The sequence below is a fragment of the Copadichromis virginalis genome, linkage group LG6, assembly GCF_057382275.1.
Source record: "Copadichromis virginalis isolate Kocher_CV1m ecotype Utaka linkage group LG6, C_Virginalis_male_GT1.1, whole genome shotgun sequence".
In the NCBI taxonomy this organism is placed as follows: domain Eukaryota; kingdom Metazoa; phylum Chordata; class Actinopteri; order Cichliformes; family Cichlidae; genus Copadichromis; species Copadichromis virginalis.
Genome location: NC_140623.1, coordinates 21,950,253 through 22,022,341, shown reverse-complemented (window position 1 = coordinate 22,022,341; position 72,089 = coordinate 21,950,253). Strand labels below are relative to the sequence as shown.

At 41.0% G+C, this 72,089-nt stretch overlaps 1 protein-coding gene and 1 pseudogene across 2 annotated transcripts; one reads left to right on the top strand and one right to left on the bottom strand.

Moving 5' to 3' along the window:
* LOC146707768 (uncharacterized) overlaps window positions 1–349 on the top strand; it is an 826-nt pseudogene extending 477 nt beyond the window's left edge.
* A 45,246-nt stretch (window positions 350–45,595) lies between these two features.
* On the bottom strand, window positions 45,596–70,189 carry suclg1 (succinate-CoA ligase GDP/ADP-forming subunit alph). Of its 2 annotated transcripts, none has more exons than XM_085459275.1 (9): window positions 69,970–70,189; window positions 68,006–68,106; window positions 64,725–64,841; window positions 64,273–64,485; window positions 63,807–63,864; window positions 61,434–61,517; window positions 58,925–59,076; window positions 54,514–54,702; window positions 45,596–46,615 (listed from the first exon to the last, which is right to left on the bottom strand). In XM_085459275.1, the coding sequence occupies exons 1-9, from the start codon at window positions 70,001–70,003 to the stop codon at window positions 46,589–46,591; spliced, it is 975 nt and encodes a 324-aa protein (XP_085315401.1). In that variant the 5' UTR covers window positions 70,004–70,189; the 3' UTR covers window positions 45,596–46,588. The 2 variants fall into 2 exon arrangements, with proteins under 2 accessions (XP_085315401.1, XP_085315399.1); XM_085459273.1 differs by lacking the exon at window positions 69,970–70,189 and adding an exon at window positions 69,217–69,429.
* Between the last annotated feature and the right edge of the window lie 1,900 nt (window positions 70,190–72,089).

Sequence of the window (72,089 nt, the reverse complement as noted above, 5' to 3'; positions counted from 1 at the left end):
GTCCAGGCCACCAAGTGGGGCTGAAGTTGCACCCCCGGTGGACAGCAATTTGTACGAGGTCTGCAAACGGGCTGCTACCAAGCTAGGCATGCCATGGCCAGCCGCTCAGGATGCCAAAGGGGCAGAACGGGACCTGTATGACAGCAAGAGGCTCCCACCAGCCTTGCCACCATTGAAGCAGCTTCTGCCAGCAGTCCCGGCCTTCGTGAAAGAAATTAGTCACTATTGGTCAAGCCCTTTTAAAAGCAAGATTCTGACCAAGGGCTGCTCTAAGCTTGAGATCCAGGGGATGGGTGAACTGGGGATGACCGAACCCCCAGCTGTCAGTGGCGTATCACCTTCACCCTAACTGCAGGGCAATCTCAGCTTCTTCTAGCATTTCTTTGCCCAGCAAGATGGATCGCCTCACGGCATCTATTTATCAAAGGATGTACAAATATGCTGCACTGCTCTGGAAGACATGGGCTGTCAGCTTGACTCAGGTTCCCCAAACCCAGCCCTCTGGGATTAAATCTGTGTGGTTAATGATCTCATTCTTCGATCCTCCAGGGGAGCAGTCCAAGGGTGTGGCCATGTTATGTCCCTTGCAGTCTCGGGTGAGAGAGCCTTGTGGCTAAACCTGTCAAGCTTAGGTGATGCTCAGAAGGCTGAGGTCATGGATGCAGCCTGTGACCCTACCAAGGGTCTCTTTGGCCCAGCACTGGATAGAATGAGAGAGACAAGCACCCGCAGAAAGCAGGAGGGAGAAGCATTCAACCTCTGCTTACCCAGAAAACCTAACCCTCAGCCCCAGCAGGTGCCAAGAGCTGGCTTTGTGGCAATCCGATTGTTCAGTCTGACGTCACTAGCCGTGTCTGGGTCTAAACTCCGCTGCAGGTCCATATATCAAACGATCACTATGGCATTACTGAGAGTTGAAAAACTGTCTAAAGTATTTCATCTTTAATAAAATGATCAGCGTTCTGCTCTACCAGGTGTAACAATTGAGTTTAACATCCAGGCATCCATGAAAACGGAATTTATGACATTTAACGGAGTTAGAAGTTAGCAGGGAGTTAGCTCTCTAGCTTCTATCTAAATACAATATAGCATGTCCTGACTGCGGGGTTTTGGAAACAAATTAAAACGTACAGCTCTGCTATCACTTCCAGCATAAATGAAGACAGAAAACTAAACAGCAGTGATGTTTGTAGGGTTACTGAAGTTGGGCTAGCTGGTATATAATGATGTGCTACGTGACCGCTAGCGACACAGCTATGTTAGCATAATATAAACAAGATAACTTTTTTCCCACTCGATAAAAGTTAACGTGAGTGTTCTCGGTGGTCAGGAACAAATGTAATCGCATGGCAGGATGCTGTAAAAGGACCAAACTTCAGCCAGGAGAACAACTGAGATAATCCATCCACAATACGAGGTTAGTCATTCATATACTGCTGCATGGGCTGGGCTGTAGTTACTTCCTAAGGTTTTAAAAACTGAGCTTAAATAAATGATTAGTGGTAATAAAAGCAGAGGGAGGTCAACAGGGATCACTGACTGTTTTAGGAGCTTTTTGAGATCAAATAGAAGAAAATACATAACATTAAACATGTTAACAACACAAAAGCCATATTAAACGCAGACTACTTTAGACCCGGAAGTAGGATTCGTCGCGTCATCACTGAACAACCGGATAGCAGCAGCTGTGAGAGGGAGACAGAGCGGGGCCAGAATGCAGAGAGGAGCAGGAGGCCTGCAGTCTGCCCGCCAGGCCAAGGTAGAGAACCAAAGACCTTGGGGAAAGAATCCTTCGCAGCAGCTGCTGCTAAGAACAAGCCGTCACATCCCGGAGAGGGAAAAAAAGAAGTGGTCAGTCAAATTCAAATTCTAATTTTATTTGTCACGTACACAGTCATACACAGTACGATATGCAGTGAAATGCTTAGACAACTGCTCGTGACTTAAAGAAAAAAAGAAAAGGCTATGAATAAGATAGGAAATAAATGTGAAAATTAAAAAGGGTAAATCTAGTCTAGCAAACCTGCGTCATTCTGTGTCACCCCTCTCTTCTCCTCTTCTCCCCCAAAGAGAAGGAAGGTGTTAGAAGGGGTAACAAAATCACTCCAAGGTTCAGGGTCTCCGGAAGTTTCCAGTTCACCAGGAGCACCCTCTCAGTCTCCTCCTCCAGTTCAGGGAGGACGGACTTGTTGACAAATGGCACCGTGTCACCTCCGAGTTCTGAGTACAATCGAAAGCACCACGACTGCAGTTTTTGTGTTGGATGTAAAAGGCGCACATGACGCTGTGACGTAGGCTAGAATCATGGCAGCAGTCAATGACGGTCCAGGCGTGGGATTTCTCTCGTGGAAATATGCACATTATCTTTTCCTTTCTATTGGTAGGTGGCACAGTGCACTTGTGGCAAGTAAGCAAGCTAGAAGACTGGCAAAGTTATGGAAGAAACACATTAACAAGAGAATTCTGAGTAAAACCTAAGTTACTTTCCCTAGTAACTAGTTACTTTGAAAGTAACGAGTAACTTGAAGTAACTGAGTTACTTTTGAGAGAAGTAACTAGTAATGTAACTAAGTTACTATTTTAAAGTAACTTACCCAACACTGGAAATAAAACATGCATTTCAGCAGCCAGGCAGTTTGTCAAGGGCAGAATATACCCCCGGTTTGAAAATAAAAACAAAAGAAAATCACTGCCATTTGTCTTTGTCCCCAGCGTGGGGAGCTCACGCTCTTCCCGAGGGGGACAGCCCAAACTCCTTCCGGAAGACAGGCGTCTGTTTGGCTGGCCTGGGCGACCCCCTGAGCGACCGTGGTTCAGGGGGTTGGGAAGCGCATCTGTAACCGGAAGGTTGCCGGTTCGATCCCTGGGCTCTCTGTCCTGGTCGTTGTGTCCTTGGGCAAGACACTTCACCTATCGCCTACCGGTGATGGCCAGAGTGGCCGATGGCGTGATATGGCAGCCTTGCTTCTGTCAGTCTGCACCAGGTCAGCTGTGGCTACAACTGTAGCTGCCTCCACCAGTGTGTGAATGTGAGAGTGAATGAATAGTGGAATTGTAAAGCGCTTTGGGTGCCTTGAAAAGCGCTATATAAATGCAATCCATTATTAATATAGTAGTCGTGGTAATCACACGACCACTTTAAGATGACAAAGTAACAAGGTGATATATAACAGTTTTTAAATTGTGTCGACAGGCGACATAAAACCATTCATGATAAACACTATTTACGCTGTTTTTTCCTCAATAGTTTCGTCACGTTTACTGTCTAAGGACAGCGCTAGCAAGCACTCTCTGCTTATGAGCAAAGAATAAAAAAACAAAAAACAGCCCATTCGTGTAGGTGGAAAAATATACCATGTCAACCAATCAAAAATGATATGGCAACATGACATTTGGTTGTTTAGGAAGAGGGGGGAGTTTTAGGAGTGACGGCGAGAGAGAGAAAGAAAGACAGCAGAAAAAGAGAGAGAGCGAGTTTTGAGATGTGAGAGATTTGTGACGTTTAGCGTGTTTGGAGTGTGTAGTTAATGTGTTGTCTTGTGTAGTTAGTGTGTAGTATTGTGGACAGTTTTGTGTTGTGTGTCAGAACAAAGAGGCGACTGCTGTCTCCAGGTAGAAAACAGGAGTGATACACCTGCTGCTGTCAGACCTGCAGGTCTGTGATGTTCTCCTTTATAGTGGACAGAAATTATTTTTTTGGAGTGGCATAAATAATTTGTGTGGCACCTCATTGAATGCAGAACACCTGACCCCACTCTGGACCCCAGAGGGTTAAACATTTTTTTAAAGTAATGCAATAGTTACTTTTCAAGTAATTAATTACTTTTAGAATCTTGTAACTCAGTTACTAACTCAGTTACTTTTTTGAGGAAGTAACTAGTAACTATAATTAATTACTTTTTCAAAGTAACTTGCCCAACACCGGACATCACACTATCGCATCTTCAGGGGCCCTCTCGCAGCACGACTGAAGCGGTGGCGCACATGGGCAGTTCATCCTTGGGTCTTGTCAACCATTTTCCCATGGTTACAGACTACAGTTTGCGGTAAAACCACCAAGATTCAGCGGCGTGTTAACTTCAGTGACCAGTGGCAATTCAGCAAATGTGCTGGAGGACGAAATATCCTCCCTGTAACACAAACAGGCGATCAGAGCAGTGCCGAGCGAAGAAGCTCAGCAGGGCTTTTACTCCCGCTATTTCCTCATCCCGAAAAAGGACGGAACGTCGCTCCGTCCTATTCTGGATCTGCATGTGTTAAACAAGCATTTGAGAAAGTACACATTCAGAATCCTCACACACAAAACACTTTGTCGCTCATTGCACGCAGGCGATTGGTTTATTACAATCGACCTCTCAGACGCATATTTTCACATCGCCATTTATTCTCCACACAGGAAATATCTCAGGTTCACTTATCAGAGTGTAGCGTACGAGTTTCAAACTATCCCATTCGGGCTATCCTTAGCCCCGAGGGTGTTCAGCAAATGTGTGGAGGCAGCGCTGTCTCCGTTAAGGAACAGCCGCATCAGAGTATTCTCTTACATAGACGATTATCTAATAAGCTCACGATCGTGCAAGCAGGCGATCAAAGATTCCAGGGTGGTAGTGAATCACCTCACGGTGCTCTGTTTCACAATCAACCTGGAAAACAGCAGGGGTACCTCTTGGGGCAGTATCACCCAGGGTGACACTGACCACAGATGCATCTCTGTCACGTTGGGGTGCAATTATGATGGGCAGAGCAGGATATGGCATTTGGTAACAGAGACAGGCTCTGAATCACATAAATGTGCTATAGCCCCGCGCGGTGCTCCTAGCCGCATTTTCTGCCATATCTCCAGGGGCAACATGTTTTAGTGAAAACAGACAACTCCATGGTAGTTGCTTATATCAACTCCCAGGGCGGTACCTGTTCCCGGCAGCTACACAGGTTAGCCAGGGAAATAATTGTGTGGAGAAGCACACGGCTCATCTCCCTTCAAGCAACTCACATGCCAGGAATTCTGAACAGGGGGGTGGACCTCCACTGTTCGGAGAATGGAGGCTTCACCCACAGGTGGTGGAGCAGATTTGGCAGAGATACGGCCGGGTTGCCGTAGATCTCTTTGCCTCGCAAGAAAGCACACATTGCCCACAGTTTTTCTCCCTGTCAGACGCAGATGCGCCACTGGGCGTGGATGCGAGGGCCCATCCATGGCCAAACACATTACTGTATCCTTTCCCTCCCCTCAGCCTGATTTTAATAGCTCCACTGTGGCCATCCAAACACTGGATAGCAGAAATAATCCAGCTTCTGGTGGACGAGCCATGGCCACTCCCCATCCCCAGGGACCTTCTGTCTCAGGCGCATGGGGAAATATACCATCCTTATCCAGACCAGGTTGCTGTCTTGGACTGGCCCGTGAAAGGTGGAATTTGAAGGCTACAGGCATGCCTTCGAAGTTTATTGAAACCATTCAGAATGCTAAAGCCTCGTCCACTCATTCCATTTACAGCAGTAAATGAAAAGCGGATAATCCCTTTCCAGTGTTCATTGGTGGAGCTGTTGTGTTTTCTTCAGGACTTGCCAGACAAAGGGAGAGCTTTTTCCACCATAAAGGTCTATTTAGCAGCTATTTCAGCCTGTCACGTGGGGTTTGGTGATAAACCTGCCGGTCAGCACCCTCTGTTATGTCACTTCATGAGGGGGGCGCGTCAAACGCTCCCAGTCTGTAGACCACTGGTCCCTTTATGTGATCTGTCAGTCGTTTTAGATGCCCTCTCCCACCACCCCTTTGAGCCTATCGGGGCAGTGGGGTTGAAGTTTCTCTCTCTTAAAACTGCTCTGCTGTTGGCTCTAACCACAGCCAAGCGAGTTAGTGAATTACAGGTTCTGTCTATTCACCCTTCTTGTCTACAGCTGGCCCTGGGACTCACTAAAGCACGTCTGAGGCCTAACCCAGCTTTTGTCTCTAAGGATATATGTGCGGCAGCAAGCTGGGCTATACCACACACGTTTGTCCGGTTTTATCGGCTGGATGTTGCACAGTCATATGTTGATGTTGCACCTGGCTCAGGCAGTGCTGGATTCTGTTGTCTCAGGTTCGACCTGAGACCCTGGAGTAGTACAGGAGCGTAGCTTCGGGAGCTAGCGCAATCCAGGAGTGGGCCATATCTCCCATAGTGAAACAACGAGCGAAGTTAGAAAAAGAATGTTGGGTTACTTAACGTAATCCCTGGTTCTTTGATAACAGAGTGAGGTGTTTCACCAACAGTTCCCTCCTTGCTTAGGCACAGAAAGAAATCTGCTTGGAAATAGTTAGGAGGGCTGGTCGGCCATGGTAGAATGAGGGGGCGGAGCCCTGAGCACGGCTCGACAGGTCTGTCATAGACAGACGTGGTGTGATTGGAGCTTCTGTAGTTGGTCATGCCAAGGCGATTCCCATAGTGAAACACGTTATTTTGTCTTCCATTGTGTTTTCCAATTCTTCCATTATGTTTTGTGAGATTTTATTTTTATTTTATTGCTTCTGTTGTGGTTTGTTTGACTTCCATTGTGTTTTTTGTGCTTTTGCAGTGTTTTTCTGTTCGCTGGTGTTTTCTTAAGTTGCAGTGTATTTGACCGGTCAGGGCCACCCTAGGTAAGGACCTGTCACACTATATTTGCATGTGTCCCTCTACATTTGCAGCAAAATTTAAAAAAAAAATAGAATCTAAAATGTGGGTGGGGGGGGGGGGGGGGGGTCTTTTGTTTTGTTGTTGTTTTTAGGTGAGAATCACAGAAAGTTCAGCACCACATTTTGACCTTGTATGCGTACTCAACACTGTAGAGTGGTAGGGTTCCAAAACACCTTAGAGTGGACACACAACAGACTGTTTTTCTGTTTCAAAATATTTACCTATTGTTGTTCATTTTCACCTTTAGACCTGTGCTCCCTGTCGCCGGCCAAGAGAAACAAAACAACAGAGGGGAAGAGAAGAGGAAACGATGGTCAAAAAAAACTTTAAAAAAATGAAAGAGGATGCACTGGATCCAAATCATAAATTAATCACTAGTTTAGTCTGCTGCATGTCAAGTCAAATGAAATTAAGCTGAAGTACCGCTCTTTAGTGTCCACAGAGGTCTTCACAGTGCCATTATTTTAAATTAATACCAAAGGCCAACAAACAATAGCCATCTAAAAGCGCAAGAAAACGTTTTATAAGGAAATAACTATGGAAGAAACTGCTTAACGGGTCTGACAGAGAGGGAACTATTCCAGGAGAGTCACGCATAGAATGGGCACAGACAGGGGGTTAATGAAGATTAAATGCTCGTAAAAACTTGGAATATATTAGCAGGGGAAAAAAAAGTAGAACACCACAGTGTGTTGATGTTTTTGCTGCATCAGTATGCCATTGCTATTTTTATGTACAAATGACAAACAAAAAAGAAATTTGTGTGCTGAGTTTCAGTTCATTCCTCAATCATTTTTATTGTTGTTTGGGATCGATGGGGCATGGTGTGAGTAATAACAAAGCAAAGTAGTAGTGGTAATGTAGACAGTCGGTGCATTTAATTTAGGAGGTTTTATACAGTGAGTGTCTATCTGGTTGAAATCTATGTCACAGCTTCGGTTCTTAAGAATAGCTCACGACTGACTGTATGTAATTATGAGGGCAATTCCAGTATTTGCTACAAATTTAACTGGCACTAAAAGGTGTGACTGCAGAGGAATACCAATTCAGAGAATGTAATAGATAAAAATATTATCAGCCACATTTGTTTGATGTCTCCTCCTCAAGGACCAATATTAGATAATGCTCTGATGAGGAGGATGCAATGAGGCTGTACAGGAAAGCTCAAAGGCTTAGCAGTGACAGGTCACACAGGTAGGTGCATCTCCCATCGTCTGAGTAACCCGAAGAATATTATTATTATTCACTGCTTTCGGCTTCATCTGCTTCTCAAAGGCTTTATTCGATAATGAATTTATAAGAAAACATAAAGTATGCATGCCGCTTTATTGCCAGGATCTCACTTGAAGGACACATTTGTAGAAATTTCTATGAAGAAAGCAAGCCAGCTTTGATTGGTTGTTATTCACAAAATCCAAGTACTGATATCTGAAACACTGACTTATAGTCACTTATAGAGAGTTAAATAACTTGTAAACACCACACAGAACTGTGTCAATTCTTCTTTTAATGTTACTGTGGTAAATTTGTTAGTGAACTTCCTATCTACCAGACACTGATAATGGCGCTTTAAAGAGTTGTTCCTGGTACTGAGTGAATGTAGTACAGTAGTTTCCAATTAGCTGCAAACATCTGTGTCCTGCAGATGGAAATGAGGCTGATGAGAGCCCAGAGACTAAACCAAAAAAATCGAGGTGCTGGCAGGAAAACAAAAACAATGGGATGAAAAACATTAGCTGCAGAACTGGGGGAGAAACCTCTTTCACATATTAGCGGATATTGATATATATATTCATAGATATTGATTAGCAGAGTGTTAAATGCTTCATTTTTTTTTCTCCATTTGCCCACATTATCAGACTTTAAATTGAGAGCAATAGAATTGGACAGTAAGGCACAAGCTATCAGTGAATGACCAGACTTCAGGCACGACTTCCACTCCACACAGCCTCCTTTGGCAGTAACGTAATTATAGCTACAGTACCTTAGAAATCAGTCGCCTTCGCCAGGCTACCTGTCTCACAGAATGGAAAAAATACCTCGAAGCCCCAAAGAAGGGAGTGTTACTTCACCCTTCAACTTCAATCAAGGGTTGCTCCGCCAACTTGGCGTGAGAAGAACTTTTGAAGTTGTTTTTTTTTTTGAGAGTGTAGCAGCAAAGAATTGACCACAGAACACCTGTCAGGGTCAATCATGAGGCATGTAGATCACATATTCTACAGAGTGAAGTTTACCTTTCCCCAAAGACAGTACAGTCTTGTACTGTTAGTGTATCACAAGATGACGCGCTGCAGTCAATGAAATGTTGAGGGCTCTGAATATGAAATTCCTCCCTAGTGTAATAAAGTTGGAACAATAGTGTTAATCTACTTTAAAAGCTCACTAACTGCAATGATGGGAGTAAGCACAGGGGGCTCTGAAAACTTTCCCCACTTAGTTTTTTTTTTTTTTTTTTACATTTGACGTCTATCATGAGCATACTGAATTGTATGTATCCTTTCTGGTCTCCCCCAGTGCACTAGGAGCCTGCAGCACAGACTACAACATAAGTGCTGAACACATCACGTATGCTTTAGGCTTTCATGCTTTCTGTAATCCTCCTGAATTTACTTTAAGACTGAACTTCTGGTCCAAAAAGCACACAATGATCTGACTCCACAGTGCGTTTCTCACTTGCTTACGATTTATCAGCACCAGACTTCTGTGATCATGGGTGTGGGAATTTATGTTGATCCATGAATGCAATCAAAATCTGGTGAAACTGCTTTTAGTCACTCTGCCCTGAAAATGCAGAGCGGCGTGCCAGATGACCTGTGCCCCAAATCTTATCTTTTTAAAGAGCAGGCTCAAAACATAGCTCCTCTGCCAGGCTTTTTATTATTATTTATGTGTTTTATCCAAAGCCCTTGAGTAAGTGTGTGCTTGTCTGTGCACTCTGTTGTTGTTGTTTTTTTTTTGTTGTTGTTGTTGTGTGCCTTAATCTTGTGTCACACATTTTGAGTTCAGTATTTTTAATAGGCAGTGTTGGCTTTTTGTGTATGAATCACTCTGAATATACCTCTGTGTGACTCCATGGGGGGTGTACAAAATAACAGAGACAGCTGACAAGTAGCCTTGAAATCAACACCACATTTCAAGCGGTTGTAATCAATATTGTTAAATCAACAGTGGATGACATGAGTACTTGTGTATGAAAGAGAATAATCAAGCAACTCCCCTCATCTCTACAAAGCTGTATAGTGTCTTTCATCTTGTTGTTTTGATTTTTCCAGACGGCTTTGGGTTCAGTCTCCCTACTTTCATCGGAATAATTTTTGAAGCCAGCGGGCACATGTTTTCATAAACCTTTTGCTGCTTCCCAAGAAGCAGATTGAGAACGCTACCTAACGGAGTCAAGACTATATCAATGAAATTGTTCATTGTTTCTGTAATGGTTTGTGGAGCTTGTGGGGATGAACAAAAAGTATTTTACCAGCATAATATAATCTGCAGTATGATCATTGCTTTAACAATGTAATAGATAGCTTTAAGATGGCCTTAAGATGTTTATGATGATGCTAACTTTGTATTTCAGGTGCAGTTATAACCATTTTATACATATTGCATATCTGTGCTTATTTGAGTTGATGTTCAGGTTCTTTAAAGGTCGTAAGCCTCACTGACGTGACTGTTCAGGTGATACATGCTGAGGGAAAACTAGAACATAGAAGGAATTGCAATACATGCTTACAAAACACTTATATCAGTTTATTTTATTATCTTTTATATGTTCATATTCTTGTATTAAGGTTTTAGTAGAGGTTCTTGGTTAAAACATTTATTTAGTAGAAGACATACACATAGTCTCAGTGAGCTTCTGGTCTGGTAAAAGGTCAGAAGTGCAACAGGTGAATTGAGAAAGAGCATTTGAGGACGAGACACAGACAGTAGGTGAAGAGGTGACACAAAGAGCATGTGAGGTCAACACACACACACACACACACACACACACTTTAAATTAGATTTATTTAGAGGAGAGGTTAGTTATGTTTGGCTGTAACTGCAAAATTGTCTTGGTAAAAGAGGAACCGTTTCTTGGTGTCTCGGCAAGAAAGAGGAACAAGACAAGAACTGAAAGGTAGACAGGAAGGGCTAGCCATGAAAATAGAAGATGATTTTCTAGGTGAAAAGTCATGATGATGTTGATCTGATCTATGTATAAAATGTACCGGTGACGCATGAAGGGGCGTCAGTAAACAAACCCTGATGTTATAAAATAATTGTTTGTGCTTTAGTAAGTCGAAGATCAATTGCTGTGTTCAGTGATCTTCCCACATGTGAATTAAAATCTTCGTTTGACTTCACCCGGCCGGACCAGTGTGGTTATTTTTCGATCACCTCTTGTACCCTTTCTCAATTCTTGAATCTTAACATTTGGGGGCTTCGTCCGGTGGTTGAGTAAGGGAAAAAGTGGAGGTGTGAGCGGTGGTCCGAGGTGGTCAGACGGGCAGACATGAATTCCAGTGGTTGAAGTGAGTGGGCATAAGCCGGCTTATCCAAAAGGTAAGGCACTACCTGTTGAATTATTTCCAAAGTGTGCCAAATTGGACATGATAAAATTTAAGTCTACTCACTGAAGTTACTGGTGCATGTCTGTTTTGATTTTGATAAGAATCTGAGGATTTAAAGCAGTTGGACTGCTGGTAATGATTGAATGCGGTTGGACCGTTTAGTAGGTTAGGGAATTTGGTTATTTTTTGGTTATAAGGTTGGACCTGCTTCAGTCTTACACTTGGTTGGGTGTTTTACTGTTGTTCCAAAGTATTATAAATTACTCAAGAACGCCAGTTGGACTGGTAGGAAGCGCAGAGCCCGGAGGTTACGCTCCCTCCTTGTCGTGGACGCGCGACATTGACCTCTCGGCGAAGAGGGTTAGTTCAGTGTGGTTTAGCTGTGGGGTACAGGGCATCCCGGAATTAAGCTAGGAGATAGAGTCTCCTTACCGTTTGGAACGGTATCTGCGCTTTTTTGGGCAGCAAAGGTTGGACCTTGGGTGTTGGACACTTTTAAATTGAGTTAGGGAGTTTAGAGATGAGGCCAGAAACTGTTGGACAGATACTGGTTAATTGATCGTAAAAAACTCAGGGAGTTTATCGGTTAAACTGTTATGTTAAATTTGTCGAAATTCGATAGGTGTTAAAAGGTTTAAAATCTGTGCAGTTGTAAATATAAGACGTCTCTGTAATAAAAAAGATTTCTGTGGGTCGAGTCAGCAATGCACTGACTGCCTGCTGCTATTCTTAGATGAAGAGTGTGTGTGCATGCAAATGAGGCAGCAGATGCAGAGCGCATGAGAGGACTATGCTTTCGGTTTTGTGTGTCATTCAGCTCTATAACTATTGTTTGCAAATGTGGATAAATGTCTGCAATTAAAATGCTGGCTTAGTAAATAATAACATTGTAAATATATGAATGGTGATAGCGTTTCAAAATAGAATATAAGAATTGTTTGTGTTTAAAACCAACGTTTAGGTAAAGAAGATTTAAGGTGGATTTGAAGGCATAAACAAAAAATAAAAGGGTTACAGTCTGCAAGGGTTGTTAATTCATGAGCTGACTGGATGCAGAGTAAGTGGAGTGGTCATCCTGAGAGGATTGAATGATGCTCTAACTCTGTGGTCAAGTCAGACATAGGCTTTAAGCAACCATGAGCCACTAATAAGCGTGACAAATTAATGAGTATGTGTAAATTGAACTTGTTAAATAGCTTTGATAGGAGTAGCTCAATGAGCACGCAATAAAGTGGACCTGTTAGAACCTGTTTGACATTTGTCGCTTTAACAATAAATGATTATATTGTGTCCCATGCACTAAACAGTCCCATTTAATACTGTAAAATCGTTGTTTAAATAGAATAAGCAAACATGCCTGTGCTTTATTTTGCAATCTGTAACATACAAATTGCAGAGGAAGAGGGTCGACTAGAGGTGACCTGCAAATGTCACATAGTGACTGAGGAAGGTGTTTCACCTTATGAGATGACAGTGTGGTCCGAGATTGAGCTGCATGAGCTAAATGCCTATATACAACGTTGTCTATTTCTATTTCAAGGCTTAAAGGAGATGACTGAGCATGAAAATGATCCAAATTGGGAGCCCACAGAGGCTGCCCACTTTGCCCAGGTTATGGTAGAGTCGGTACTAGACGGTTTTGATTCTGATATGCTTGCTTGGGAAATAATGTAATTATCTGTGGAGATGTCTCCAAGCGATTAGTAGATTTAAAGGAGACAAATGTGTGCTTGAGAGTGCGTGGTTGAAATTGTATGTGTGCGTGTGCGTTTGATATGTGGGAGCCTTCTCGGGCAGCGATTTTTTGTTAAACCTGTGGCAGGCTGTGCAACATGGAGAAAGCTTTGACATAATGTCATAAAGGTGATTTCTTGGTTTTAGACTTATTAGTACGGGACAAGTTGAGGGACCCTTGAGGGTGTGTTGCTGTAAAGTATATAAGGGACGCGCAGCGCCGTTAATGGGTTTAAAATAAATGAAAAAACACTAATCCGAGGAACTATTGGAGAGGTAAGTATACGGAGGTGAGCGCGTTGCGCATAAGGGTTGCTGGTGTCATATATTAACACTTTGAGGGCGAATAATTTTGATTGAGTGTCAACGCTCGAGTACGCGAGGACAGCGTCTAAAGTGCTGGGTTAAACTTTGTGTGTCACCGAGCAGGGGAAGAGGAGTCAGTGGTTGCGAGAACAGCGAGACGAAGACTGAAACCGAAAGTTAAGCGTGTCTGGGTGACCTAGACCAAGAAGGTGGAGTCGACCAACGCCATTTGAAGAGGTAAGTCTGTGTTTCAGAGAATGGCTGACAGCTTGGGTGCGACACCTAGTGGGAAAAGGGGATGCAAACCTCTGAAGGATCAGCTTGAACAGCTTAAGAAAGCTATTCGTTTGGCTTCACCTGGAGCATTAAAAGCAGCAGAGAAAGAGTGCCAAGCGATGGAGGTTGAGGTAAGTAAACTTATTACATCCCAACAGAAAGGGCTGGGTGATAAAATACCTCTGAGCTTGGTGTTAAAAACTGAAGGAGAAGTGTACGGACAAATGCATGAGGCCCTACGTGCGTCCATAGAGGCATTAACGGCATTGGAGGTTATAAAGCAGAGAGTAATGCAGGGAGGGCCAGAAGAGGAGAATGAAGACCGTGCGACGTCATCAGAAGAAGAGGACGATGAGGAGGACGAAGATGGAGGACCTGAGCCCCAACCAAGTACAAGCCTAATTTTGAGGAAAAGAAGTGTGAAGAGAGACCAAGCACAGAGACAGCCCATATTTAGGAGCTCAAAGGGAAAAGGAAAGTCGAGGAAGAGTAGAAAAGTGAGTTTTGAACAAGGAGCTCCTGACCCTGGTTTAAATCTGCCTCTAATAGCAGGTCCAAAGAACGAACCAGTTTATCGCGCCTATAAGGTGAGAGATTTGGAAGCATTGGTTAAACAACTTCCACCAATAACCAAGGGAGAACATTGGGAAGGAGAAGAATTAGCGCTGGGCGACTTTCGCGCTTTGGCCGGACGTTGTATGCTGGGTGGTGGGTTAGCAGATGTAGAGCAGATAGCTCAAACAACCAGATATGCAAATGACCTGAAATATTATGAGGTGCAGAATGACTTAGCAGATGCAGTCCGGGAGAAGGACCCAACTCCTAACTCTGGAGCCATTCCAAAAATTATTTGGGATCCCAAAAACACACCCAGAGAGTGTTTAGCTAAAGCAAAGGAACAATGGTTGTTAGGAACAGGAATACATCCGGGGAAGGAGGGTGAAAGTAGAGCGTGCTTTCGTTCGGCAGTGCTGGCAGGGCTGCCCAACCAGGTTGCAGTTGACTTGGAAAAGAACCCAGATTTTGCCGTTGCAGACTCGGTGCAGTGGGACAGACATGTGACCCACAGACTTCAGCAGGAACAGGATTTGGCAAACAAACAAAAGAAAGAGTTGGAGGAAGCCCAGGCGTGGCTGGTCAAGTTGCAGCTGGCAGAAGCAAAAAATAAAGCAGGAGACAGAAAGAAAGAGGATAAAGAGAGCGCAAGGAAAATAATGGTGGCAAGGCCTCAGCCCGATCCTGTGCCTGACTGGCCAGATCAGGATCCGGGTCTCTACCCTGATGACCGTTGGCCCGTCAATGCACCAAGGCAGCGTCAACCAGTAGGGAATTGGGGGACCGGTGGACCGCAGAGAGGGCGTGGTGGATCCGTGAGGGGAGGACAAAGGGCTCGGAATCCGGGGAATCCTGGCAGGGTGTCTTGGACTGCGTGTCTGAGATGTGGAGCAGAAGGACACTGGGCCCGAGATTGCCCTGAACCGCCGCAGAACTATCAGGGGCGAGGCTATCAATCCCAGGCACGAGGAGGCCCAAGACAAAGAGCTGCTTACAGGGGAGCACATCAAGCTCCAAACCCGAATGCAGCACCAGCCGCCCAGTACCCAGTAGCTGACTGGGGCTGGGAGAGGGAGCAATACTGACGGAGCCCGGAGAAACCGAACAGCGTGGGAACGGCAGAACCCATGCTGTCGATGACCGTGGAAGGTACTGAATTGCCCTTCCTGGTGGATACTGGAGCAACATACTCAACATTGAAAGACACACCAGACAGTGCAACACTCTCCTGTCACACAGTTAATGTGGTAGGCTTTTCCGGGATTCCAATGACACTGCCATTGACAGATCCAGCATTGACACAGCTGGGAAAACAGACTTTGAAGCACCAATATGTGGAGTCCTCACAGGTGCCTGAAAAATCTCATGGGCAGGGACCTGCTTGTGAAACTGGGATCACCTTCAAAGACTCAATATCTAGTCCAGAACTCTGAACAACCCACTGCCGAAATCTACTGGGGGAGGCTAGTGGAAGAAGGCATTCTGAGACATTATCAGCTGTGGAAACCCTGGATAATGAGCCTGGCCGTCTATTCCCCCTCGCGAGATCCTTTCCACGTTACACTCTTTTATGATAGGGAAGATAACGATATCTATCGGGAACAGTTCCAGTCTGATCTTGAGGGACAGACGTGGAATGTGCAAACACATAACATTTATGTTGGACCAGAAGGTGTGGCCGCGGCTGTGAAATTTACTGATGAACAACTGCCTTGGTACAATGTGGGAGAGGATTCAGCCCCTCACATTACATTGGCGGTCCACGAGGGTCATGGGCCAAGAGATCTGGGACCAATGGTCAAGCGGGCGCTGGACAACGCATGCTGGCAAAGCACCCAAATTCCAAATGTCTGGTATGCACCAAAATGTAAAATATATCGCATAACTTGTTTGTCCAACGATGCAGTGATCTTAGAACATAAAGAAATCTCCAGAATACATGGCAGGGAAAGAATGGATCATCCTGATGCAGTAGCTGAGCTCTCAAAATTGCCTGGTACTTTGTGGTCCGCAGGGCCCACAGATGTAGGTCTAGCTAACTGTTCGCCTGTCCTGTTCCAGCTGAAGTCTGACATACCATTTAACAGACCATAATAGAAGCACAAAACTGAAGACCAAGAGTGGTTCACATGTATTGACCTAGCGAATGCATTCTTTTGTCTCCCACTGCACGAGTCACTCAGAGACATTTTCTCATTCACATACAGAGGCCGCAAATTTAGGTACACACGCCTACCACAAGGCTTTGCACTCTCACCAGGAATTTTTAATCAGGTGTTGAAAGAGGCATTGTCCCCATGTCAACTGCCAGGGGGCTGTACATTAATACAGTATGTTGATGATCTTCTTATTGCAGCCCCGTCAGCAGCGGCCTGTACGGCAGCATCGCTCGTGGTGTTGAACAGATTGGCGGAGTGTGGCTTCAAAGTGAGCAAAGAAAAACTGCAGTTGGTCCGGCCAGAGGTAACATTCCTGGGCCGGGTGATCGCACACAGATCAGTGGGGCTAATGAACACACACAGAGACCAAATTCTGACACATCCAAAACCAAGAACTGTGAAGGAGTTGCTTTCCTTTCTTGGCTTGACAGGTTACAGCAGGCAGTTCATTCCGAACTATGCGGGTAAAACGGCCCCTTTAAGGGACATGATCAAGAAAGTTGGTGTTCGAAATCTGAAGGCTGAATTGCCTTGGACGCCGGACACAGAGACAGCGTTCATTTCGCTAAAACAGGATTTGTCAAGAGCCACAGATCTGGCCACACCTAACTATGATGAGGCATTTTATCTTGATGTTTCAGAAACAAAGGGAGTTGTGAATGGTGTGTTGTTTCAGAAAAAAGGGGGAGGTAGGGATGTACTTATGTATGTCAGCATAAGATTAAATTCAACAGAAGCAAGGCATCCCACATGCACACAACACGCAGCAGGAGTAGCAAAGATAATTCAGAAAATAGCACATATAGTGAGGGAACACCCACTGAAAGTGCTCACCACACACAGTGTAGTGGCCTATGTGAACTCACAGGCATTCACAATGACTCCACTGACGCAACAAAGGTTGAGCAAAATTTTAGAGGCGCCAAATTTGATATTCACACATGAAGGAATAAATATGGCAGACCTAATGGGGTCAGGAGAACCACATGACTGTATTAAGAAAGCCCAGGTTGAAGGAAAAATCAGGGAAGACCTGAAGGCAGAGCCTATATACGGAGCTGAGGATTGGTTCACAGATGGATGCTGCCACAGAGATGAAGAAGGATTGAAAGCGGGCTATGCAGTAGTCTGTAGAGGAGGAACTGAGTTTCAGGTGAAAGAAGCAGGAAAAATTGAGGGACAACAGTCGGCCCAGAGAGCTGAAGTGATAGCCCTAACTCGAGCCCTGAGGCTGGCTAAAAACATGAGAGTGAACATCTACACTGACTCAGCATATGCGTTTGGAGCAGCTCATGTGGAACTGGTTCAGTGGAAGAGAGCTGGGTTCAGGACGGCCACTAATGCACCCATCTGTCACAAAAAGGAAATGGAGGAACTGGAAAAGGCCCTGGAGGACCCAGACGAGGTAAGTATTATAAAATGCAAAGGCCACTCACAAGCAGACAGTATGGTGGCAAGAGGAAATCAGAAAGCTGACGAAGCCGCAAAGGAAGCAGCGGGCTACAAAGGACAGAGACAACTGGTGCAGGTAACCCCAGAAGAGGAGGTTAGCACTAACAGCATGGAAGAAGTTAGAAAGGCTCAGGAGGAGACATCCCCAGAGGAAAAGGGGGTGTGGGAAAACAAAGGAGCCTGGCAAGATGGCGGTTTGTGGAGGGGGCCAGATGGGCGTCCCGCTGTAACGGCCAAAATGGCGGAACAAAAGGTGAATGAGGCTCACGGGCTTGGTCACGTGGGAGTGAAACAGATGGAGAGAAATTTGTGCCGATGGTGGCATCCTGATTTGAGAAGGATGATACTGGAAAAGGCCAGAACGTGCCTAATTTGTGGGGCACACAACCCAAAGCCAGCAGTAAAACCTGAAGCTGGTAAGTTTCTCATGCCAGAAAGGCCAGGAGAAGAGGTCGTGATTGATTATACCGACATGATTGATACAGGCCCAGGTGGGGTGAGGTATTTGTTGGTGTGTGTGGATGTTCTGACTGGATGGCCCGAAGCATGGGCGACCAAATGTGAAGATGCGAAAAGTGTGATTAAGTGCTTAATCAATCATTACATTCCAAGGCATGGGTTTCCCAAGAGAATTAGATCAGACAATGGTACTCACTTCAAGAATAAAGATTTGCAAGAGGTAGAGAGGATGTTGGGAGTGCAACATAAGTTCGGGACGGTCTATCATCCTCAATCTCAAGGAAAGGTAGAGAGGATGAACCTAAATTTGAAAAACAAGTTGGCTAAAATTTGTGCGCAGACAGGGCTAAATTGGGTCGCAGCCCTGCCCATTGCTTTGATGACCATAAGATGTTCTGTTAACCAATCCACAGGTTTCACCCCTTATGAGCTGCTGACTGGGAGACAGTTTCCAGCACCCTGGACAGTGGTCCCGGTGGAGCAGCCCAGGACAAGCAACAGGTCTCATGCAGAATATTTTAATGAGTTGAAAGCTCTTGTGTCCAGCTTTACAAAACAGGTCACTTGTGAGGGACCCACGGGGAACGGAGAGGTCCCGGACACAAAGGCAGTGTGGCTGAAGGTCATTAAGCGAAAGTGGAAGGAGCCCCGCTGGACTGGTCCGTATGAGGTGACCGCCCGGACGGCTACAGCAGTCCAGCTGAAAGGGAAAGGCGACACCTGGTACCACTGGTCGCAGTGTGCACCCGCACACGAGAGCTTGGTGGAGGAAAATTCGTCTTCAAGGAACGCAGGTGTCAAGGAACAGAGGCAGAATAAACCTCTTCACCTGTGTAACGGGCCGACCAGTAGTCTACCTGGAAGGCCGAAGAAAGAAGAGCAGCCTAGGAGGAGATCGCCGCGCCTACAGAAAGGAGTGGTAACAAATTGAGAGTTTGAAAAGGGGTGGTTTAAATAAAAAGAGTAAAAAAGGGAAAGTGGAAGGGGCTTGTTCTGTCAATTATGTTGTCTCTATCTGTATTGGTGGGTATTTTGGTGACCTGTGGTTGTTGTCTCATTCCTTGTGCCCGAAGGTTGGTAGAGAAAGTGATTGTAAAGGCAGTGGACCCTGGGGCGGTGGCCCCTATGTCCATGATGCCGATGATGGATCTGGAGGTAGCCGAGTGGACTGAGGAGTGAACAACAACCTGTGTATCGACCTCTGGTGTGCCAGAGGTCGTAAGGGGGAATTGTGGGGATGAACAAAAAGTATTTTACCAGCATAATATAATCTGCAGTATGATCATTGCTTTAACAATGTAATAGATAGCTTTAAGATGGCCTTAAGATGTTTATGATGATGCTAACTTTGTATTTCAGGTGCAGTTATAACCATTTTATACATATTGCATATCTGTGCTTATTTGAGTTGATGTTCAGGTTCTTTAAAGGTCGTAAGCCTCACTGACGTGACTGTTCAGGTGATACATGCTGAGGGAAAACTAGAACATAGAAGGAATTGCAATACATGCTTACAAAACACTTATATCAGTTTATTTTATTATCTTTTATATGTTCATATTCTTGTATTAAGGTTTTAGTAGAGGTTCTTGGTTAAAACATTTATTTAGTAGAAGACATACACATAGTCTCAGTGAGCTTCTGGTCTGGTAAAAGGTCAGAAGTGCAACAGGTGAATTGAGAAAGAGCATTTGAGGACGAGACACAGACAGTAGGTGAAGAGGTGACACAAAGAGCATGTGAGGTCAACACACACACACACACACACACACTTTAAATTAGATTTATTTAGAGGAGAGGTTAGTTATGTTTGGCTGTAACTGCAAAATTGTCTTGGTAAAAGAGGAACCGTTTCTTGGTGTCTCGGCAAGAAAGAGGAACAAGACAAGAACTGAAAGGTAGACAGGAAGGGCTAGCCATGAAAATAGAAGATGATTTTCTAGGTGAAAAGTCATGATGATGTTGATCTGATCTATGTATAAAATGTACCGGTGACGCATGAAGGGGCGTCAGTAAACAAACCCTGATGTTATAAAATAATTGTTTGTGCTTTAGTAAGTCGAAGATCAATTGCTGTGTTCAGTGATCTTCCCACATGTGAATTAAAATCTTCGTTTGACTTCACCCGGCCGGACCAGTGTGGTTATTTTTCGATCACCTCTTGTACCCTTTCTCAATTCTTGAATCTTAACAAGCTCTAAACTGAGGCAAAAGGGAGTTAATATTGGTGTTGCATTGGTAAGTTGGCAACAAGGAACTCAGATGAACCCTAATATTACTCCGGTTATTCATGCCTTGATAGTGTGGTCCAGATCAGTTTTGACAGGCTAATACAGTAAGTGTTTATATCAAATTCTGAACTACTAATCCGTTTTTAAAAAAAAACAACTATTATCACTAAATTTTTGGCCTCAAAACTTATTAACATTAAATGTGAAAACCTCAGTCAAAGCAGTGGTACGAAACATTGCATGTGTGGAATTTGCACATGTGTTTCCCACACTCACTGAAATGTCAGGACAAGTGCCTTGATAATCTTTTGATCTGTGTTTTACTCTTAGTTTGTTTAATGTCAGTCAGCTCAGAATAAATTGATTTAAATTTGGTTATTTTTGTGCTTTCGAGTGCAGATCTCGTGTCGGTGTCAAGGCACCCTCTGACCTCTGTGTGACCTTCATTTCTCATGTGCACCACATATGATCACTAATTATTACTGTTACTGTTTTATTATTTCAAAGACGAGCAGGTGACAGTCTTTGTGGGAGCTTTGGCAAATGCGGTGGGAGCAGAGATAGTATGGCAGGACTGTGTCAAGGTCCTCGTTGAACTCCGTCGCCAAAAAAGTAAACACAGATATTGCAAGTTCCGTTTGAAAAGATTCCCTAACACCCAAATCTCCCTTGATTAGAACCACAACAGTGGATCTAAAATCGGAATAGTTACAAGTTACATTTGACCAACCTCCATGTACAAAAAAAAGTGCCGTACCTGTACATGGATGTAACAAATGTATTCTTTTCTTTTTGCATAACTTTAGAAAAAGTAATCAAAATCCAAGCTAATTGACATCCATTTATATTATTTTTACTGCTGTCAAATATCACAAAGGGTCAAATTTGATCCAAACAGTAAAGCAAGGTTAAACTGTGTCATACTGTGGTGCTGTCACTTTTTCAGATGAAGAACTGACAGTACCACACAGCTGGAACTGGCCACACTAAAACGCCTGCTCGTTTAGAGAATCAATGACTCACACAAGTGGCAAATTTTGGACAGACTCTGGTCAAAGGCATTCACAGTGTTGTACTTGATTGCATTTGATTGCCCTCACATACTCCGCACTGGCTGCCCAAGCTTTGCGACCACTATTTTTGCTGTTGCTGTTCTGGATTGCATTATTTGCTGAGCTGTTTTGTTATTTTGTCCTTGTAGATAGGACGTTGCTGTCAGTTTCCAACAGCAGAGGAATTATAAAGTTGTTGTATAAAGTCGGAAACGTTGTCAGTGCTTTTTCATAAATTCATATGCATGGTTGGCCACACACACACACACACACACACATACACACACACACCAAATGGCCATGACAGTCGAGATTCACACTGAGAAAATCTGTCACTGAAAAAACACATTTCAAATGCACTTTGGATACAAAGGAGCTTGCTCACAGTGATTTCTTTTTGAGAAACGCTGATTAGAGAGCCAGTTGAAAGGAACACGAAAAAGAAAAGTTGTCTATTTCTTCTTATACCACATTTCACAGTCATTCCTGATTATTCTTGTTTTTAGCTGATATTGGGAAGCTGATTGATGATAAGACTGACAGCACCAAAAAGATTTTTTTTGGGTGGTGGGGAAACATCTGCTGGGAGGTGATTGATTCCCAGGATCACCATAATCATAATGAGCTACTTTCCTTGTCCTGTCTGACTGATTTAAATACACTATCAAATGGTTCCTTCCTGGCCAGTACTAATTTAAAGCAGATGGCACCCCCTTTTTTTTTTGGCAGGCACCTTGGAAAAAGCAGGGCAATTAAACAAGTGTATGGATACATTATAAAGGTCTGCTGGGATTGTTTTTGTCCTCACAAGGGCCTATTGATTACTTGTCTAGTGACGGCAAAGGATGTACAGTCGATGTCTAGAGGTCGTCTGAACAGTGAGAGTTGAGCTCTCATGAAACATGGCTCCTTTTTTAAATGCAATACCATGAAAAAAAGAAAAATTTACAATCAAGTTTCCTACAACTCCATTCATTTTCATTAAGTTTTCAGCCAAAGCAAACCTAAAAGAATAACAGAGGAGTCAGGACAAATTTGGAAACATTCATTTCTGTGCTGTAATTGTCACTAATTAAGTCATGAGGGGAAAAAAATCACTTTGAAAATGATCGCTTTTTTTTTACATTAAAGTTGGTGCAAACGCAAAGCCATTAGGAAATGCACAGATAAAGGCACTTGAGCAGTCAGCAAGACGCCTTACAGGGTCTGCCAGTATCTCCCTCTGGGTGCAAGCTATCTTGCAGTGTGATTGAGCAGAGCAGCTCAATGAATGCAGATATATTTACTCAGAGTGTTGGTTTGGGAAACATCAATCCAATAGACATTGGGTTTTTTTTTTTTTCAAACATGGGAGAACATTGATCCACAAAACGTGCTAAATGATTTAAAAGCAAGTATTTCTCTAGCAGCACTTACATAACGGTTAAAGGGCAAAGCTTGTAAAGAAAAACAGACAAGACAAAAGCGGAGTTTAAGTCTATTTGTGACGGGAAAAAAAGAGGACACGCTCTACCAGCTACAGAGCAGGAACAGAATGAAAATTTATTCGTTAGATCATCACAATTTTATTTAAAGCTTCGTGGCAAACTTGAATAACCCAGCTGGAAGCATATGCAATCATGTGGCTCATAAATTGTGTGCCAAGTTCATTATATAACTGCTTCGGATAATCTTGTGTGACCTCTGGTCAATATTGTTAATATTAGCTCAGCATATAAATATATTTTTATGAATCTCTGAAAAAGGAGCTGAAGAGAAGGAGGAAGAGGAGGCTAAACTACTGAATAATTGGTAGCTTTTGTGTATAATAATAAGCAGGGAATGGAAAGTCAATATAAAGTGCATGCTGAAGGCGACACAGAGTTCTTAATATTTTATTTTGTAATTCTTTTAAAGGTATTTACACTGATTAGATGCAGTCAAAACACATGTAAAAGTAAAGACAGGATCGTCCTACTTTACTTTTCAGTGACTGTGGCACAAGTTACCTTTGCAGATATTGTCCTTAGTTGATTAAGTTTAGAAAGCTTAAAAAAAAAAAAAGCAAAGCAAAAAAAAAAAGAAAAGAAAAAGAAATGTGGGTATTTTAGCCTCCAGATCAAATCATTTCACAAGATAATTTATTCTTCTTCATCATACCATAAGCTGTTGCACTGTAAGGAGTCTTTCTGTCCCTCACCACATGATGAGCTTTAAGGGCTAAGTTGAAAAATTGGGAAGAAGTTTGCAACCAGTGGGTCGTCCTTTTGAGAAATACACAGGTACAATTAGTGGTACTCACAACTGAAGTGAAGGACTTATAGTTAGAGAGCAAGCGAGCAGTCATTTCTTGAAATCTATTTACTGGAAGGAGGCAAAATGAATAAGCTTAACAATATCAGAGATTTTCTAACAAATTTTGATAACTAGATGACTGAACCAGAGCAAGAAAAGATCATCTTGAGTATTCCTGGAATGCCGACATCGGCACATAATTCCACACTTACTAAAAAAAACTAATTTACCATAATCAGTCCACCAGACAACTGGTGATTCATCACTAGGGTCATGGTCACCCAAGATTAGCTGTTGCATGAGGGGAGCTCAGGCCAGATAGTACTTCATACTCTATATGATAGAAGTGTCAGAATACACAGTGCACTACAACTTGCTGCACATAGAGCTAGAGATTGGTCACATTGGCCATGCACATGTCCAGCTGAGTCACCAAAGTACTCCTGTGAGAACACTGCGTTCTTACTAGGGATGGGTATCGTTTAGGTTTTATCCGATACCAGTACCAAACCGGTACTTTTGAAATGGTGCCGGTGCTTAAACGGTGCTTGAACCGGTGCTTAAAGTATGAAGAACATAAACTTTGTCCAAAAACCTCTCATGTTTAGCTGTTTTTTGTAAAAAGATAACAATGTTAGCCTTTTCTGCAGCTATAGGGCATATATGGTATCACTCTTGGCTGGAAGCAGTGCTTAATCAATGGAAAAAAACACAAACTTTGTCCAAAAACCTCTCATGTTTAACTGTTTCCCACTTTTTCTTTGGTCATTTTAGCTTTTTTGGCCAGGGTGAAGGGAGTATCTGCCATCAAACAAGAAGACAGCCGCATGTAACTACGACGGTGTTTGCTAGTTCACCTTACATGCATTAATGTAATAACGTGGTTAGCGTACTCAACGTAAATTACACACAAATAACATTAAGCTACTCACACAGAGAAGAACGGCTGCTGCTGCCATCATCATCCGTCATCATTTCTGCTACACTGGCAGGGCTAGGAGCCAGGACTCTCCTCTTCGGGTTTTTGGGGGATGTTGCTAACTCCGGGTCCGATAACAGGCACCACACCCGCAGTAGATGTGCACGATGTGAGGTCTCGCAGCAAGCTATCAAATACAGTGCATTTCTCGGCTTTTAACAAAATGCTATACGTCGCTAGGTGTTTCATCAGATTCGAGATGTTACCTCCTTTGACATTATCACAGTATCAGCTTAAAGCACTTGTTGCAGGCTACTGAGTTTGTATCTTTTGCTGTGAAGTACAGCCAGACTTTTGACCGCTTGGCCTTGGGCATTTTTAATCTGTAGCTCTGCTCTAAGAGAACTTGCATACCTGGGCCCGCCTACTATGCTTGCAAAGGTAAAATGATTGGCTAGAATCCAAAGTGTATGACATCTCAGGGAAAAAAAGCACTGAAATAAAGCACTGAAATGTGCGCTGCTTTTTGGTCTGGTTACTACTGTTTATGTCAGAACCGGTGCCATAATAGCACCGGATACCGGTACCCATCCCTAGTTCTTACATTTAATTAAAGCACAGTGTCAAGTCTCTTCTGATTCTGATCTCAGCCAATATGGTCAATGTTTTACAACACTGACAACATTGAACATTTTGTCCTGTCATATAGGAGGAACTCAGCAGAACTGGGTCAGGTAAAATGGGCCATTTAGGATTTGAGTGTTTTAGCCCTTTAAACAGCCAATAATATAAACAATTTAAACCTTTGTTGCATCAGTACCTGATTGTTACCATTTGATTCTACTGGTCTGACGTTGATAACAGATGTGGGCCACCGATATCCACGAGGTTGTTGAGCCTCTGAAGCTTCGCTATGGCAATGACAGCAAGTTTACTCAATATGCTGGATGATCTTTTGCATATCTGCTCATCATTTTGAAACCACCAGAAGTAGTATAATGATTGACCTGTCACATGACAAGACTGACCTGATAAGACTTGATAAATAAATGTACATGTGCAAGTAATGATTTAAAATCAGTGCCATGATGCCCTCTGTTGTGTTGCACTATACAAAAAAAGTAACTATTTGTAGACGTTTAAAAAATATTACGAATAATTTTTTTTTCTTGGCAAGTCATCGAAAGTGCCGTAAACAGGAAAAAAATACAGCCGATTAATATTTGATTTGAAGAGCGTCAGTACCTTTAAAAATTCTTACTTGCACACATTTTTCATGGTACATGAGATATTTGAAGCTTCTTGGAGAATTTGAGGAGGCCTCAGCTGCTTCTGTGTCTTCATGTAATCCCAGACTGATTTGATGATGTTTGGTCCCTACAGAGCCACGATCTAATCTGTTGAAGGACTTCTTGTTCTTCCCATGGCTGCAGATGGTTCTTTATGAGTGTGCTTGTGTAGTTGGTGCCATTGTTGTGCTGCATAATAAATCTGGGACCAATCAGATGTCTCCTTGATGGTATTCCTTGGTGGATTGTAATCCAAACATCTAAAGTCTAAAAAGCTTTGAACAGCACTGTATGCGGGACTTTGTATACTATCAAATGCATCAGATCAAAGAAGAGCCAGCATAGCTTTTGAGAACACTGGTTTATTCCCAGTGCAGTTAAGGAGTGTAAACCCAGTTATTAGGCAGATTAAGAAAGAAGCTTCCTCTATATTTCATGAAATTTACATGATGTCATAGATTCATAGACTGTACTGCTAAAAACTGACATATTCCAGTGTATGCATTTATCTAATATGACATTATAATACCAGTTCATTTCTAAGTGTTATTTTCCAAGAATGCATAATAAAAGCAGCAGTTTTGTTTTACAAAAAGAAATAACCGTATGCATCAGTGGAAACAGTGGGAGCAATATTTCCCTGTAATGTTTAGTGAGAAGAATTATAAAGTCTGCATGAAGCAACACTCCAGCTTTTCACTCAGCACTTCATTAGTTCTGACGTCCCCAGGCGGCTTCTGAGAACAGGTAATCTGCTAAATCAGTTTACCTAATTAGGGCCGTAACCACCTGTAAACCATAAAAAAGACTAAATGTCATAAATTTCAAATGTTTCTGTATCTTTAGAGGATGGTGCTTCATAAAACCATTCAATAATTTATGAAAAACTTAATGCGTGAGCCATAATCATGCAAAGAAGTCCTCATCTTTTAATGCGAACAAGACAACAAGATGTCTTCAAAACACCCAGCACTTCCCTTTCAGTTTCAGCGAGCCGTATTTTTCTCTCAGCTAAGTTGTTATGCAAGTGTTCAGCTCAGACGCTTGCTCATTCACAATTCATGCTCATTGCTTGCACACCCACAACCCCAAACCTCTTTCCTGCCTCCTTATTTTTTTTTATTTTTTTTTTTGCTTCCCCAAACTGTAATTCTAAACCTCATAAAAAAAAACAAAGAAAAAAGGGTTTTAAATAGTCTTCATCATTCCATTTCACACTTTGCTAATGGTTTGCGCCTTCTGGTATGTGTGAATCTCCGTGTGACTTCCAGGGCAGGCTGTCATTTATTTAGTAGCAGACATTTTGTATGCGGTTTGCAACATTCTTCTTCATCTTGTTATCCTCTCCATGGACGGGAACAAGAGGCAATGCTGTGCTGGATGCGTCGTGTCAACATATTGGAAGTTAGGTAGTAAGTAGTAGCAAAAATAAATAAATAAATAACAAAAAACAAATGTTAGCAATGCATTAAGCGAAGTCCAGTTGCACATACAGTATCAGTACTTATCTAATCAGACAACTGCTCTCTAGTCACTTTTATACTAAGTTCAAATTGATTCAGTCTCCAGCTGAGTGTTGTGAAGAACACAGTATGTACAATTTGAATGTCATTATTTAGATGTGGGCACCCAGCGTAGCAGAAGTGATATTCTTATCAATGTCAGCGTTTTAGTCATTGGAAGCCAACAAACTGTAAAGTGAAACAGAACCTCTGCACTGTGAGAAGCAAATTAAAACGCAGTGTGAGTGGTAGCCAGCCGTCCTAATTAGCCAATTTTGTCGAACATGCCTCAAAATGGTGCTTGTGTTTTCTTTTTGTTGTGTAAATGCAACATTTTAGTAAAGGAAAAAAAATCTGAATAATTCAACACCTGGCAAGTCACACTAGGTCAAGCCTGTTGTTACACGGGAGAGAAGTTTGTTGTCTCCCTGGAAACTGTGAGAAAACACGTCGAAAAGAAAGCTCAGAGACCAGTAGGTCTACCTCGGGGAATAGGGGTAATCTTTTGATGTCGGTGTTAAAAGGTGCAGAGATAATAATCCACTTTGGGAATTGGGAGCAGCTTAACATTTTCTCCATCATAAGTGCCTTCAGTTATGTTCCTCAGTTGTGCAGTAGGCAGAAATGATAATAATGATTTACAGTATTTCACCATGAACGTGAAATGATTTGCACAAAGCTGCATTTCTGACAAGAATAGCAAGTCGTGTAAAAAGAGGACACAGGTAAAGATGACAACAACTGTGGTAACTTCCAAAGTCGAACAACTGAGAAATGAAAATAAAATTTGCCTTTCATTTGAATTTCTGTCGCGCTGTTTGTTCTGGCACCTCACAAAGTTTCAGTTTACTATGACAACAAGGTCAAATTGCCCATATGAACTCTTCTGAAACATCGATCCTTGGTTAAAAGTGTAGAGACAAAAGCATGCTTCTTTTGCTGCAGGAAATGACACCTCTAAGAAGCAGATTTTATCACCCATGGCTAGCTGTTAATTATATAACGACTTAAGTAGGCTGAAAGCATTCTAGTCTACAGCTGGATAAAGATAAATATATTGCAGGACAACCTGCCAGCAGATATCCCATCGGTGCAGATGCAGTGAGACCCAGGTTTGATTCTTTGCATGTCATTGCCCTATATCGCCTGGCATCGGGCATCCTCTGGGCAATAAGAGGAACACCTTAAAGCCAAGATCTACAAGACAGTCATACAGCCAGTGGCCCTTTATGGAGCACAATGCTGGTCAGCCACCAATAAACACGAGCAGATCCTCAACACCATGGAGATGAAGATGCTCAGGTGGATGGTGGGCTTAACCCGCCTTGATCATGTGATGAACAAAGATGTCCGAAAACGTTTCAGAGTTGCCCCACTCGAAAAGAAGATGAGGGAAGGGCGCCTACGGTGGTATGGACACGTCACAGAGAGCGAGGAGAATTCAGTGTCAAGAACAGCCCTTCGACTTGACCCTGGAGGCCGCCGACCACGAGGAAGACAGAAGAAGCTGTGGATGGACGCAATCACCGAAGACATGCACAGTGGATCTTGCACCAGAGATGAAGATGTTAGGAAAAAAGGCTGCCCGAAGGACATCCAAAGCTCTTCTTTGAGTGTTGCCTGCCTTTTGTTCTGTTCTCTGTCAAGATGATCCTCCACTGCTTCAATAATGTTGAGGAGGCCAATCCATGACTGATTTTTTCTATCCAAGTATGCTTTTACTACACTGGCAGTTTGTTTGGGATCATTCTCATGCTGAAAAATGAAGCCGTTATCAATCAAAGGTTTTTCACAGTGTGAATAAGTTGCCCTAACTTAGTCATCTTAAGTAGGGTGTACTTAGTTTTTTAAGGCAACAAGTTTACATAACTTTTTTTAAGTTCTGGGATCTAATTAGATTTTACACTGTGGTCAGTCGAAATCTGGAGGTACAGCCTTAAACCATGGCAGAGCTTTTCAAAATGGCTTCTTGACAGCCACTCTTCCAGTGAGACCATTTCTGATGAGGCTTCAGTGAACAGTAGATGGGTCAACTGAAGAGCCAGATGCATGTCTTGTGCCCTCTGTCAAGTCTTTCGGTTTCTAGATTTGGATTTTCTGGATTTTTTTCCAGCCTGCTACTTCTTTCTTTGTCCTCCACTTGTAACTTGTAAATCTTTGGCAATCACATTGTTGGTGCATCAGTGCTATTTGTTCCTGTCTAACTGAGATAATTTTGGCATTATTCATAGATTCAGCTAAAGAAGATGCAAAAGGTGGAGTGATATGTGGCTTAGCAAACAAACAAAAAATCCTCTCAAAAATTCAGCTCCAAGGACTGGCCTGAAATGAGTGTAAAAGCAGCCAGTGTCCAAAGAAAAATTTTGAAAGACCTTCAGAAAGTCTAGAGAACTCTTTGAAAACTGATAAGAAAGTCTGGCTCCTTCGAAGCAAAATATGAAGAAATAATAGAAGACTCAAAACCTTTGCGGATAGTATTGTATAGATGAATAATTCACAAGAGAGTCTGAAGTTTTATGTCACAAGAAAAAGAATTTGGCACCTTCTTGAGTACATAACTCCTGTAAATCCAAGGAAAATACTATTAGGCTGTGGAGGACCAGGACAAATACATATGGAAAAATGCATTGCGGTCAATGATAACAAGCTTGACTGGAACAGAAGCATCACCTTAAATAAATGCTTATCTCCATTAAAAGATATTTACATATGAATGATCAGAATCTGCAGGTAGGATAAGATTGATTTACGTTCATAATAGTGTTCTTTTCTTTAAAAAATAAAGAAAAATTCACCTGTATTTGTAAACAATGACCCAGCAGATGAAACAGGCCGTCAGGCAGACTAGATATCCACTGGCATACCCACAGGCTAAATAGACAGACTAGGAGTTGGATTCTGAGATTGAGCAAAGTCATAAATATATATGCTAGCATTGCTGATCTTTTCAGCCATCTATAAGCCCATATTTCCTGCCACTGTTATCCATTTCCTTTATTTTTCCTGTATAGTTTAAATATTTCTTTTCCTGCGGCACTGAATCTGAACCTAAAGTCTTGCAATGCTTACTTATAGTTTTGATTCACTATGTAATTAAGCCTTTCGTAATGGTGCATGGTAACCTCAGTCATTTTAGCACACACAAACATTGCAAACACTTGGTTTATTCCTGCTCTTTTGCTCAATCCACACGTTTTCATTTAATTTGTCCAGAGGTGTCCCAAGGCAGCAATGGCTCTATTGAATGATCCCCAAGCTGTGACCTTTAAGTCAGACCTGCCGCACTAATTAATCCTAGCAGAGCGATACATTCAGAGGCTGAAACAGCATGTAACACAGGCATCAGCCTGCTTAGAAGCCTGGCAGATGAATACATTTCACACCACGAGGAAGCTCTAAAACCCCGTGTACATATTCCAACAGCAAACATACGAATGCAATACTCCCTGAGCTAAGCGCTTTAAGGAGGGTTTGAACTGATAATAAAGATTTGAATAAATGTTGAGGAGAACCTATGTCCTATCTTGGGAATATAATATCTCTGGGAACAGTTGGCAGAGAAATTCATGAGACAAATATTTGCACCAAAAGATAAAAGTAAAGAGCCAGGGATTTGAGTCCCACACCTCGCTGAGCACTGCTGGTTTGGTATTCATTTCCCAGCTGGATGAAAACAGAATTTAGTGGACACATAGATTATTCATCTGTGACTGCAGCACAACCACTTACAGCCCTATATCTCAAGAGCAGACCAGAATGTAAAGCTGACGAGAACAAGCGCACGATTGATGATGAATGTGAGATATTTATAAAGCTAATGTGCTGTCCTTAAATATGACGGCACATCTACTTCAACCGAGAACATGCATTTTTCTTCAGACTGCCATTGATAAACACAGAATGGCTTACAAGACAAGCAGCACTGTCTCCCCTTTCAGACAAGACACCATGATTTTCTGTTTTTTCCTTTTTTATTTATAGAGGAGGATTGGCAGGAAAAATGGCATTCACCCGATTCCATTTTTGATGTGATCTGGGATTCTTAAGTGAGTGTGAGTGATGGACTTAAAACATGGATGAATAACTGATGACTAGAAAACAGCTGAAAATTAAATGAAAAGCCCCGAGCTTGTCTTGCCCCCCTCCCTCCCGCTTTCGCTTGTTGTCCTGCTTCAAATGCAGCAAAGCATTTTCACTGAGTTACCATAGAGATGATTATTGCAGTTGCTGTTGTGAAAAATTTGGCTCAAAACCTCAGGGACAGTAAAAACATGGCAGATATGCAGAGCAAAGGAAAAAAGATAAATAAACAGGCGTGCTTCAGAGAGAGAAGCTATGTAGAGTCGTTTAGGGTCAAGAACTTTCAAGAATGGTGCGTATACCCTCTTCAAAAACTTTAAATTGCATTAATATCATTTTGTTTTCTGTGCTTTGAGTAAAGAAATTTTATTTTATGTATATTTATAAGAAGCCATGTTAAAAGAAAGCATGAAAGCAAACAGGTGAGGGTCGTGTCAGGCCTCAAAGGGCTTGTCACTATTTTCATCCAAGTGCCCTTGAATAAGACAGCTAAGTTAAGCTGCTCCAGTGGAGCTGCTCAGTGGTCAATAGTTGAAGACTAGCCTGAGTTGCTCCCAGGCGTGAATGTGTGCGACTGTACCATGAATGTTAAGCAGGGCATAGCTGGGCAAGAGCAAGCATGTTTAGCTGACCTTCCCAGTATAATGTAACTAAAAGAAAAAAAGAGATGCTTCAGTGGTGTTCTAAGGTTATGTGATTTTCAGCACAGCTGTGAGTCAGTCTATATTGGGCTGGGCTGGAATGATCCAAAATGTCATTCCAGCACCTTTGGTTAATGAGCAATTAAATCTGATATGGAGGTTAATGCATATTGCTATTAAATGAGATCTTGTCTTGTGTGCTGCAGCATGGCATTTCTTCTAATGATAGCATGGACATACATGTTTAAGAATACAAAAATAGTAACATCCCACAGCTTGTTTCTTCTCATCCCTGTGATGTGTTCATGCTGCAGTTACTGTGGAGTTGCTCATCTAGCTGATGCTGCAAAAGAGGGGTGAGCACAATAAACAGAGTAACGGATTTTTTGAAATGGCAGCTCCTTTCAAATGCAGCATTTCAAACACCTCAACAAATATCAGCAGACACACAAACTGTGTGTAGCAGACTGGTAACTAAACATACAGATGCTTTATTTCCAGGGACAGAAAAAAACATTAATGTGGGACACAAAGATGGAGAAAGATGTAAGAACGACAAAACAGGAGAAAGGGGTAAGAAATCATTCTCAAAGGTGAGCGCTGTTCAGCAAGTGCAATTTTAAAAACTCTACATTTAAATCATTTTTGGATGGATGGATGGATGGATGGATGGATGGAATGTCGCAATTCGATTTGATTTTTGTTTGTTTTATAAAACCAGAAATTTGATCTAGACATGATGTGTTGCTGAAATACAGTTTTGTGAAATGGCTTGCAAAAGGAAATTGATGTACACTACTTTTGTATTATTCAAACTTTCAATTGAAATATTGTATTATGCAATTGGGTAGAGTTTCTTGCATGGTACACTGGTGAGTTTCCAGGGCTGTGGTGAAGTCTATGTACTATGTTGGCTCTCAAATTTGAGAGCACAGGTATGGGTATATATATGTATTTGTAGGTTGTGTATCCTTGAGGTGTTAATGGGGTTATTGAAAATGTGTATATGTGCGTATGTGTATATACGTATGTATGGATAGATAGAAACATATATGTATATATATTTAAAAAATAAATAAATAAATAAATACACATGACATATAATGTAATTGCAAGGAGGTATTTCTGTAGTCTATTGATACTAGATAGTGGAAAAGGGGTGGGATTAAATAAGCTTATGCTTCTTCCTGCTCCTTTTTGAACATGAAAGTTATTTGGAGTTGTGGTTGCTCGTTTTCCTTTTGTTTTGCTTTGTTCATTTGTGTCTTTTAATTCTATTTTGTTGTACTTTTTCAACATGTTCAAAATAAAGATTCAATCAATCAATCAATCAATAATCAAAAGGAAAAGTCCCCTTTTAAAACTTGTTTTATTAGTTTTAATCTTTTAACTTTATGCATCAAGCAAAAATTAAATTATATGCAACATTCTCTGACTGGAAGAAATTTGTTTAATATTTAAACCTATTTTCTGCACATCCCAGCACATAAAATATTTTTTTTGTGTGTTTACACTCAGTCTTTCAAATAGTCAAAGACTATCGGTCGTGTTGCTCTATTTTCACCTGTAAAGCAGGAGCGGGGTAGGTGGAGGTTTACCCTGGTGCAGGTGTGCCGCAGCGGTCAGTGGAAGAATCCGCAAGTTTCTCTGTGAATTTCCCATTACGTCGTTGCGCACTCTGTGCTTTCTTGGAAGTTTAGGGGGTTTTGTTCGCTGTAAAAAGAAGTTTTCTTCCCACGCACAACGGACGCTAATGTTTTTGTCACTTTTTATGGAATCAAACTCAAAGTAAGGTCAGTACTTCCACACTTTAAACGCTGCACGCTCATACTCTCTCCCGCACTCGATATATTATCCATTGTTGATCTGCACACAGCTGTTGTCACGAACGTCGCACTCGCTTATGTCACTGTCATGAGACATTCTAGCAAAAAAAATCACGGTTTTAGTAACGCAGTAACGCAGCGTTCTGACGGGAAAGTAACGGTAATCTAATTACCGTTTTTGCAATAGTAATCCCTTACTTTACTCGTTACTTGAAAAAAGTAATCGGATTACAGTAACGCGTTACTACCCAGCTCTGCCCAGACCTGTGTCATTATGAGGACACACAAGATTTTGTTCTTTCACTGTTTAACTACTAACACAAATCCAACTGATAAGTTGAAAACCACTCAAACAGCACTTCACAGTGATCTGCAGAACCACGTAAGGGCATAGATCGGCTATTATAACTGCTCATCACTGCTTTTTCACCTGTATAACACTACTATGCTAATTGTGTCGCACAAATGGAATAGCAAAGTTTTGTAGGTGCAGCTCTTAGTTGCACACGTAGTTGGTAAGGCCTTGCACTTTTTTCTAATCCTTTTTCGACTTCCTTAATCTCTCTGTAAATTGCTTAGCTGTGTTTGTCCAAGGTAGCCGATTGAGAGGAAATCAGAGTGGAAATTTTCCCTTTGAGCATCAGCATTGTGCTGTGTTTACTTCATCACATGAAGCCCTAATCAAGTCTGGTCTTCACTGCCGTTACAGTCACCTGTGTTTTGTTGTATTTTTAGAGCTAAGTGTTGCTGAGGTCTACAGGGTTTCTTTAAATATGCCAGGTTGCAGAGCTTGAAGCCAATCAGTCCTCACTTCTTCCTGTGTTGGTGAGTAGCTATGTGGGCCCTGGCCTGTAAAGGGTGTTCCAGCATCTTCCATATTTCCTAGCTCCCGCATCAAAATAAATAAATTCAAAGAGTTTTCATGCATAGTGTGAATCAATTTACATACCTGGTTGCAACAAGTCGGTAAAGACAGCGAGAAACCTGCTGTCTGGTGTTAGAGTCACAACAGCCACATTCTCTAATTCTGATGCAATCCATAAATTCATTCAACCTCGTCTCAAAATGCAGTCCAGCCAGCAGTAATGCTGCATGTAAGCCTGACTGGGATAAGATATTTTGCTGTGCAAGTAACCAAACTCTTCAGGACGGTAGAGCCACATCTGTCTTTGTGTACAAATGGATCAAACAAACATTTGTTATTGGTAGGCAGGTTTTTGAGCTTTTCATGGAGCTCTGTCACTGTTTGTCCTTGGTGTCATTCAGCTAATGACTCTGAGGCAAACAGTCTGTCACCTGCATGCAATGCTATTGGCTATTTGTCAAGTGTTGGTGCCATCATTTGCCTGAAGTTAGTAGGTGTTTCTTTAAGGAAAGAGAGGTGCATTAAAGTGGAGTATCATCGAGCACAAACACAAAAGACCCACGTTTGAAGAAAAAACGAGGATGCCTTAGTACCATGTTCTGAAGGATATTTTAAAAACTAACAAAGCTGATTTATTGTCAAGTAGTACTCTATAAGAGGGGTGGTAGAGGGAAAATCTAGCTCCTATTTTTTCAAACAAAGTATCTTTTACTTCTTCTGTGTAAAGGAATGGTACCTGGTCAAGGACAGGACTTTCAGGATTTCAAGCATCTATGGGATAGGATTACAAAACATGAAAGCAAGTCATCTAGAGTAAATGCACAGCAAACATACTACCCAAATTGAAGAGCACACACAGAACTGAGCAGTATGACATTACCTTCAGAAACTGTAAAATGGTGCACAAAATAAAACTGTAAAGTACATTTTCTAAAGCTGTAAACATTCCTGAAACATTTCAGGTTAAAACAGATTGAAGACCAGGTGAAGATGCAGGATGCACCTTAAGACGAGTTGTTATTGTCTTGTCGTCCAAAGTATTCCCACACTCCCAAATGATATTACAGTTAATCAAATGACCACAAACCAATTTCCACACAGTGAATTTAGGGCTTTCGGGGAGGGTTGGACCACCTTGGAGTAGGTAATTTTGCTTTGTTTAGGAAAATGAAGGGAACGCTTCAAAAGGGTAACAATTCTGCTTTCTTTTACACACATTATATATATATATATATATATATATTAGGGGTGCAACGATATTCGTATCGATATTGAACCGTTCGATACAGTGCTTTCGGTTCGGTACGCATATGTATCGAACAATACAACATTTGTAATTTATTTTATCAATTTTCCTTCTGACGATGCTGTCTGTGTTGAGCGCTCAGTGAATCTGTGTTCGACTACTCCGCCTAGGCTGCACTGTCGAGCGCAGATCCACTGAGCGCTCAACACAGACAGCATAGTAAGAAGGAAGAGCGCAGGGCAAGCTAGCGAGACAGAAGTTAAGCTCTCCTTGCAACAGGCAAATTGAACGTCATTCAGATCTGGCGTTTGGAATTATTTTGGTTTTCATGTGACGTATGACCCTGAAGGTAAGCGAGTCATGGACTAAAGTAAAACAGTATGTTGAATGTGCCATGCAATGCTCAATTACATTGGTGTGAACTAGTGTGTTAGCGCAGTTAGCTCGTTAACGTGTTGGCCGTCTAGCCCCATGCACGGGGCGATCGGCGGTAGCTCGTTAACGGAGATTTGCCGTGTTGTGGCGTTAAGGTCATTTCAACGAGATTAACCTGAAAGCACTAGTGGGAACACAACGAATATGACTGCACATTTACGCCGACATCATCCTAGTGCAAAGACAAGTGGAAGCAGACAAAAAAAAGCAAGCATGCTACTAACTTTAGCCGAGTCATTTAGACAGCTGTTAGCACATGATTCTCCTTATGGGGACCTGATATGTTTAATATGCTGCTGAGAATATAGCCCAGAAGAAGCGGATAGTATAGCTTTTATTTTGGAAAGAGACATTTCTCTGTAATAAACTCTCTTTTCCAAAGATGAGTGATTCCTCAATCAGATACAGGGCTTGCAATATCGCTAGCCCGACGTCCCGGAGCTAGCGATTTTTTCAGTCGGGCTACCAAAATCTATCTCTTCCCTGCCCGTCGGGCTATTGTAGGAAAAATATATGTCAATGCTTCTGCATTCTTTCGGAAATGTAGCTGGGTAATTATGTCATTGGCATCGGTGAGCCACTGTCAATATGTGACATATTGAAATCGCGTTTGAATTTGCGCTTGTTTTTTTGCTTTCACTTTGCAATCGTGCGAACTGTGTATAGAGAGCGACAGCACTGATCTGTGAGTGATGATAATTTGTGCACCAATTCCTCTGACATCGTCTTATTAATCGTTAGCTTACTACGCAAACATGACAAGTGAAATCTCCCACAGCAAGCTTAAACATGTGAGAGGTTGATCGCGCAGAGAATCGCTGAGCTTATGTGAGTGAGTGTGTAAAAACATTTCAGTTCTGCTGAGCCAAATAAGACAGGTCAGGGTGAAGAAGTGACAGCCAAAGAAAAGCTTACCACAAAACGGAGAAGTTATGACAAATCAGACTATAAGGCAAAAAGAAAGTGCAGCTTCATGGTTTCATGGACAAAAGAATTTCTGTGGCTGCAATATGATGAGCTAAATAACCAGGGCTGCACATAAGTGGTCCGCAGGTGCGCATTCGCTGTCAAAATAAAAAACACGCACAAGGGTTAGGGTTAAATTTAAAAACTGTACTTTTGAGTTAAAATATATATTTATAATTTTAATAAATGACAAATTAAAAATGCATGAACATTTTTTTGTATCGAAAAAATATCGAACCGTGACACCAAAGTATGAATGGTAAGAACAAGATCCGGGCCATCAACACGTACGCCCTGCCCGTGATCAGGTACCCTGCTGGGGTAATAGGCTGGCCAAAGGAGGAGATAGAAGCCACTGACATAAAGACAAGAAAGCTCCTTACCATGCATGGAGGGTTTCACCCCAAGTCCAGCACCCTGAGGCTGTACGCTAAGCGGAAGGAAGGGGGCCGGGGACTGGTGAGTGTCAGCACCACAGTCCAGGATGAGACAACGAACATCCAAGAATACATTGGGAAGATGGCCCCAACTGACCGAGTGCTCAGTGAATACCTCAGGCAGCAGAAACCCAAGAAAGAGGAGGGAAACGAGGAACCATCATGGAAGGACAGGCCCCTGTACGGTATGTACCACCGGCAGATAGAGGAGGTGGCTGATATCCAGAAATCCTACCAGTGGCTGGACAAAGCTGGACTGAAAGACAGCACAGAGGCACTAATCATGGCAGCACAAGAACAAGCTCTGAGTACAAGATCCATAGAGGCTGGGGTCTATCACACCAGGCAAGACCCCAGGTGCAGGCTGTGTAAAGATGCCCCAGAGACAATCCAGCACATAACAGCAGGGTGCAAGATGCTAGCAGGCAAGGCATACATGGAACGCCATAACCAAGTGGCCGGCATAGTGTACAGGAACATCTGTGCCGAGTATAACCTGGAAGTCCCGAGGTCAAAATGGGAGATGCCCCCAAGGGTGGTGAAGAATGACCGAGCTAAGATCCTGTGGGACTTCCAGATACAGACGGACAAAATGGTGGTGGCTAACCAACCGGACATAGTGGTGGTAGACAAACAGAAGAAGATGGCCGTAGTGATCGATGTAGCGGTTCCGAATGACAGCAATATCAGGAAGAAGGAACACGAGAAGCTGGAGAAATACCAAGGGCTCAGAGAAGAGCTCGAGAGGATGTGGAGGGTGAAGGTAATGGTGGTCCCCGTGGTAATCGGAGCACTAGGTGCGGTGACTCCCAAGCTAGGCGAGTGGCTCCAGCAGATCCCGGGAACAACATCGGAGATCTCTGTCCAGAAGAGCGCAGTCCTGGGAACAGCTAAGATACTGCGCAGGACCCTCAAGCTCCCAGGCCTCTGGTAGAGGACCCGAGCTTGAAGGATAGACCGCCCGCAGGGGCGTGCTGGGTGTTTTTGTATATTAGTGCTGTCAATAGATTAAAAAAAATTAACTAACTAATCTCACAATTTTCTGTTATTAATTGCGATTAATCTCAATTACTTTATTAATAGCCTGGCTCCAATTACATTTTTTTATTCTTTATATTTTAAGTAATTATCGTTGTTCACCGAAGTCCGGTGGTCTCCGGTGAGAGCGACATTCCTTACTTGCACAAGCTTGCTGGACTGCTGAGCCCTCTGGTCCCCATACAAAGTGTGCAGTCTCGACACAATGGTTCCTCTCGAGGGCAGATTGTAACACTCATCTCCTGATGCAGCACGAATGACTTCTCTCAGTCCATCATCTTCTACTATGCTAACTGGTCGGCAGTTTTTAGCTATCCAAACAACCAAGGAATTGGTTACCTTTTCTCTCACATTTTTTGTTATTCGTCCACAAGCACCATACTCCTGAAGCGTAGACTGGCGAGGTCCCGTAGAGGTGGATTCAGTTGGGTGTTTTGCTCTCAGGTGATACGCCAGTGATGAACTGCTTCTGTGGTACTTGAATTCAGCGTTGCAAATTGTGCATCTTACTCTCGTTTTGTCCAACAAGCCATCAGGCAACTTCTTAAAGAGAAACTTTCCACCCAAAAGTCCGCCCTCGTCCATGCTTGCGTGTGTTAGCTAGTGTTAGCTAGATAGTAGCATGGTGTCACTTCTTCTTCTTCTTCTAATCATTTCTGTCAGGCCAAACGCCAGCATAGCACACTGTTGCCCCCTCCTCCAGAGGTGCTCATGAATTTAAAGGTCTTAGATTACAGGAAATTAATAAAAAAACAAAATCAGCGTTAAATTTTTTTAATGCATTAAACATTTCGCGTTGATCTTAACAATTAACGCGATAATTTTGACAGCACTAATATATATATATATATATATATATATATATATATTTCTCAATCAAAAAAACAGCACTATATGTATTTACTTTCCTTGCCCTTAAAAAACAGACATGAAAAAAAACAAGACGAGTCCAGACAGCTGCATTTTGGGTGGTATCGGACTCCTTATAGTCCAACGAAACCTGCTCCCATTTTCTACCCTTTTCAGGCATCACACCTGTAACCTTTAAATCACAGGAGATTCTCTCTCCACCTTTTCCAAAGTGTTGTTATACAGTAGCCGTTTCCTCTTGGACTTTTGTCTAGCTATCAACTTGTCCACAGAGACTCTCTGCACTGGCACTAAATTTAATAAAAGCACAACACAGAGAAAAGTTTAAACTGTGTTACGGCTAACATTACTTGATCTGGTGTGTTTTCTTGGGGTATGATGGATAGGCAGCTTGAGGAGGTACTCCGCAGCATTGTGCTATAAGGGACTGAATGAGCTGCCAGAGGAGATCACTGCCTTTCTGATGAGACTCCAGGCTGTTAGGAAGCCATTATGCGGCAAAATACAGCATTCTTCCATCTTCTCCTTATCAAAAGCGCAGGTAAACTAACCTCTGTGCTGTGAGGAACACAATGGCTGCGATCAATACATCAATCGGGAAACGATGCAGTTTGAGACAGCTCTTAATAGTAATCCTCTGTTCAGTCATCCTTCTGGTGAAATAGAAGTTACAATACCTTTATCGTGTGCGGGGCTGTTTTTATGAAGGCCCAGAGTGACTGTGGAGACAGCAGCAGGTGAATTCCCAAGCTTGGCTATGAATAAAATGCGAATCAATAATAATGTGCGTTTTCTAACAGAATTTCAACAACAAGTTCCTAGGATCTATGTGAAGCTTGGGTTATATCTAAGCTCAAAGATGATAAACTTTATAAAGCACCTCAACTACCGCAGCATCTCATATCCTGAGGCATCACCGGGAGCTGCAAATCATGACTTATGAAGAGATCCCTCCATCCTGCGGCTGCAGACAAACAAAGCAGCATGTAAACTGAAAGTCATATAAGCATTTAACGATCAGAGGAACTTACATTAGACATCCCTTTGTAAGTTCTGCTAACTCCATTTCAGTTTTAGTGGAATATCTCGCCTGCTGAACGACATGATTCAGCTTTTTAAAAGGCTACTGATTTTTTGGCCTATTGAAGGAAGGAAATGACCAAAAAAAATGTTTGTATTAATAAAATATGATGAGATAGGCTTGTGTTGGAGGCAGATTATTCATTAAATTATTCCCAATACACACGTGAAAGGAACTGTAATGATCTTGTCAAGATCTAATTCTGTGTTTTAGAATTCCTATTTGTGTCAGCCTTGTTCCCATTTTTTTTTTAACAAACATCACTTTAGGCAAATTAAAAGCCACCCATGGTGATGTCATGAAAATGTATCACTGCACATCAAAGCCAGTCCCTTCTCAGTATCAGCCCACACTGCGGTCATTCCCACTGGGAGGAATGCTGATGAGCCACGGCACTGACTGGTTGGACATGATAACCCAGCATGTGAGCTCACCATTACAGTCATTACGTGTTCACCAGTGGACCTGGCTGTAAATTAATTTAGCCTTTTCCCAAATCCTCATGTTTTCTTTCCTGTGAGGTTGAAACTGTGGGACAGTTTGAAACAAAAAGATTTAGAAATTGAGCCTAATGTCATTTAATAAGTTAAGTTATAATCTGTTAGTAAGATGTTAATACTGTTTATTGTTATCGAGCTAATGTATTAATTTACAAACATATAACTGAGCCAATTATTGGGTACACCCCATATTACTGTATATTTGCTTTCAAGGGCCAGACTTTCTTATATTTTTTAAAGAGGTCTTTAATAGTACTTTTCTGTAGGTCTTTCAAAGTTTGTCTTTGAACATTTTCATCTTTGATCATTTTCAGGCCAGTCCCCATACCTGACCATTTTTAGAAAAATGCTATTTTTTGTTTGTTGGTTAAGAATTATTATTATTTTATTTTTTTAATGACACATCACTGAAGGGATAGACATACCAGAGAACCTAAATTGTATCCTAAGGTCCTTGTCCTTGTTGAAATAACATAATTTCTTCCCATTTATTTAGGTAAACATACAAAGAAATACAAATGATTGATGGAGTTATGAATGCAGATTTTGATCCACCATGCAATACCATCTGAACGCATCAAATTGGCAACAGCTTGATCCCATCAGTAAAAACATACCTGGATAGAAAAGCACATAATGGAACACAATCAGTCATGGATTGGCCTCCACAAAGCACAGACCTCAACATTACTAATGCAGTGTAGGATTATGTTCACAGAAAACAGAACAAAAGGCAGAAACATCCAAGGAAGAGCTTTGAATGTCCTTCATGATGCCTGGACAACTATTCCCAAAGACTCCTTAAAGAAATGACAAGAAAGCTGCCTAAGAGAGTTTAGCCTGTTCTGAAAAATAATGCTGGTCATACCAAAATACTGAGTTTATCAGAAGGACAGCTTAAATCTTTGGAGATAAAATTAGAGCGCCAAGGCTGAGGTGGTTTGGACTTGTATAGAGGAGGTTTGTGGTTATACTGAAAAAAGGATGTTGAATAAGAAAATTCAATCTAGGAGGAAAAAAGGAAGACCACAGACAAGATTCATGGATGCAGTGAAGGAGGACATTCAGAGGGTTGGTGTGACAAGAAGACATGAGTCTTCTTCTGAGGAGGCCACTGTGGTGACTCCAAAAGAAGCAGCAGAAGCTTGTTGTACGGCAAAGCTATCTTTGTCTTATGTACCCTCATGCACTGCATTTCCATGTATGTTTGCATATTTCAATACATGTATACACCCAAATTCCTGTTTTCAAAAGAAAATATTATAAAATATGGGGTGACTTTTGCACAGTATTTAAAAGCTAACTCCAAAAATGTGAGTTTATTTAGAAAAATCTGCAGTTCACTCTCTAGATGAAACATTGTTTTTCTGTCCTTATATCCTCATAAGCTAGACAAATAAAGCCTTTCCTCTGTCAGAAGAAGAAACTAATCCGCTGCTGACTTGGGGGAGAAAAAAGAAAGAAAGAATGGGGCTCTGTTTCAAGATCCCTGTACATCCGCTCTTCTATCCTCATTCCTGCCCTCAATTCCCAAAGCAATCTCAAGTTAGTGCTTCTATTAAAACAATACCACCTCATGCAAATTGCTACTGCCAAGCCCCGTGATTTCGTTTCTGGTCCATACTACTACTGCTCTCCGATGCTTTAATGGAGACTGCGCCAACCTGACACTGCAGGAGGTACGTTCAATGTTATCAATAAAACAATCTGATAACGATCGCTGGCACTTTCAGGCTGAAAGGAGCAATATGTGACACTAAACCGATAGCAGTTCATTGAAGACCGCTGCCAACAAACCAGGGCAATTACAAAACAAAACAAATCTAACCTGCACCTGCACCGCTTCCAGATTGCACAGCATTTTTGGTATTTAAGCACTGTTATCCTAATTGGCAGGTAGCAGCTCATGCCACAGATACATTTCAATAGGAATGTTAATGACCCGACACACACTGCCGGTTAGCTTCCCTGAGCATACTTTTAAAGGAAAAGCCTTTACAACTCAACACAAGATTTACCTGGTCTGTGCCTTTAGCAACTGTTTAATTAAATAACTGATTTACATGCTGGGCACCTTGGTGCTGCTAACCTCTCCTCTTATAAGGTGTTACAGCGTGCACAAGGGCACTTGCAGAGTACCCTGTTGAGTTCATTAGGGCTGCTGCCTGCTCCGAGGAATATTCTTGTTTCTTCAGCTCAGACGATTGACTCGGCTGAAGTCAGCTGAACTCTCTTGGTAATGAGGACTTTGCTGCAGGTCTGTTGCTGGACTTGACTCAGCCATTTATAGCTTTATGAATAAAGTTAACTCTTTGGTCTGAGGGAATAAATTGTCAGCTCAGGCCGTCCAGCTACTCCACCCAAAGAATGACATCAAATGCAGCTGTCATCAACGCCGCTTTGTTAGTGGAGTCAAAGGTTGCATGTTATGTTGTAAAAGCAACGTCCACCGATAACTAAACAGAAACCCAAAAAACAACCCGAGATGTTTTCAAAATGAACCGAGCACACTGAACTCCAAACCAATTTCAATAGATTTATTATGTCAATTATTGGGATCATGTCTGTGAAAGGTGCTTTATAAAAAATTAATATAGTGCTTTTCTACTCTGAGTACTCAAAGTGCTTTTATACTACAAGCCTTTCACCCATTTATTTACAAACACACACACACACACACACACACTCTACAAGCACATTTTTCAATGCCAATGTGCTTTTCATCTAACATTCACAAATTCACACTCCACTGGATGTATTGGGGACAACTTAGGTTTCGATATCTTGCCCATAGATACTTCACTGATCTTTCGATTAGTTATTAGTAGATCCATTTTACCTCCCGAGCCACAGCCGCCGCTGTGTCCAAATTTCTGAGTATGACTGGAGATAGTAAACAACGTTTATCATCTAAACTAGAAAAACTTCCATAGGAAATTAACCTTAAGGGCTTTGTATGACTAACAAGATGAAAACAAGCCAGCTTCCAAAGTAAGTTCATTTTAATTTTGAACCTGCTGTTACTTGTGATAAAGTTGAGTAAATCCTAAAGACGGAGCAGTTAAACTGCACTAAAGGGTTAACTTTGGCCCGATTTAGTTCTTGCATACAAGCAGAACACAGCAGAAGTACAAGAAGGAACTTCTGAGCCTCTAAACAAATAAGCTTTCTGTGCCACTGTCAGTCATTATGTTAATTCACTAATGCAGATTAAAAAGTAATTGTTAACAATGTTTACACATAATAATCTGCCTTGGCTGACTGCTGTGGAGCAGATAAGAATAGGCTGTAAAGATGTCCAGTGTAGGGCTTTATATGCTTCATTACACACTTTTGTTCCCAGTGAGTTAATTTAAATAGATTCTGTGGGCACAAAACCAACTGTAACCTTATTTTCCCCTTTCATTTTCTCTCACCCACTCCACACTCACCTTGTGTTCAGTAATGAGGTGTCGGTTTAACCTGCAACTTTTTGTGGAAGTTGACTTTGTGTTGATCAGAGAAAAACCTGAAAGTTTTCTGTGAATGCTCACACAAGCTGTATGTTGCTCAAATATACAGTCTTAGAAAATACTAGCATTCAGAGCAAAGCTTCACTTTACCTTGGCTCGATAAAACTCAAAAACCACACACGACTGTTGTAGAAAACTTGGGAAAAACGGCAGCCTCAAAAATAATCATGCATTATGAAAGTTTTACGTTTTGTTCCAGAGGTAAGAAAACCTATTACACAACCCAAATGAAATTTGTTATGCTAATAACTAAAAATCCAACCACTGAACTGAAGTTCCTCATTAGTATGTCACACAGTGCACTTGGCTAAGTGTTCATTTTATTTACTTATTTAATATTTTTCAGCTTAGATGCCTCCACTCAACAATTTTCCTCATAACCTCTGGATGTTCAGTGGATAAATGTCACGACGCAAGAGTCGTGCCCACGAACTAACGGAGAGAAGAGAAATCTGTTGAAGGTTTTAGATTAACGATTATGGGTGTTGTGTTGTCTTAAAGTCAAGCGCAAGGACAGGCTTCATTTTTCAATACTGACAAAGGAAATGCTACATTAGATACTGCATTGAGTTGCAGATACTCGTGGAGACCATCCCTGGATAGACGTGACATTACGACTTCCACTCTCTTCACGTCCTTTCATTCAATAGTGACTTGAGGATAAATGACGCTTCAAAGAACTTAAAGGACACTTTGCTCACAATTTATTCAAGGGACATATTTGTGGTACTGACTCTCGACAAACCTCAGAGCAGTTCACGCTCCAACAAAGAGAGGTTGAGTAAAAATGGAAGGTGAAACAAAAGCCTAGTCTATTTTGTAATCTCAGAAATTCCTGCTCTCCCTCAAAGATTGGCACTGACAAGCTGATACTAGTCAATACTAGTGTTCGACTTTATGACTGAATGTGGTAAATTTGACTTCTAATCTCTGAACGAAATAATCAATTGGCCTAATCATCGTTTCTCCTTAAGAATGAGTCAAAACTGAAACCAGATGCAGTGACTTTACAATGGCAGTCAAATGAGGCGTTTTCAGAAGTGGGATTTATTAACATTGCAAGAGAAGCACTTTTGTCATAAATGCTCACCTGGCAGTTGTTTCTGTATCTATATCACATTGCCTGCACCTTCTGCATCCCCATTTAAGTGATGATTTGTACTTCTCGAGTTACTTTAATGATGCCTAAAAATCTAGGGACAGCAATGCCGTTCTACAAGGAGACCACATCTGTTTCTTACATATGCCACGTGAAAGTACAGGCGACACAGCTGACAAAATGATATGAGAAATGTTTGTTATTCGGGTGGGCAACCAGTGAAATTAGTGATGAAATCCATCATAGAGCAGGAACAGCAGAACAGAACGAAACAGATCACTGTGGCGTCGATCCGTAAGCTGCCGACATTGTGTGGAGAAGGAAAACATCCATAAAGCTTTTCATAGTGTACAATGGTTTCTTTAGGATACCAGTAAAACACTGTTTTATTCTTTCCATTTATGTGCAAGGTATGAGTTCATGGCAGAAATTACAATATAAACACTTCGTGTGCGTATCGTAGTTGAAATAATCGGGGTTTACAGACACTGTAGGGGCATATCCACCTCCAGACTCAGGCTGCTCATCTCAATTTCGAGGCAGGGGGTAAGAGGTCAGCTGCCTTCTTACGCAATTTACAACATCTTCCTCTTCTCAAACTCCTGCAGAGATGGACAACACAGAGGAAGAAGAAAAGAAACAACGTGACATGAAGTGAGACAGACGTGAATGATTTATTCATGCAGAATTCACTCAGCTCTGTTTTGATCCCATGTATCAGATCTGCTGTTGAAGGGGGAAAACAAAGGCAGCTAGAGCTGTGGAGTGCCTGTTTTTTTTTTTTGTTTTTTTTTTCTTTCCTGGAGAGTGCAAATCATGTAGCACGCACATCTCACTAAGTTCCAGTTGCCAGCATTAAAACAGCACACTTCCTCTGATTGATAGGGACTACCCATCTGCAAAAATCTGATTTATGCGTGGTTATGGTTGTTCTGTTTATCAGCACGGTCCAACCATGTGACTATAAATGAGAAAGCATTATGTTAGCCATTAAAAAGGATGTTGCTATTTACATATTCAATTTGGGAAATATCACACAAATCATAGGATGATAGAATACGTCGTTCCCAGAGAATTTTCCATTCCACAGGAGGAAAGTAACTTAATGCAAAAGTCATTTATCAGGTCTACAGAACACACAAGTAGTCATGCACATGTCGGCCTATTCCTCTGTGGCGTCTGGATACCTGAAGGTCTACTGCCACCTTCAGGAGGAAACAGGCTTGTGTTTGAATAATGTAAAATGCTCGGTAGCCAACGCAAGCGCATTCTTTAAAGCAACAATTAGATGGAGTGGGAGGAGGGAACTGGGGAGCCATGATCTTGTTCACCAAGTTTGTGCTTTACAGATGAGGTACAATTAGAAGAGGGGAGGAGGTTAGGCTTTTGGCTAAAAAAAATAAAAAAAATAAAAAAAATTAGAGGACACAAAAAAAGGGTAATGGGTTGGAAAGAGTGGCAAGAAAGACAAGAGGGGGTGTTTGTGACAAGCAGACAGATGCTTTGTTGGTCCGTGTCAACAGACACTAACTCAAAGGTAGGAATCATAGCACTAAGGTAAGAAAGCAGAGCCGTCTGTGAGGGAGGGGGGAGGAGAAAAAAAAAAGGAAGAAGAAAAAAAGAAGCCTTCTTTGTGAGACAGCGTCTAATGGTTGACAAGTCAAGAGCAAGAGGGGGAGTAAAAATGAGCAAAGTAGAGGTTGCCACTCAAAAGCGACAGGTGAGAACACGCCTGGATTGAAACTGGGGAGAGCAGACGAACATGTAATGTGAAAGAAAAGCAAAACCTTTACAAGCGAGCAATGACAGCTGTGACACTTGGGCGCGGATACATGAAGAAAGCAGGCATTGTAAATATGGTCAGCACGCCTGCTTTAACTTTTAAATATATTACAAAAACAAAATCCAGATTCGATATTTTTGTGTCTCCATAAACCTTTGCAGCTTTATCAGCGGGATAAGATAATACTGTGATTTTGTAAACAAGTAAAAGGTCATAATTATTCTTCCTTTGCATATAAATTAAGTTGTTCTCAGATAAATATAGGTTTACTGATTTCTTCTCCTTGCACCCAGCGCAACTAAATTTTGCCTTTGTTTATCATTGCGAGTGTGTTACTACTAATTTTTGGCTTTGTGTGGGACGTGGAAACCTACAGGAGCTTATTGTATTTTTTGCATTTCTTGCTGGTCTGCAGTGGGCAGAGATTGTTTTGAAATGGATGTCACACACATAGTTCAGCAACAAAGGAATCTCATGACATTTGTAAGGTTGTTTGCTTATAACTAATACTGCATGATAAAAACCACATCCATGCAGCTCTGTTGAAGATTTTTTTTGTAGTGGGGTGCACATAAGATTTTCTTTTCCCCCTTAATTTGGGCGTTTAATGTTATTTGGAGATTCAACAGTTTAGAAGTTGTACTGTAACAAAAACATACAGTACATGCAAAGAAAATGTTTTTAGTTAACTTGAATAAGAAATAAAAAGGGTGTCCTAGCACTGCTGAAACAATAAAAATGGCACAAACACTAAAAGGATGATCTGTGGGAAAGAAGGTGCAGCAAACAAATTGTAAAGATGAATAAAATATTCCACAATAAATATCAGGAAAAAAGAGAAAACTTCAGGCTTTAAATCTTTTAAGGCTATGACTTTATATCTAGTTAAAAATGAGCCATGAACTGGTCGTTGTCTAATCTTCATCCTGTTACCCCCCGTCTGATAGGAAAAAAGCAGCTGATTCAGTGCGTTAGTGCAGCTTGATGCTGAAGATGTACACCTTGTTCAGTTTCATTTTCCTGTCTAACATGCATTAGACAACAAAGGACCAAAGTTACACCCGAGGAATAAATATTCCTCATTCTGCTGCATTTTATTATTATTTTTTTACTTTTACTAAATTTTCAAATGGCTACACACAGAATGACAGAAGGAGGCACTATTAGTATACTGTGTCCTACTTACAAGTGAGCTCTCAGTCTGAACTTGATTATTCTTATGATGAACATGGTGCAAGGATTGGAGTGGGAACAAAAAGCAGTCATGTTCCATTAAGATGTTTAAGAGGTTAAACTATTATTAACACTTGGAATTAGAGATTTTACTGAAACCTTGGCCCTTCTGAAATGTCAAAGTTTTCTCGAGCTCACAAAATACTGTTATAACATCTGATTGCATTTGATGACGCATGTATAGATTTCTGCAGATGCACGTTTGGACTCCTGATGTTCAGGTTCATGCAGGTCAGCTGACACAGTAATTCCCCGGTTGTTGTTCCTGCCTGCGGAGATAGCATTATTTCTACTTTCTTCTCTTACATGTTATTACTCCGATTAAGGCGGTCAATGAGATTAACAGAGATGTATGAACACAACGTGCAGCAATATGAGCAACCACGCAGCACGTTTTTCATCATTACACGCAATGATTATGAATTAAACTTTGGGAAAGAAAGTCATGTAAATCTATATCTGCGTGCAGTTGTGCCAGCAGTGGTAATGAAAGTATAAGATGATGAATGGGTGTAATACATGCTTTCACTTTTTATACATCTTGTTAACAGTTCTTCCCTAGAGATAAACTGAAATAAAGAGGCAATGCCAGCAACTCTGCCACAGTAAACACACATTTATTAATTTCTGCCCTTCTCTTCTGCCTTTCTTTATAGCATATTAAAAGTTCAATCTCAGCCTTTGCTACTCAGAAGAGATAAATAACTAAATAAACCTCCTTACATGAGTACATTAACTGTGATAAGAGATACAAGTGACCAGGATCACAAGATATTTTGGTCTGCAAACTAAAGAGAAGAATTATCACAATTTCACTTACATGTAATTATGCTTAAAATATGTTTATTCATTAGTTGATACATTGCATAAACTTTAAAAATAAAATAAATGCAAACAAGTATATTTTATAGTTCTACATTAAACAATGAACCACATATTTATGCATGGGGTAGATATCATAATTTTTTGCTTTCTATGCATTTCTTGTCCTAATTTTTAATTGCATGTATCTGAAAAAACATAAGTGTGACATAAATTGTTTGGGATATAGTTAAATTAATAAGAATTCTGCTTGCTTCTGTTTAAAGCGAAGCATTTTTAACACCGTTCCCACCAATGACTAAATATTCCAGCAATAAGTATTTTCATATCATGCGATACTGTTAAATTTAACTATCAATCAGCTCTGATCCACACACAGACACATGGGGGGGATTAATTATTTATTGGATCACCTGCTGAATTTGTAACTTCGCCCATGACATTAATAGTCTCTAATTTTTGTGGCAGTTTTGTTTTAATAGAGAGAGAACAACTAAAAAAATGCATTTTTCACTCAATGAAATTCAAATAGATTTGTATATATGTATGCATGTACAGTATGTAGGTAAAGTATTTAAAACCCAGCCAGAATTCCCAAAGCAACGGATTGCAGTTTGTGTGCCTCATGGGGACACATGCCAATGAATTACAGATACCCCTGATCACAATTCAGTATGTTTAGAAATCACACTTGTTCACAGAATCTCTTCCTTCTATTCCAACCTTTCCACCACCACAGGTGAGACCAAAGAGCTGTCAAAAGACTGCAGAAGACTACTGGTTTAAGCCAGGGCCTCCTCGCGGTAGGATATCCCAGACCGGAAAACCTTACCCAAGAAGCAGCCGTCTCCCTTCGATGTGGAGGAGTAGCAGTTCTACTCTGAACCCCTCGCAAAGCACTGAACTCTTCACCCTATCGCTCAGGGAGAGACCATCCACCTTTCGGAGAAAGCTAGATTAACAGATTGATGGCTTTCTCATCAACAATGCGCCATTGGTGACAGACTGTTGCATAACATTTAAGACAGTTTACAGACATAAGCCATCAATTCAATTTTACCAATTAGATTAAACGTCAGCTAGTCGACTAATTACACACATACCTAGTCGTGGGTTTTCCAGTATGACAATGTCCCAAATCATATATAACAAAGACGCCAACAAAGGAGTGCCTAAAGAAGCACATTAAAGTCATGGAGGAACCTATCCAGTCTCCAGACCTCAGTCCTATTGAAATACTGTGAAGATTCAAGCTGCCAAGTATCATTTAGAGAGTGTCAGTAAAGAGGGGTGAACCAAAATCCCTCCTGTAATCTTGCAAACCTGGTGATCACCTTAGAAAGCATCTTACCACTGTGCTTTCCAACAAGGGTTTCTCCACCAACTACTAAGTCACATCAAATACTTATTTCAATCAATGACAAGCAAAATTAATTAAAAATAATTTTGCAGTGATTTTCTGTCTCCCTCCATTAAAACAAAGCTATAACAATAATAATTTCTTTATGTGACCAAACTTAAAAATTCAGGAGGGATCAAAATTATATCCCTTACTATAGAGACTTTTTTTTTTCTTTTTCAGGGCTGTCAACACTAACGGGTAAACGCCATCATCACAATTAACGAGATTAAAAATTTTAACGCAATCAACCCATCTGGAGCGTAGAATGACTCTGAATGTCTCTGCCAACGCATTTTGGGCAGTTTATTCAAAGTTTGTCCGTTCTGCGGTCCAGATGCGCTCCAAAAATTTTAATCCCGATGACGGCGTAACACGTTAACGTTGGCAGCCCTAGTTTTTTTTTTTTCGTATAAGAATCTTACTGAATTTAGGTTTAAAAAAAAAAAAAAAAAAAAGAAAAAAGAAAAAAGTGCTCCTTACACAAAATAAACCTTTTGCAAAAGTTAATGTACGTCACTGGACTCCCTGAGCATTTTACTGCTGTAGGTGGATGAAGCAGAACTTGTTGATCAATGGTTTAGCAGTTTAATATATAGCACTGAATCATAATTTTTCAGGCCAATTCAGGCCAACCAACAGCAGGGGAGCTGAGGGAGGTGAGAATAGAGCCGACGAGTTGAATCTGTTTTTCAATAGATTCGACACCACAGTGTCTGCTCCCACCCCCACAACCTCACCTGCAGTCAGCCTGGAATCCAGAGCCACACCACTGTGCCAGCCTCTCTCTTCACATGTTGCCTCCTGTGAGATTCCTGACACCCCTCCCCCACCCATCACCTTCACTCAATACCAGGTTGAGATGCAAATGAGGAGACTTCACTCAGGCAAGTCTGCTGGACCAGACGGAGTGAGTCCCCTTGTCCTCAAGGCCTGTGCCCCCCAGCTGTGTGGAGTCTTTCATAAACTGTTTATGCTGAGTCTGAGTCTGCAGAGGGTCCCGGTGATGTGGAAGACATCATGCCTCGTCCCTGTACCAAAGACGCCTCGTCCCAGTGGCCCCCAGGATTACAGGCCCGTGGCACTGACCTCCCACATCATGAAGACCCTGGAAAGGCTCATCCTGGACCAGCTGCGACCCATAGTAAGACCACATCTGGATCCCCTTCAGTTCGCTTATCAGCCTCGTCTCGGAACAGAGGACGCCATCATCTACCTGCTCAATCGTGTCTACACCCATCTGGACCAGCCGGCGAGCACTGTGAGGGTCATGTTTTTTGACTTTTCCAGTGCTTTCAACACCATCAGGCCGACCCTCCTGGGTGATAAGTTAGCAGCGATGCAGGTGGATGCTTCTCTGGTGTCCTGGATTGTTGATTACCTGACAGGAAGACCACAATATGTACGTCTCCCACAGTGTGTGTCTGACAAGGTGATTAGCAACACAGGGGCACCACAGGGGACTGTCCTCTCCCCCTTCCTCTTCACCCTCTACACCACAGACTTCAGCCACTGCACAGAGACCTGCCATCTTCAGAAGTTTTCTGATGACTCTGCGGTGGTTGGATGCATCAGCAGGGATGATGAGACAGAGTACCGGGCTGTGGTCGACTCCTTTGTCACGTGGTGTGAGCAGAATCATCTGCAGCTCAACGTGGCAAAGACCAAGGAACTGATCGTGGACTTCAGGAAGACCAGGAAACACTTGACCCCTGTTTCAATCCAGGGGGTCAGTGTTGACATTGTGGAGGACTATAAATACCTTGGAGTACACATTGACAATAAACTGGACTGGGCTAAAAACACCACAGCACTTTACAGGAAGGGCCAGAGTCGTCTCTATTTTTTGAGGCGACTGAGGTCCTTCAACATCTGCCAGAAAATGCTGAGGATTTTCTATGAGTCTGTGGTGGCCAGTGCGATCCTCTATGCTGTTGCATGCTGGGGGAGCAGGCTGAGGGTCGCAGATGCCAACAGACTTAATAAACTGATCCGTAAGGCCAGCAATGTTGTGGGGATGGAGCTGGACTCCCTCAAGGTGGTGTCGGAGAGGCGGATGCTGTCCAAGATAAAGACAATGTTGGATAACACCTCCCACCCACTCCATGACATGTTGGTCAGTCACAGGAGCTCGTTCAGTGAGAGACTGAGATTACCGAAAAGCACCACTGAACGACACAGGAAATCATTCCTGCCTGTGGCCATCTCCCTGTACAACGCATCCACTTAACACACTGTTTGCTGCTACAACTACACATGTTTCTTTTCCAAATATTTATTTATAAGTGACTTATGTATGTATGTATATATATGTATATATTGTACTATTCTTAGTTAGCGTATTGTCTGTCTTGTCTTAATGTTGGTTTAAAATGGAGCACTGTAACAAAAAATAATTTCCCCCAGGGATCAATAAAGTATTCTGATTCTGATTCTGATTCTAATTTATGAACTCATCATACATTTCATTTAAAGTTTTTAATCTGAATAATACTGATAATGATAATAGATGCGGACAGATAATTTTTTTCTAAAAAAAGAAAGAAAGAAAGAAAGAATAACTATGGCTTTTTCTCTAAAACAGACTCTCATTAACCAACTAGTTTGCAAACACAGAACAGTAGAAAAATGTTTAAAATGTGGATTCATGATCAATTTAAAAAATAGAGATATAGATAAAGAGAAAACTCCAGACAGTCAAGAGAATTCGGTTTGAAATGTTTGTATATATAATGTGTGTATACGTGTTTGGAAGGTGTGTGTGTGTGTGTGTGTGTGTGCGTGCGTGCGTGCGTGCGTGCGTGCGTGCGTGCGTGCGTGCGCGCGCGCGCGCGTGCGTGCGTGCGCGCGCGCGCGCGCACGGGCAAACTATTGATGTGGTTTTTGCCCTTTATTGCAACTTAGAGACAACACTGTTAAACTAACTTCTTAAAGACTACAACCACAAAAACATGACAATGTAATTTCACCTTTCATTTTCAGCAAGACTGATTTTAGGCGACAAAATTGGGTTACTCTAACAAATACCAGCTCTGGATCAAGCTTAATTTCACCATGACAAAACCATGCAAATACACCCACCTGGGCATTTGTTATTTATGGCACTGCTAGCTAAAAAGCTTGCTGTTCTCAACTGATCTAAAGTTGCCTGCAGTCATTTCTGACAGTTATCAACCACTGACACATTGGAGCCGTACTTTCCATCACTGTTCATGATTACTAATCTTTGAGCCTTTGAATATTTACTGGTCCAAGTGACTCACCTTGAACATAGTGCTGCCCAACTGAGCAGGGGACATGCTGACTACAACTCCAGCTGACTGGAGGGCTGCAATCTTCTCTTTGGCTCCACCCTTTCCGCCAGCGATGATGGCACCAGCATGGCCCATTCTACGGCCAGGAGGAGCAGTTAGACCAGCGATGAAGGATACCACAGGCTTTGAATTATCACCCTGGAAAAGGAGGAAAAGGAAAATCGGAACATAAAAATGGGGTGAAGATGCACAGAAAAGGGGAAACTGCTCAAGAGAAAGTGTCAGATGCAAATAGCATCAGAAAGCACAAGAAGAGAAAAGTTGAATCCTCTTTCTGCACCTGCATTTTATTCATTCATTAGAAATGAAACACCCCTTGTCCTCCTATTAGAGAATCCCATGATAACAGGCTTGTCTAACCTGCCATCTCTGTCTCAGTCTGCAATATTAAAACAAAAGGGTCAATCAAGCCATTTAATTGCATGGGTTGGTGTATGACCAGATAGGGGTTCAGGCTCCCGCCGTTTCATATCATCTCATTTCTAAAATGGTAATTAGTCATGTAGGCACTGATTAGCTCAGCACCCATTTATACTGCTTTCTCACTGATGGATGATACATTCAACAGTTAAGATCATTTCCAAGGTGAAGAGAGCTAATATTTCATCTTCACCAATAACACAACTAGCAAGGGGGACTGTGTGTGTGTGTGTGTGTGTGTGTGTGTGTGTGTGTGTGTGTGTGTGTGCGCGTGCGTGCGCGCGCACACACACACACACATGTACAGCAGCTAATATTTCATACTTAGGAATAACAACATAATTGCAGAGGACTGCTTGGTGCGTGTGCGCATGCACAAATTTAAACTAGCGCACAAACAAACACAAGTGCACGCACACAGCCTTAGTCCTGTGCTTTCAACAGAGGCTGTGGCTCATCCGGTGAGCTGCTTTCAGAGGGTGAATGTGGCATGCTTTACAGCCTTTACAGCAATATAGTGAGGTCCTTCAAAGACACCCACTTCAAACTGCCATTTCAGCTTCAGATTCAAACCTGACACTGGCAGGAACAAAATGGCAGCTACTAATATATACTAGAGATGACTTCTGATAATTAAGACTCACAGGACATATACCAGCCGGGGAAATGCTGAGGACCTTGGCTCAGAAATGCACCACTAATGAGGCATTAACACTTGAATAGTTAACAGGGAAATGAAAATAGGGAGGGAACATCATTTTAAAGTGCTCTAAATATGTTGGAAGCATCTGCTCTATGCATCGAAAATGTATGCATAAAAACAAATTAGCACAAACAGCCCACTCAGTATTCAGGAGTCAAATCACGTTCTAAATAAACAAACCAACCTCGTGTGGATCAAGTCTTAAATCTAACTCAAACGCAAGAGGTTTAATTACTCCATTAATCCCTGCTTTCCCGGGCTCCAAGTAACAACTCATACAGGGAAGGGTGTCATATTACAATATCCCTTTACCCGTCTTTTGTCTTCCACTGTTAGCTGTACAGATTTATTACCTTAATTATGAGACCAATCGCATAATATAACGTTCTAACACCTCCTCTGTGCCAACATGACTGGAAAACGCCTTTGTTCTATAAACACAAAATACCCTGCTCTAAATTGAGGAATTGTTTTCATAAGCTTAAAAGTAAAACTGGGACACGCAGGTGGCCTCACCAACATGATGAGGGCGGGGTGTAAATAACATGTGCCAGCGCTTCAACTTCAGACTTCATCCAAACTACAGCCTTCCTTCATTTTCAGGGTTTTTTTTTTTTCCCTCACAGAATAAAATGTTTATTTAAAAGGTCAGTGGAGATGGGGTGAGGACATTTTATTTATACATACCCACCACAGTAGTCGAGGTGCCAAATACTATGACGTATTTGGCATGCATGACCCAAATTTTAATATGGCGTGGAAAGCCTTTTTCTGTTAGAAAGCCTGTGAGACTCTTGTATTGATAAACCGCTGATACAGGTGATGTTATAAAACCACTTTTTACTTGGCAATAGAGGGCATCAACACCAATGAAGGCTTAATGCTGACATATGCCCTACATCATAAAATCTGACAGCAGAACCTAGTGGGAAGTATGAGTTTGTTTTCTTGCATTTCACTGAATTAAAGCAGCGGTAGACAAAATAGTGTGCAGTAACTCAGCTGTAACACTGATGGATACTGAAATCAATACTTTCTCCCCTTTTGGTCTAATATGTCGTTCGCACGTCAGGAGATCAATTTATTAAATGTTGCATAACATAAATCAATCATGACACTCAACCTTTAATTTCAATGGGCATTGAATACACAACGTGTCCAATGTGGCACAATTTGTCAAGCTAATGCGAAACGGGGCATTTAAGAAACAGTTTTGGGTTTAACGTCTTGAAATGAGTAATGTGGCCCTCTGTGAATACATACTGAAAAAGCTCAGCACAAAACTGTTTATTTCACATGAGATATTTTAATCTTTCCTGTACTGGCTGTGTTGTGCCAGGTTCAGCCAAGGCTCAGCTGGGAAAAATAATAATTTGCTAAAAATAAAACGCATCCCTTCAATAAAACCCAGTTATTATGGAGTATGAACCTGTTTTTGAAAGATGTCGAATCAGTTCGGAGGTCTGGTTATATAAAAAGAGAGTGGATGATGTAACCACGCTAAAAGACCAGAGAATAGTAGATTTGTGGTGGTGCTGGTGTGTCGAAATTTTAGCAAAAAAAAAAAAAAAAAAAAAAAAAAAAAAACTGATCGATTTATACTGTAAAAAAACAAACAGAAACAAGAATGACCTCCATGATTTATGAAGTCTGCTACATGTGCTGCGCTCTAGGGACGGCCATATCGTTTTAATCTTTGAGCGTTTGTTGAATTACACAGAAGTTGATAGTTTATGTGACGACATGTTGGTCTGGTAGTGAGCATATCTACAGCTGCTGGTAGAAGGTGATGGCAAGGCACCGTTGATACTAAAAGATGGAAATCCAAAGACTATGCCAGCTCTGTGTTCAAATCCAAAATAAGATTAATAAAAATAAGAGCCTTTTTGAAAAATCACAAATCTATCAGAGGAGATCAAACCAAATACCAGAATATCAAACAATGACCATTAGAGAGATGTGTAAGATTAATGCTTAAATGTGGGATTTCGTTTGGAACAAGACATAAGGTGGGTTGATCGCTTATATCACTGCTGTCAATCAAATTTAATCAAATCACACCTACGCTACCCTGATGACGCACATTGCCTGTTTTATAATGTGCTTGACACTAAACAATAATATTTGATATGTTCTTTTTCCCTCCACTCACCTTAGACCTTATTTTAGATAAATCCAAGTTTCAAATCAAACTGAAAGTTTACTGGACCAGGTTTTGGAGTTTTCCACCCTGCGATTAAAACCAAGAAGATACTGACAGAAGCAAAACATACTTACGTGTATTAACATTTTATTTTAAGGTAGCCTACTGCTTATTCCAGACACTGCCATTTTCACTTATGGGAGCACACCGCTGGCAGTGCATCAGTGACTTGAATTTGAATGTATCCAAATCTAGAAAAGTTGAGTTAAAGTAAAAACAATGTCTTCAGATATCCTTCTACCCTTTTTCAACTATTACAGTTAAAGAATGCCATTTTATGTACGATGTTCTACACAACTAACTTTCAACATGAGATCTGCAGCTTACTCCCACGCTCTGCTGGGCTTTTTCTTGCATGTGTTTCATTTGAACTGTCCCTTCCTGTCAACACTCTGGGTGATTGGGTGGCGGGTGTTTGTACTTTATTTGTAGAGTGTGAGAAGTTATTCTCCTGAGACGCCAGGAGGAGATTTGCATGCATTAGAGAAGCTGAGGGCAAATCAAATTCATTTCTTAGCTCGAGAGCACCATAAGCGCGCACGTGGACACAGAAGCAAACACATGCACACGGAAAAATTAACAGGCTAAAAGTATTCAGACCCCGAACAAAAAATTATTTTTTAAATATATACAAGTTCACAGCCACTGGGATACACAAGTCAATCCTCACCCGACTCTTTATCATATGTGGTCTCACAAAAGGTTCACTGTTCATCAGCACTGCTGATTTCAGAACATGTCCTGTGAATCATACCTTCATCCCATCTGTCAGCTTATCTTGATCACACAAATCACACTGACACAGAGAAATAAGAAAGCCAGCCTGAAGATACGATCACGCTCATAGCTCATATGATGGCTTCCAGTCTTCACTTGAGCTGACATATTTTGAAAGGGCATAACTGAGAGCTAATTCAGAAAAGGATACATTTTTTATAAGAACAGATATATGTGTTAAGGTGAAGCGCTGTGTGAGGGGATATTAGCAGGAGAGTGAAGTGAGATTATGGGTGTCCAGTGTGTCATTTCCTTACAGAGTTGTGCTGTTTCAGGTACTCTGCTGCATTCTCCTCTGCATTTCCTCCAATTTCTCCAATAAGAATAATGCCCTCCGTCTTGGGATCCTGCAGGAACACCTCCAGACAGTCTATGAAGTTTGTGCCATTAAATGGATCCCCGCCAATACCTTGCAGGAGACAAAGCAAACACTTGATAATGATAATGCCTGTGAAGGAGGATCACATGGCTGTTCAGGCTTCATCAAATAAGCAGCCGCTGGAAGCCAGCTTCACGTCAACAACATCCGATAACCACTACCAAGATAATCTGGGGATGCTTTGCCCGGACTGTTTCACACAACAATTAATATTAACTGATTTAATTTCCCTGTAAATCTGGTCTCATTTTCATTGAGCAGTGCCTTGATTAGCAAATGATGTACAATATACTGTATATCAAGTGACTTTTAAGCTCTAGTTTAGCATTTCAGCAGGGCAAAATTGACTCTGCACAACAAATAAACATTGGACACAGATCCTTTAAATGTCCTACTACTTGCAATGCCAGTGCTGACCAGTGACAGAGAGCTAAAGCAATGAGCTGGAAACGCTGTAAAGCTCTATAAAATCAAAAATAACTGCAGAGTCATTTCTGAGACATTTTGTTAGGGGAGAAAAAAAAAAAAGTTCAACTGGACAGAGTCAAAAAAACCAAACATTCTCAATCATTTTTCAGTTTTACCTCAATTGTCCCAAATCATCTGCATCTCTGCGTGGTACTTTAATGTCTTTTGTTTCATATCCAGGAAACAAAAATTACAAAGCTTTTGAAAACCACAAGGGTGCAATAATCATTTTTAACAATACTTTCCATCAGGATCTACAAAAGCATGGGCAAATCTCCACAGACTCAATGTCTTCTTAATTTATATTCGCACCATTAGAAAACCTGGCAACACCAAGAAAAAAAAAAATTACATGCATACTAATCAAAGCGCACCCACATTAACAGCAACAAAGATGACAGTGATATTAAATATTGCATTAACTGTAATTTGTTGTAGCCCCTAGGTCATACTCAAACTTCAGAAGTCACGAGCAGACCCACCAATAAACTCCGTTTAATGAACTCTACAATATTTAATACTGTTGCGGCACTAGCTTTATGAAGTCTGGCTAGAGGACACTCCATAATTAAAATGTCTAAATAATGATGAAGCCAAGTTGTTTTTCATTTAATTCCAGAGTCCAAGTAGCTCTTTGATATGGATTTTCTGGTGGCACACAAGTTGGCCAAAAGAATTTGTTTTTGTAAAACAGTTAATCTTTTGATGTTTTGCCAAGATGTAACAGAGCTGGATGTGATTGTGTCGTTACTGAATGTCAAGATGTTCTAATAAAATCTAAACAGATATTCTGAGCTGCCTCCTAGAAAGCAAACATGCTGATGCTCATACTGTGAATAACAATAGGGAGCGATACAAAATTGACGAATGAATACACTGGGTTTTTAAACAGCGGGAAACAGAGTTTGGGAAAATGTCACAGGTTGTGCTATCAAGCAGCATGTGTTGTTAATCCATGCTGTAAATCAATGAATTATTAAAACAAGGCTATGAGACACTGTAGAGAAAGTAGGGTAATAAACAGATGGGTGGGTTAATGGAAAGTCCCACATAAACATGTGAGATATGCAGAAAATATGATATTACCTGCAATCCTTTATCTGCTTTTATTTACCAGCTACATTTGTAATAAATGTGTCATTATTTTACAGAATGTGTAAAAGCTAGTATTGTCTTTTTTGAGATGTACCTAAAAAAAAAACAAAAGAAGCATGAATTTAAGAGAAAAAAGGATATATTTAAGATATATGGTACACAATCACATTTTATGTACGGCTATAGATGAGCGAGTGAGATGAAAAACACTATCCTTAAGATTTTCAGGACAAAGACTTTTGAAAGTAAGTTTCTATATCCATCTGAGCCACTCAATGGATCTGTCCGATCTCAATAGGGCTCTTCAAAGATAGCAGCACCTTTAATGCTCAGATCTGAGAGGAATATTCTGAGCACTGATCAGAAAAGTGCCTTTTTATTAGAAAACGTCTGAGCTATTTGCTGAAATGTATTAGCATCTGATGAGTTTTAGAGCAAGGTGATCTTCCAAGTTCACCTTCCTATTTCTACAGAGTCCTGTAAAATATTCTTTTTTTTTTTTTTTATTTAATCTCTGGAGTAATTATTAAAGATGAAAGTCTAATATCTTATCACGTCTAAGGTCCTGCCAACATTCACAGTGAGGTTTAAATTAAATATAAGGCTGTGATGTTGAGTGCTTGGTAATAAGTGACCAGCATGTCTTCAAACCAAATGCAGCACATACTAATATAAAATTCTCTCTGTTCATGCCTACAAAATCTCCCTGGCATCTACTTCGAGCAGTTAAAAGCTTGTTTTATGTTGCACAGATATAAAAATGCATTCAACAGCACTGCGTGTTCAGTTTAAACTTAATATGCCAAAAGTCATTGGTAGCTTACCAACACAGAGTGACTGGCCCAGGCCTACTTGCGTAGTTTGATGCACAGCTTCATATGTCAGGGTACCCGATCTAGAAACAATGCCTGAAAGAAAGAACTTCTTAGGTTTCTTTGCTTACAGATAAACATCATTAAAAGAAATATTGGTCAAAGGTGATATAATAAAATAAAATGCAGCTGCCATTTTTTTGTCAACATCTTTTCACCAAGACATAAAATACAAAACGGATCACCATCGTAACAGATGCTCCCTCTATGCTGCGGTAAAAAAATAAAAATATAATAATAAATGGCAGGCGATTTACTACATATATAACAGACTTCCTGTAAAGGTTCACTAGCCGGGAGCACATGCTGCACATCAAGCTGTCAACAGCAGGAGCTCGATGTAAGATCTAAATAGTGCTGTGTTTAAAAATAAAAAAAAAAGGAAAAAAATTTCAACCTGGAAAGAAAGGCAGCGTGTTTTTCTTCAGCCATTTAATGACTGTGGTTGGAGAAGCCTGAACCAACAGGTGAGTGTTATTCATTTTGAATTTTGACCCCTTTATTGAGTGTCCCTGTTCAACTACTAGTTAGCACCAGAGATGGGCAATAACGCGTTACTTGAAAAAAGTAATCAGATTACAGTAACGAGTAAAGTAAGGGATTACTATTGCAAAATCGGTAATTAGATTACCGTTACTTTCCCATAGGAACGCTGCGTTACTGCAACCATGATTTTTTTGCGAGAATGTCTCATGACAGTGACATAAGCGAGTGCGACATTCGTGACAACAGCTGTGTGCAGATCAACAGTGGATCATGTATCGAGTGCGGGAGAGAGTATGAGCGTGCAGCGTTTAAAGCGTGGAAGTACTGACCTTACTTTGAGTTTGATTCCATAAAAAGTGACAAAAACATTAGTGTCCGTTGTGCGTAGGAAGAAAACTTTTTACAGCGAAAAAACCCCCTAAACTTCCAAGCAAGCACCGAGTGCGCAACGACGTAATGGGAAACTCACAGAGAAACTCGCAGATTCATCAACTGACCGCAGCACACCTGCACCAGGGTAAACCTCCGCCTACCCCCAGTCCTGCTTTACAGGTGAAAATAGAGCAACAGGACCGCTGAGTCTTTGACTTTATTTATTTTCTGCTGTGTTTTACTTGCATCTATTTGAAAGAGTGAGTGTAAACACAAAAAATATTTTATTTTATGAGCTGGAATGTGCAGAAAATAGGTTTAAATGTTAAACTAATTTATTCAAGTCAGAGAATGTTGCAGATAATTACATTTTTGCTTGATGCATAAAGTTAAAAGATTAAAACTAATAAAACAAGTTTAAAAAAAGAGACTTTTCCATTTGATTACATTTTGTATGATGGATTATGCAGAAAAAGTAGAATTGGGCTGAAAGATCTATCGCTTTATCACCTCTTCAGGTTGTAAATCGTGTTTTTAAAAACTAACTAAGTAACTAAGTAATTAATTACTTTTTAAAATAAGTAATCAGTAAAGTAATGGGATTACTTTTTGGGGGAAGCAATCAGTAATTAGTTACTGATTACTTTTTTCAAGTAACTTGACCAACACTGGTTAGCACAAATATCTAGTGAGCCAATCACACGGCAGCAACTCAGTCATTAGAATGAGAAAAGAAAGGTGATTTTAAGTATCTGAGCGATCCATGGTTTTTAAATAGCCTGATGTACTGACCTGAGTATTAAAAAAAAAAAAAAAAAAAAAAAAAAAAAAAAAAAAGCTGTTGATCTGCTGGGATTCCCATCTTTAGGGCTTACAAAGAATGGTGTAAAAAAGAGAGAATATCCAATGACAGGCAGGTCTCCAGGTGAAAATGCCTTGTTGATGCCAGAGGAGAATGGCCAGACTGCCTTAGGTTAATAGGAAGGCAACAGTAACTCAAATTACCACTCGTTACAACCAAGGTATGCAGAAGAGTATCTCTTACACAACTCTTCAAACGTTGAAGCAAAAGGGCTACAGCAGCAGCAGATACCACTCATGAACAGAAAAAAGGAAACTGTGGTGACAATTTGCACTGGACCACAGAAGACTGGGGAAAAAAGGTTGACTGGTCTGAGAAGTCTTGACTTCTGTTACAGCAGTCGAATCTCTAAGAAATGTTTCTAGCATCTTGTTAAATTTGTGCCATGAAGAATTAAGAAGGTTCTGAAGTTGAAAGGGAGTCCAACCTGATACTGGCAAGGTGTGCCCATTTAAAGTAGCCAGTGAGGGCATACAACACCATGTAAGCTCTCTAGATTTCACACATTCTTAAATACATTAACTTTTGGCATTTTAAAGTTATATTCAATTATGCTTAATGTTTAAAGCTTTTGCCTGTGTGACCTTAGACACATCACCACTCACCGATTCTTCCTTTCTTGTGAATGTGGCCTGGCATGATGCCAATCTTACATTCCCCAGGCTGAGAAAACAAATAAAACCCACATATTTCAGTGTATATCTAAAACAAAACACATTGTTTTTTGCAGTTCACATTTGCAGTTCATTATTACTTCATTGTAATTTTTTACAATTTAAAAACCTGTTTTTAAACTCTTTCTTCTATAACAATAAGTAATAATAATATAATAAATAACAATTTTTAAAAAGACAGTCATTTGTCATTTTCTCCATTTTATCTACTGGATAAACTCCCATGATATTAAAAAGGAAAAAAATCACTGTTATTATTAATGCATTAAATCTCAGGGAGTCCATGAGAAGGAATTTGGGCTTTCAACCCTCTCAGCCACCCCCACTCACAAAAAAAAAAAAAGGAAATAGAAGTAAGTATATTTGTCCTCCGCTGTGTATTTATGTATGCACTTACATTAATGACTCCTGGGCAGTTTGGGCCTATGAGGCGAGTAGCGCTCTGGCGCAGAAGCTTATGTTTGACTTTAACCATGTCCTGCTGGGGGATGCCCTCAGTGATGCACACCACCAGAGGTATCTCTGCGTCAATGGCCTCAATGATGGCTGCTGCCGCGAATGGAGGAGGTACATAAATCACAGAGGCGTCTGCCCCTGTGCCCTGCTTTGCCTGAAGCAAAGAATAAAAGGCATTGGCATTGCATCAAAAAAAAAAAAAAGAAAAAAAAAAAAAAAGGGACATTCTCAAGTTATGAAACAGTGCCACCTAATGTTACGTTACAAAAATCCATCTGCAAAGGATCACAGTAGGAAGAATACAAACTACATATTTTAGTTCTTGTTTTTAAAAAAGAATTACAACAGCAATAAGCACAATTACAACACAATTAGACAAGGAGTCACACACACCTCCTTCACAGAGTTAAAAACTGGCAGGCCAAGGTGGGTCTTGCCACCTTTGCCAGGGGAAACTCCTCCAACTAACTGGGAGCCATAGTCGAGAGACTGCTGACTGTGAAACGTCCCCTACAAGTGAAGAGGAAGAGAGCGCAATCAGTTTGTGTACACATGTGTAATGAAATGGGTACAGCCACTTCTACTGCACCAACATTGAGATATCATTGCAGACAGAGTGGAAGTAGGAAATATGATGCCATCCAAGATTAATCACCGGTGCTGCTGAGAAAAAGGATAAATACAGAAACTAGGCTGGATTCTAGCAGGGGGTGAAGGCACCGGTAAATATATTCAATGAGAAGGAATCTAAATGATCTTGACAAATAAGTAATGATGTAAGCTAAGTTTAATCTCCTAGCAGAACATTTGAAAAACAAATCAAAAGCAGCGTTGGATAGTCGCCAGCGCAGAGTGTGAAATATCTCCCAAGAAAGTTAGTTTACAAAATATTTCACACACTGTCACTTCCATGTGGGCCACGGAGAACATGTCGTGCTGCACTGCCAAGGTTTGTGCATTTTATTCTAGACACGCAGGAAAGCGATTCACCACTTTGCTTCAACCCTGCCCATAGAAACGCGTAAAATATGATAATCTCAGACATCCTAGCTCAAGCATCGGGTTAAGCATAGTTAAATCTCAAGAGTATACACATTATGATGCACTAATACTTGATCTGCAAACACAAATGGGCTGTTTATAACAGTCTGTGAATGCTGTAACTTTAGTAAGACACTTTTAACTTCCACGCCTACACGTAAACAGAACATTTAGAATATTTCACATGATCAAACTACAGTTTCAATAAAGAGCTGAAAGCAACTGGCAAACAATATATGTGCCGTACACATGCTTTAAGACTTACTTCAATGAACAGGATACAGCCGCAGTAACACTAAGGGATCACAATGCATTTTGTAGATCTGTGAAAGAATAATTTAACTGAACCTCAGTTGCACCTTCGCAGAAAATGAGCTCATGAATTCAGACCGAACTGATTTTCTGCTGAACGAATCCTATCTGCGTGCAGTCAGTTAATTATCACTCGAGAGGCTGAAACAATGTAGATGGAGCAGCACAGACCGTAACTACAAGCGCAAATAAATGACCTTAATGTAAAAATTATAACCAGCCTATTAAGAGGAATTAGAAGCTATGAATCAGCATTTTCCCGCCCATTTGTAATATAGTTCTTCACCCTGCTAACTTTGCTGTTTTTGCCGGTCATTATTATCGCAAATGTTGGTACAATAATTTTGAAAAATGACTTGCTTATCAAGCCAGGAAGACACGGCAATGTGCACTCAATAGCACTTGCTTCATTTCTCATCCTTTTCTAATTACCCAGAGTGTTCACTAGAACTATATTTAACAACCTTTTATTATGTTGAAGAGAAAATGGAAGATGAAAAATGAAATGTGAGGAAGGACGCGGGGCGGGGGGAATATAAATCTGTGAAGTCCACGTTTCTGGCTTGTTGAACACACTTGCCAAGAAGATTGTAATTCTCCTTCACTGCCACTTTTCAAAGCAAATCACATAAGGTTTTTCATGCACGGAAAAAATAATAAATGAATCAAAGGCTCAACAATCTGCCAAGCAGAGTTAAGCTTGGTTAAAACCATGATAAAGGGTAGTTGTTGGGGGGAGGGGGGAGGGGGGGAGACAAGTCAAATTAAAAATGAAAATTATTTTCTATTTAAGAATAAGCTGGAAAAATTAAAGGATCAAACTTGATTTATAAGGCTGAAACAAATCCACAAAATCCACAGCAAACAGCAGAATCACAGCAGTATCAAGTGTTCCAGCATTTACACAAACTTAGCATCAGGGACTTTTTACCAAACACTTTTACATTTTGCTAACTTTAACTATTTAAATTATTACAGTGCCGCAAAGCCTTGAGCCACCCCTTATTTCTTTGTACTTTACTTCAAAGGAGCCAGGCTTTCTTGTATTTTTAAGGTGCTCTTGAACAATACTTCTCTGAGCTTTTTGAGGGTCTTTCAAAGCTGTTCTTTGGACACTGAATGTTTTTTCACTCATTTATAGCCCAGTTCTTGACACTGACCTATGAACAAAGCTCAAGGGACAAACCAGCGTTGTGTTTACATAGCATTGAAAAAAAAGGTTTTTAAAAAACTGTTTTAAATTGTAGTGATGGCAAAGCTTAAAGCTCTACAGCATATGAAGAGTATCCGAAAGTCTGGATGTAAAAAATCCAGGAAAGACATGCACCAGCCCTTCAGCTGATCCTCAACTGATCACTGATGCCTCATCAGAAATAGACTCACTGGAAGTCATGTCCCACAGGTACACAAGAATTGGATTGAAAGTCAAATGTAAAAGAGTCCTATGGAGTGATGAATCCACGTGTGAAATTTTTGGTTTAAGGCAGGTGCAGGCTGTGTCATGGTTTGGGGCTGCATTTCAGCCAGTGGTGTTGGAAATCTTGCCAACAATTCATAAGTGTTGGACTTATGAACACAGGAAAATCCTCAGAGTCTGGACCTTAACTCTATTAAGAACAGAACAAAAAGCAGTTAACATCAGAAGGTCATTCAAAACAGCTTTGAATAACCTTCGAGAAGCCTGGAGAACTATTCCTGATTATTCCCTGAATGTTTGCACATGTTTTAATAAAGCTCTGCTCTTACTTTCCGTTTTCCCAACAAAACAAAACAAAATGACCAGCAGACCAAGGCTTTTGCACAGTACAGTATTTGATTCCATTTTAAACCTTTTAAACAACTTTCAAATTGTTAGTGAAATTATGATTCTCTGTTTTGACATGAGTATGTGCCCTGAGAGAATAGAGTAAGGACTATGTTTGGGTTGTTAAGGAGTAATAAAGGATTCTGCTCTCCTTGGGACAATGCAGGAGCTTTTCTTCATCTTAGCCAAGGTTTTAATGCTAAAAGGTCTGAGACAAATCTCTAAGACACAACAGACTTATTAGGCTGTAAACATAAAATTAACTTGAACTACACTGACATAACTTGTGCCATTAAAACAAAACTGAATTTAGGCAGAAATAAAGAATGAGATTTTTACAGCTGATGGAGATGCACTTTTAAAATGTCCTTCTGGTAATCTTACTCATACAGAAAGTCTTTGACATACAAAAATGAGGAATTGTGTGTGCAGTAAGGAAAACCTGAGATTTCACAACAAGATTGCAGTAACTTAAACTGATGTGAAGCAAAAACAACGAGAGGTTTTCAGTCCAAACCTGCTTCCCCGTGAAACCTTGGCAGATGACCTTCGTGTTCTTGTCGATGTACAGGTTCTTTCTTGTGCCTGTGTAGCAGTGTCTGACTCCACTGTGCTGCACTAATGGACGGGGGAAAAGGGAACAACAGAGTTTTTTTGTTATTTGTGAGAACTTAACATAGAGGCAAGACTACACATTAAACCTGTTTTGTTCAAAGGAGACATGTTTTGCAACAAGTAAACTGCAGTTTCTCTCAAATCTGAACCGATCCTAAACCACTCTTCTCACAGTGGACAGCAAAGTGTTTAATCAAATATTTACCTTTCAGGGGAACCCTAAGCTCCACACTGTTTTTGGCAACAATCTTTTACCCTCCAACTATCCTTCAAAGTTGCTGAGCAACATTTAAAACTTTCTTTTAAGACTTACAGAGATATGTTTTACAGAAAATGTTACCAAAAAAAACCCCACTCAATTTTTAAGACTTCTGTTCAGTTTTATGATAATTTTAGTTAACCTACGGAGGCATTACAAGTTAGTTAGTGTTTGGTGTAACAATGTGTCCAGCAGCTGCAGGTCACGACTCAGTTGAAGAACTTTAATCAAGGTTTATGCATGCTGCGAGGCATCTGATAAGACAAAGACTGTAGGTATTACATAATCTCACCTAACAGGTAAAATGAGAAATATGCTGCACTACTCACAACATGGCTATGAGACACTTTTACTACTATACTACTGCATTAATGTCAAAAGACTATGTAGTTAAACTCCCCTCACAGCAGAAAATTACCATGGAAATCAATAAAGAATCAAATATAAGAAGAACTGATAGTGACATTGACGACATTAATATAAATTAAAGCTCATCAGTCTCCAAGCAGCAAATGGGTAGCTAGGTGTTTCATATTTTACAATTCACATCCAAGAAAAAGAACAATGTATTTTCTCATTGTGCGTACACACAGTTCGAAATGCGTTTTCTATACAAATATTAATTATATTAAAACTGCATCTGTCTGCCTAATAACAATTATTATTTCAGTTCTTGCAGTTCCTTCAATGTCATGTGAGACTCGAGCTTGTCTTGTGGTGATCCTTTCTTCCCTCTTACTCACTTTGTGAAGCTACTATTCAAAAATAAAGGTGCAGCCTATTTACTAAGAGGACACTGCCAAAATAAATAATATGACACCGCGATCTCTACAGGCTAAAACAAATAAACTCACAGGCTTCTTTTGCCGAACACACTGTCCTGTAGCCCAAATGCCCCAAAATCATTCCTGTTTTTCTTTTTCAGTTCAGCCCTAACGCGTGTTTGTGACTGGGCTAATATTAACCAGCAGCCTGACTAACTGAACTTTGGCCCGCTTTCAAACCTCCCAACAAGACACAATTTATCAGTGAGATAAGCAAAGTTCATCTTAGCTAAAGTCTCAAGAAAGGCGTACTAAATTAAAGTTATGTCGCCCTCTAAAATCTAACGCAAACTTATTTTTACATTTTTTTAACTGTCAGAAAGTAACATGCAAATAAACTGCCTCAAAAAGTTCATTTAGCTGCTTTCAGTTACTGCTCGATAACATGGGCTGATGAACCTGCTGTCACACACAGCCGTTGTAGTTCACAAGACATGCAAGGTCAAAGATCAACGATCAACAATTAACACTTGTACGGAAGCAGGCTGGTAGGTGCTTAAAGTTAGATTTTAAGTTAGATTTTAAGTTAGATTTTATTTAGCGTAAGGCTAAGGTCCTGTCAGTGAGTTTTCCCTGCATTCCTCTACGGTCTCCAGGCTAACGTGGCTAACTAACGTGTAAGCCCCCTGACAGCCAACCCACAGGAGCCTTGCTAGCCGGTGCAAAACTATACGTGCCTGCAAAGCTAATGTAGAGCACACAGACGGTAAGTATACGTGCGATACCGAAAGCAAACTGTCAAACAATTTGTATGACTAAACTATTGTTTGCTACAATACTTACAAAGCAGCCTAGCAAACAATCTGCTGTGAGACATCTTCGGTCATTCACCAATGACACTGGAGACTGAGGACCTCTCACAGGGATCTTAGTTGACCATAAATATCCCGGTGGAATCGAGAGTTTTAAAGAAAAGCACTATAACAAGTCGTTAATTTGCACTGAATTTATAATTGTCAGTATTAACTCAAATAAATTACTATTATTTATTTTTAGTAAGCGGTGAGCTTGACAGTTGCTACACAAACACCGGGGTTAAAAAAAAAAACAGGCGAAAAGTAGGATACTTGAACCCACAATGAACTATGGGTAATGAAGTTCTGACACAGTACTTGAAAGACAGCACCAGTGCCATAATGGCACTAGAGGGCGCATAGATCATGTTGATGTGGATAATGCCGCTGAATGTCACTTTACAGGACCCTGAGCCAGAAATAAATATTGTATATTGTGTTTAAGATGTTTGTTTCTTGACCTTGGAACAGCAGTAATTTGAAAGGGTTCTAGTTCACCAAGGTCCTGGCAGTCTTAGGAGCTTGAAAATAGGGCAACTGAACTTATTTAAGTTTGTTGAAGAAGTTTTGCCTCTCATCCAAGAGGCTTCTTCAGTTATAAAACCAAAAGGTGGAGAGTGCTGGGTATTTAAACTCTAGTGGGGATTGTCTCTTAGGAGGTGGTCGTTGACCCACTATTAATCATGTGTGTAAACACATGAGCCAAGGTATGAAAAAAGGCGTGGATCATTACTAACAGTAACAGTAATGATTCAGGTGAAACCATCGTTTTTGGAGTCCATATTTCGAAACACATTGAGGCGATTGATGTTTGAACTAGCACAATATAAATACATCTGAGGCTTTAGGATATTTTTAACTGCAGGACACAGGTAGGACACACACACAGATTATTGCCATTTTGTGAGATTTTATTTGTTTATCACAGGTACAGTAAAAACAAAGGTATTTAAACTTTTATATAGTAAAATGATACATAACAGTGAATATTACCGATACATCCAGAATACAATGCACAGCTGTAATCAACAAAACCAGACTACCTTAAATATATATATATATATATATAAATATTAATATTAAACAGCCGTTAAATAATCTACAGACATCTTCAGCTATTAAAACTGCCGAGGTTTTCTTTCTTTGGAAATCCCATTCTAAAGCAAAGATAATGTGTACTGTTGCAGACTTACGTGTAACTCCTACTAAGAAAAAGGAGCTTATCCTACGTGAGTTTACCATGATTGGTGGGTTTCTAAAAATGAAGGCAGATTTCTTTAAATTTTGAATTCACTGTGAAATGACAGTGCTCTTATAACTGCTGCTAATTTACAGTTCCACAAGTGTGAAACACGAAAAAAAGACTTTAAAAAAGGGGGAACTACTTAGGCTTAGGGGTGGACCGCGACAGTTACTAAAAGCGTGCAATAATTTTGAATCAGAATCATCAGAATCAGAATACTTTATTGATCCCTGGGGGAAATTATTTTTTGTTACAGTGCTCCATTTTAAACCAACATTAAGACAAGACAGACAATACACTAACTAAGAATAGTACAATATATACATATATATACATACATACATACATAAGTCACTCATAAATAAATAGTTGGAAAAGAAACATGTGTAGTTGTAGCAGCAAACAGTGTGTTAAGTGGATGCGTTGTACAGGGAGATAGCCACAGGCAGGAATGATTTCCTGTGTCGTTCAGTGGTGCTTTTCGGTAATCTCAGTCTCTCACTGAACGAGCTCCTGTGACTGACCAGCATGTCATGGAGTGGGTGGGAGGTGTTATCCAACATTGTCTTTATCTTGGACAGCATCCGCCTCTCCGACACCACCTTGAGGGAGTCCAGCTCCATCCCCACAACATTGCTGGCCTTACGGATCAGTTTATTAAGTCTGTTGGCATCTGCGACCCTCAGCCTGCTCCCCCAGCATGCAACAGCATAGAGGATCGCACTGGCCACAACAGACTCATAGAAAATCCTCAGCATTTTCTGGCAGATGTTGAAGGACCTCAGTCGCCTCAAAAAATAGAGACGACTCTGGCCCTTCCTGTAAAGTGCTGTGGTGTTTTTAGCCCAGTCCAGTTTATTGTCAAT

Bases quoted from the DNA above. Each gene is read 5' to 3' on its own strand.
- suclg1 (XM_085459273.1), bottom strand. From the start codon at position 69,268: ATGATTTTGGGGCATTTGGGCTACAGGACAGTGTGTTCGGCAAAAGAA. The intron at 54,703-58,924 runs GTAAGGAAATGA...CTCCTTTTCCAG, and splicing joins ACCTGAAACAGCACAACTCT to GGTGATAATTCAAAGCCTGT. The intron at 46,616-54,513 runs GTGAGTCACTTG...CCATCTCTGCAG, and splicing joins TGGGCAGCACTATGTTCAAG to GAGTTTGAGAAGAGGAAGAT.